General features: G+C 42.6%; 1 protein-coding gene across 1 annotated transcript; it reads right to left on the bottom strand.

Moving 5' to 3' along the window:
• Window positions 1-14,753: 14,753 nt before the first annotated feature.
• On the bottom strand, window positions 14,754-62,776 carry LOC126335940 (cuticle protein-like). The gene is made up of 5 exons (XM_049999417.1): window positions 62,690-62,776; window positions 59,099-59,615; window positions 58,100-58,121; window positions 16,504-16,606; window positions 14,754-15,440 (listed from the first exon to the last, which is right to left on the bottom strand). Exons 1-5 carry the CDS (start codon window positions 62,699-62,701, stop codon window positions 14,844-14,846), a joined length of 1,251 nt encoding a protein of 416 aa, XP_049855374.1. The 5' UTR covers window positions 62,702-62,776; the 3' UTR covers window positions 14,754-14,843.
• Between the last annotated feature and the right edge of the window lie 9,313 nt (window positions 62,777-72,089).

Below are 72,089 nucleotides of genomic sequence, written 5' to 3'. Positions count from 1 at the left end.
TCGCCTTCTGCCGACAAACAGGACCTAAGACCACACTAAGTAAGAGTGCATCTACGTATCACGAAAAACGCAAACTTTTGGTCCCAGGCACATATGTCTAGTACACTCAATAACGTAACCACACAATAATATCAGTAAATGCAACAATATTGCATAGAAATATGGAACAGTCATGTCACACAGTGATAAATTACAAAGATGGCCTTCCAAGAAAGGAAGCGTACATTACTGTTACATTAAATCAAAACATATTTAACGTTAAACATAGGGCATTAAATAGAGATAAACTTGAGTCTTAGCGAATAATGGCATTACAGTCTTATTTAGTAATTTGGTAGGTAAACAAATATGGATAAAAGAGAATGCAAAAACCTCATGTGCTAATTGAACATTGCTGACGACAGCACATTACAATTTATTAATATTTAATGCCATGCACAAAACTTTCTTTAGAAGACAGATACGTACTAGCCAACTCAGTCTGCTCGTTAAGGATATGGTCAGAGGAGCCTTGTGTGTGTGTGTGTGTGTGTGTGTGTGTGTGTGGGTGTGTGTGTGTGTGTACGTGTATGTGAGGAGACTTTTGTGTGTGTGTGTGTGTGTGTGTGTGCTGGCCTCCCACATTAGCTCTTCATATTCACAAAGCTGATTCTCTTTCTCCAAAAGCTGCTTTAATTTTCTAGTAGTCAGCGTCTATGGTTCCTCTAGTTACACATGCTTTTGCAGCCTTGCACTTATCCTTCAGCTGTGAGTGCTTAGCTATTTTGAATTCTATCACAATATCGTATTTTAGGCTTCTACTTTAATTTCTACATTTTGTAGTGTCTTCTTTCACAAATATTTCTTGTGTTATCCTTTTCTTTTCGGCTATTTGGTTTTCCACTGCCTTCAACATTTGATCTCTCAAAGTTAGCCAGTCGTCTTTATTGCATTTCTCTCCCCTGTGCCCGCAAATTGTTGCCTAATGGTCCCTTTGAAACTCTCAATAACATTTGGTTTTTCAATTTATACACATCTCATCTCGTTAATTTTTTATCTTTGTGCAATTTCTGCAGTTCATAGCCAATAAATTATGGCTAAAATCAGCATCTACACCTAAACTGTCTTACAGTTTAAATCTAATTTCAGAACTTTCCTTGCCGTTATATAATGGATCTGAAACTTTTCGGTGAGCCCAGGTCTCTGCCCCATATACAGACTTCTTTCATTATTCTGAAATAAAGCGTTAGCAATTATGAAATTACACTCTTCCCAGATTCAATCATGCAGCTTCCCCTTTCCATTCTTTCTCCCAGCCCATGTTCTGTTACGGTTTTTCTTTCTCTCTTTGTTCCCATTATCCAAATCATTTCTTGAATCAAATTACATTTTCGTATCCTTTAATTACATGAATAATTCCTTTTGTCTGATGATAGGTTGTTTCAGTCTCTTCCTCATCAGCGGAGCTAGTAGACATCAGAACTTGTACTACTTTTGTGGGTATTAGCTTCCTTCGTGTTTTGAATACGATGATGCATTTGTGATGTTCATAATAGCTTACACGTATTATTTTCTTTATATTATTACATCTAATCCTGCAGCACCCTAACTTGATATTGCACATTTAACCCTGTACTGACCTGACCAGAAGTCTTGTTCTTCTTGACAATGCGCTTCACTGACTCCCATTATTCTAACTTCTACTGTCCATTTCCTTTTTTAAGTTCTCTAACCTATCTAGCTCATTAAGAGATCTTACGTTCTGTGCACCGGCACTGATATACGTCAGCAGACAACGTGATTTACTACGACCTCCCTTCTAACAGGACTGAGTCATTCGCCTGTACGGAAACTAAGTTTGTCTCTGCTTACTACACCACCCTTCTCTTGGGCCCTCACAGTATTAAGATCGATTTTCAATTCCATCACTTGCTGAAGCAACTGGCTGATAGTCGCCTTTTGTTTGGGAGCTTTCTTTATTCGTGTCAAAGGTATAGATCACAAGGGAGGCAACAAAAAGTTTAACAGTTATAAATACGTGCGCATGGAACATAGACATTATCACATTTAAACGTGGAAATAGTCAAACATGACAGCAATTAAATCACTTTCAACTCCAGGTGGGCTGCGTCCAAGCATTAGAATTTGTACAGGAGTCAAAAGTCAAATACATTTTTGGGTAGAGGAACTAACAAACAAATTAATTTTTTTCACCCAGAAACGAAGTAAGTCCAAGTCGTTAGAGCTGCCCAGTATTAGATCTTCTTCGGTGTCTGATGATAGGCACAAATGACAGCTGTGCAGTTGAGACCTTGTCTGTTCCTCCCCGCACCCACAGGCTGAGGGTCCACTAACATATCCCCAATGTTCATGATTTGCTGTACACCAACCAACAGCAGATTCGCAATCTGTTGAGTTTTCATGATGGCCAGGATGCAGTTTTCCTTTAGTTTTTCTGCACCCTAGAGGGACATTCTCCTCTCCGTTTTCCCGTATGTCTAGCCTTTGGGTTGTATTGTTGTTGTTGACATAGACTCTTACAAAGTTCTTTCTCGACTTCAAATGTGACGATGCCGGGCAGAGGTCAAACAGAGAGTGAATATCAAAGGTCAAAGCTCTATATCCTTCTACTTAGGCAGCTGCTTCACGCCAGATGTATGGCGGAGCTATGCCTGGTAGGACATGTAGCTGCTCAACTTCAATTGATCTGAAACATCCAGTGATCATGTGACACGTCTCATTCAGATCGATGTTCACCTGTCTAGCATGGCAGGAATTATGTTAGACAGTCCCTGCCTACTCACCCTCACAACAGCAGAACACCAATACAGCAGTCCGGATAGTGGCTGCTTGTGCACCTCTCAGTTTCCGTATGATATTGTTTCCTTGCAGATTTTCATCTTATGGGAGTGCGAGCCTAAGGTGCAGTCTAAGGTCCTCTCAAGGTATTTTGGAGAAAAGGAATGTTCGAGTTGAGTGCAATTCCATGATATATTTAGTTGCTGATTGGCCTGCCTGCTTTTTGTGTGGAACGCACAGACTTGCATTGAGGTAGGATTAGGCCTTAGATAATTTTTGTAGACCTGTCTTAGTTCTTCGAAAGTTTCAGACAGGTTATTATCAGCATTATGGAAGTTCTTTCCATGGGTGGCCAACGCAAGATTATCCACATACGGAAAACTTTTAGAGAGTACAGCGATCGGGATACTGCCCCTGGGTAGCCCAATTTTTCTGCATCTCCATCTACTGCGCCTTTCTTGAAACTCCATGCAGAATTTCCTGTTGCTAAGGAAGTTGGCAATTAGGGTAGTTAAAATAGAGTCATTAGTGATGTAGAATTTTTTCAGGAGTAATTTATGGCTTTCAGTGTCGTACGGAACAGGAGGTTAACAAAGGCCACACCGGTGATCGTATGTCATTCAAAGAATTTTTTCAGGAGTAATTTATGGCTTTCAGTGTCGTACGGAACAGAATGTTAACAAAGGCACACCGGTGAGTATAAGTGATGGAAAACCATCTTCGATGTACTGGGTAAGACAGAGGATCCGTTAAGTGCACCTTTTACCAGGTCTAAAACCAGCCTGTTGAGGTGTAAGCGCAAAGTCATTTGCTCCTGCCAAGCGATTCTGGAGTATCACTTGAAACGTCCCCTTAGAAAAATTTATGAATTACTGTGCTGATAAACCTCTTACATCATTTGATTTTCAAACAGCTGAGCAGAACTGAACGTACTCAGACATTTCGCTCTTTACCTATTCTGATCAACACTAAAGTGACACACAATATTACTAGCCCAACTCAACTACTGATAGGCATAATAAGCAAAAGAAAGATTTTGAAGGAGAACAAACAATCTATTTACGTTAATAGTGTTCAAAAGTAACGATTGTTCCCATTTAGGAGAGCGATTGAACTTGAATTCACAATTTCATCTTCGGATGTTTTTCTTCTTTGCTTCCCAAAACCTCCTCTTCCTCTCAGAATGCTCCTTCTTCCGTTCCTCTGTCCAATTTTTACCAGGCTGACGCGATGTTTTTTTCCCCAAACTTCACACTTGTGATTTTATGCCGGCACTCGGTGCGACCTTAGATTTTTTATGTTGATCTGCTGTATATCCCTCTGGACTTCTTTCAGCCATTCTGTGCCACATTTACTCCTTGTTATAATATTGAATAATTTCTTTGCTGTTTTGGAGTCTTCCATCCTGTAGATGTGTGTATAAAATTTGGCTCGGCGCTTTCTGATTTCATCTGTTACTATGTTGATCTTTCTATAGAGTTCGTTTTGTGGTCTCTTCATCCAAATGCCATTTTTGTTGATTCGACCGTAAATCTTCCTGAGAATTTTTCTTTCCTGCTTTTCTATTTCCTTAATTTTTGAATGACCATCAATCACCATTGTTTCAGCTGCATAGATTGCTTCTGGAAGAATCACTGTTGTATATTGCCTTAATTTTGCATCTGTCGAAATGCACTTCTTGTTGTAATGCGTCCATGTTAGCTTGTAGGCCTTCTGGAGCTTGGTGATTCTTAGCTCATTCGCAATTCGGTTTAATCCTGAGGACTGTATAGTTTCACTGAGGTATTTAAAATGGCAGACTTGTGCAATTTTACCATATTTTGTTATTAAAGGGGATTTATTTTCTGGCTGCCTTTGCATATATTGTGTTTTTTCATAAGATATCTGTAGTCCGGTTTTTTGTGAAATTTCATGTAGTTTTTCCACTGCGTGAATCGCTTCTGTTCTTTTATTGGTGATATTTGCAATATCGTCAGCGAAAGCAAGGCACTTGACTTTAATTCAGTTCTCCTTCTTGATACCAATTTGGATACCCTTTACGTGAGGTTCCCATTCCCTGATTATCTTTTCTAGAACAATATTGAAAAGGAATGGGGATAGTTCGTCCCCCTGTCGGAATCCAGATTTGATTTCGAAGGGTTCTGATACTTCGCCCATGAATTTCACTTTGACCGTTGTTCCTGTGTCTTTTCTGTGATTTTTCGTGTCTTTCGGTCGATCCCAAATTCTTCCATGATTTTAAACAGGGTTCCACGGTCCACTGAATCATACACTTTCCTGAAGTCTATGAATGTAACTACTGTGTTTCTGCATTTCCTCATTTGAAATAGTGTCTTTAAGCACCAGATCTTTTCCGCACATAAGCGTCCTTTTCTGAATCCGGCCTGGTATTCACCAATTAGTGTATCTGCTTGGGATTCTATCCTGTTTAATAGCGCTTTGGAAAGGATTTTGTAAGCGACTGGGAGCAGGGAAATTCCTCTGTAATTGTTCATGTCTGTCTTGTCACCCTTTTTGTGTAGCGGGTGAATTAGAGCGCATTTCCAGTCCTCTGGTATCTGCTCCGTTATCCATATGTCTGACATTATATGGTGTAATTTCTGCATATGTATAAGATCGTTTAGTTTCCAGAACTCAGCAATGATCCCATCTTCTCCTGGTGATTTGTTATTTTTCAACTGCTTGACTATCTCCATAATTTCTTCAAGATCCGGGGCATGTGAGTCTGGGTGTGTGAATGCTGGAGAAGAGAAGACAAGTTTTTCTTGGGGTGGTTCGCAGTTGAGGAGGGAACTGAAATATTGGGCTAAGATTTTGCAGTTATTTTTCGTGTTGGTTTCCAAAGAGCCATAGGGTTTCTTGAAGCACAAGATAGGTGCTTGGTATCCCTGTAAGTTTTCTCTGAAAGTCTTATAAAAATTTCTTGTATTATTTTTGATGAAATCCTGCTGGATTTCAGAGAGTCTGTTGTTGTCATATCCCCGTTTTCCTTTAATAATTATTTTTGTAGTCTGTTTATGGGTTTTAAGGAAGTTCTCCCAGTTTTCTTCAGTTTTGTGACTGCAGTTATTCGATTGTCGACTGCTTCATCACAGGTTGCATTCCACCAGCGATGTTTCCTGTTGCGAGGGGGTTGTCCTAATTTGAGGGCTTCCTGAATTTTCTCTGTTAGTTTCTTCCAGTCTGTTGATTTTTCCTGATTAATTTGCTTGATGATTTTTTCTTTGTTGAGTTGCAGATATTCCGGATCTGGTTTTGGTACTTTTGGGTGGTCTTTTTAGCACTCTGTTGGGTTGGAATTTTGTTTTTATTTGTAGAAGATGATGACCTGATTCAAAGACATCTTTGCGGGTCCTGATGTTTTGAATTTGTTTTATGTTTTCTTTGGAAATTGCGACATGGCCTATTTGGTATTCACCCTGTCTAAGACTGGGTGATCTCCATGTGGTTAATTTATGTGCAGGTTTTTGAAACTGGGTACTCATTATTTTAAGTCCAAAGTTTCTACAGAAGTCCATTAGTTTTTCACCATTCTTGTTGGTATGTTTGTGTTTGGTGTGGGGTCCAGTGGTATCTCTGATTTTTTTTCCCTTCCCTAATTGTGCGTTAAAATCGCCTACTAAGATTTTCACATGGTGCCTAGGTTCTTTATTTGTTGTTTCTTCTAGTGTTTCCCAGAAATTGTCCACTGTTTCAGGATAGATTTTATTGTGGTGATTTGTGGGGGCGTGCACATTGATCAGAGTGTGTGCTTTATTAGCTGATTTTGCTGATAACAGGGAGACTCTTTCATTGGGAGACGTGAAGTCAATAACTGAGTCGAGTACGGAAGTGTGTTCGGCGAATCCTGTTCCGAAAAGTGGCAGTTTGTCTCTTACTTTTATGGCAGGTTTGACCTTGTAGATCCTGTAATTCTCTGTGTTAAAGTGTCCTTCATCTGTGAATCTTGTCTCTTGCAGTGCAGTGATTTTCAGGTTAAATTTTCCCATTGCGTTGGTAAGTTGCTTTAATTTGCCTGTTTTCGTGAGGATGTTCACATTAATTGTACCAATAAAACTTATACGTTTCGTTTTGAGAGTGTGAGAAGTTTTTTGAGAAGCTCCGATTCTTCTCCGCATGATGTCCCTGATCCCCGAGAATCCGATGATCAGGTGAATCCAGTCTATCGACTGGTGCCTGGGGTAGTGACTCTGTGGTCGTCTTTTCCATCATGGATTCAAGTTGAATTTTAGTTTTTGTGGTGATCTCTGTTGAGACTACAGGTATATGACTCGATTTTTGAGTTCGAGAAGATTTTGTGCAGCCGCCTCAACTAGAGGAACAGACGCTGGCCACTGGCCGCCTGATGCTGAACAGACACCACTGGGTTTATTGGTTTTTGGTCCGCCCTGGGTATTTCATTTCCACAGTACCACCTACATCTAGGAAGCTTTCCCCTATCCGCCACCTGGGGAGGCGCCCGAGGGGGTACCAACAACTCCACACGGGAGTATATATCTCCCCACATCCACCACTGCTGGCGGCTCACCTCCAACTGCGCAGCGCTACGCGCTGTTCACATCCAACTGCCCAACACTACAATAGCTTATACTCCAACAATGCAAACCAGTCACAGACTGCACATAGCACAGTCAGTGATTTTCATATAGAGCGCTACGTTCTTGCAGGATCTTTTTCCTACCGCAGCGAAGTCGGAGAGTTGATGTTTTACCGGATTCCTGATATTCATGGTACACTCGTGAAATGGCTGTATGGGAAGATCCCCACTTCATCACTACCTCGGAGATGCGGTGAACCATCGCTCGTGCGCCGACTACTACACCACGTTCAAACTCACTTAAATCTTGATAACCTGCCATTGTAGCAGCAGTAACCGATGTAACTGTGCCAGACACTTTATAACCTCCCACTTAGTAATCGGCCTACCCTGCTTCCAATATGACATATGACTGTGGATCGTGTGTATGCCTAATGGATTTTTACTAACTGGATAAGGCTTTCCCAAAGAAATAATACCGATAAGTAGGAGGAAAGTGTACAGACCCTTCTGTACACTTTCTTAGTCTTATATATCGGTAGCAGGTGCCATGCATCCTGCGTTTTCGGTTTTATAATTTGTTTTCTTATATAGGCGTTGCCGACTGCAGCGAAGTATTCTGCCTGTTTACATGTCTCTCTATTGGAATACGCATCACTCTACTCGTTTCTGTGGCGCTTCAGTATAGTAGAAGGTAGGAATGCAAGGAGCAGAATTGACGAGGCTCTCCATGTTCTGGAATAGAACCTCAGAATCAAACATAAGTGGGGGATGCAGCCTGAAACCTAGGAGCAGGTACGTATATAAATGAAATGACACAATTTCATATAAGCATGGGACCAGTGAAATCTCTGAAATTGTGTCATTTTATCTGTAGAAGCACGTGCACCTGGGTTTCAGGCTGGATCCCCAATTCACGTTCGATGCTGAGATGCTATTCCATAGTATGAAGAGCCTCAGATATACTGATTGTGTGTAATGGAGAATTTAAAGTAGACTGGGGCGGCAGTAAGAATTTTGATCGAGGAGGGTGACGTTCCAGGGTAATCGAAGCAGTTGTGTGAACGAACCTCTGTGCCAAGGTGGCATAGTGGCTAATGCACCTGTCAGGTAAGAAAGGAATCTGGGTTCGATTCCCAGCCTTGGTACATATTTCCACTCGCCGCTTCAGTCTATGTACATAAAATCGTATCTGCTTGAGACAATAAAATTCTGAAATTGTATCATTTCATTGCAAAATAATTAATCTTGAGAACAACAAAATATTACTCCAAAATGGCGGTAATAGGCAAAATACACTTCCTTTATACAGTAACAATCGTAGAAATTTTTGAGCAACCAGCAAACAAAAATTTAAAAAACATTAAAACAATAAGATGACTGCGGAGACAACCACCCACAAGGTACGGCCAAACACTTCGACATCACGACGATGCGCCAACACTGTCCCACTGCAAGAAAGGCCAGACAGATAGTGAGTAAATCTACAACATACACAAGTTGTACATTAACGGGATACCATAGCAAATTGTACCGATAGAGTTTCATGTAAGCACAAGTTATCACCTGAGCTGCTTCAAAAGACAGACCAGAAACCAGCAAGCCAGTGAGTGAGTCTCATACAATCGTCAGTAAGGTCGGTCGCGTGACATGGAACAACAACACAGCTTGCGCAGCCGTTAAGACGAACACGAAAGTGCGCGAAAACCGAGAAAGGCTAACGAATCGTCCACGACGAACCGATTCTCGTTAAATGTAAACAGAGCTGAGCTTTTCTTGTAGCTACACTACGTACATTGATTTAAACCATTAATTTTTCCTATTTGTGTGTCCGTGCTACCCAATAGTGATGTTGGTATTGGGTGACTACAACACGTGTCCTATGCGGTGAATATTTGCTGTCATCAGTACGCGAGATCACGTGACGTCAACCATGATTGGCTTACAAAATATCATCGCTAGCTTGATTTCAATGCTTCGGAAACTAACGTGCTGTGTTTGGTGGATTTCGAATTTATACTTTCGTAATACGAAAGTATGCAACGTACATATTACTGCACATCAGAGATGCGAAGATCTTTCCAAGAGCTCTCAGCGGGACTCATCAGCTGAAACAGCTTTCTCCTGAAGATAGCAACCAGTTGAATCGCCGAAATATGGAATCAAGTTGATTTTAGGATCCTGCATCAAACCCGAAGAGACTTCTAGCTGTTTAATATTTGAAAAGTGCTATTAAAATCAATAATACGAAATTATCAGGTCTAGAAAACTCTCGAATAGACAAATTTTCGTCTCAAACGCTCTACCACCGATACTCTTTGATACCGTTTGTCAAACTCTACTTCTAGCTATGTAAACACACATTCTGATGTGTGTAGCGGGCGATGCTTAATATTGTACCACATAATAGGGTTTCTTCCCCTGACACTCGGGTAGCCGGGCGCGGTGGCCGAGCGGTTCTAGGAGCTTCCGTCCAGAACCGCGAGACTGCTACGGCGCATGTTCGAATCCTGCCTCGGGCTTGGATGTGTGTGATGTACTGAGGTTAGTTAGGTTTAAGCAGTTCTAAGTTCTAGGGGACTGATGACCTCAGATGTTATGTCCCATAGTGCTCAGAGCCATTTGAATCATTTGAACACTCGCGTATAGAGCACGATAAGAATGCAGTGTAATTATCAAATTTTGCCTTCGCCGTTATTGCATGTGTAATACATAGGTGGTTTACAATACGTTGTTGTTGTTGTTGTCTTCAGTCCTGACACTGGTTTGATGCAGCTCTCCATGCTACTCTATCCAGTGCAAGCTTCTTCATCTCCCAGTACTTACTGCAACCTACATCCTTCTGAATCTGCTTAGCGTATTCATCTCTTGGTCTCCCTCTACGATTTTTATCCTCCACACTGCACTCCAATGCTAAATTTGTGATCCCTTGATGCCTCACGACATGTCCTACCAACCTGTCCTTTTTTCTTATCAAGTTGTGCCACAAACTCATCTTCTCCCCAATTCTATTCAGTACCTCCTCATTAGTTATGTGATCCACCCATCTAATCTTCAGCATTCTTCTGTAGAACGACATTTCGAAAGTTTCTATTCTCTTCTTGTCCGAACTATTTATCGTCCATGTTTCACTTCCATGCATGGCTACACTCCATACAAATACTTCCAGAAACGACTTCCTGACCCTTAAATCTATACTCGATGTACTCGTTCTTCAGGAACGCTTTACCCTGTCATTGGCAGCCTACATTTTATATCATCTCTACTTCGACCATCATCAGTTATTTTGCTCCCCAAATAGCAAAACTCCTTTACTCCTTTACGTGTCTCATTTCCTAATCTAATTCCCTCAGCATCACCCGATTTAATTCGACTACATTCCATTATTCTCGTTTTGCTTTTGTTGATGTTCATCTTGTATTCTCCTTTCAAGACACTGTCCATTCCGTTCAACTGCTCTTCCAAGTCCTATGCTATCTCTGAGAGAATTACAATGTCATCGGCGAACCTCAAAGTTTTTATTTCTTCTCCATGGACTTTAATATCTACACCGAATTTTTCTTTTGTTTCCTTTACCGCTTGCTCAGTATACAGATTAAATGACATCGGGGACAGGCTACAACCCTGTCTCACTCCCTTCCCAACCGCTGCTTTCCTTTCATGCCCCTCGACTCTTATAACTGCCATCTGGTTTCTGTACAAATTGCAAATATCCTTTCGCTCCCAGTATTTTGCCCCTGCCACCTTTAGAATTTGAAAGAGAGTATTCCAGTCAACATTGTCAAAAGCTTTCTCTAGGTCTACAAATGCTAGAAATGTAGGTTTGCCTTTCCTTATCTTTCTTCTAAGATAAGTCGTAAGGTCAGTATTGCCTCAAGTGTTCCAACATTTCTACGGAATCCAAACTGATCTTCGCCGAGGTCGGCTTCTGCCTGTTTTTCCATTTGTCTGTAAAGAATTCGCGTTAGTATTTTGGAGCCGTGACTTGTTAAACTTATAGTTCGGTAATTTTCACATCTGTCAACAACTGCTTTCTTTGGAATTGGAATTATTATATTCTTCTTGAAGTCTGAGGGTATTTCGCCTGTCTCATACGTCTTGCTCACCAGATGGTAGAGTTTTGTCAGGACTGGCTCTCCCAACGAAGTCAGTAGTTCCAGTGGAGTGTTGTCTACCCCCAGGGCCTTGTTTCGACTCAGGTCATTCAGTGCTCTGTCAAACTCTTCACGCAGTATTGTATCTCCCATTTCATCTTCATCTAAATCCTCTTCCATTTCCATAATATTGTCCTCAAGTACATCGCCCTTGCATAAGCCCTGTATATACTCCTTCCACCTTTCTGCTTTCCCTTCTTTGCTTAGAACTGGGTTTCCATCTGAGCTCTTGATATTCATGCAAGTGGCTCTCTTTTCTCCAAAGATCTCTTTAATTTTCCTGTAGGCGTTATCTATTTTACCCCTAGTGAGATAAGCCTCTACATCCTTACATTTGTCCTCTAGCCATCCCTGCTTAGCCATTTTGCACTTCCTGTCGATCTCATTTTTGAGACGTTTGTATTTCTTTTTGCCTTCTTCATTTACTGCGTTTTTATATTTTCTCCTTTCATCAATTAAATTCAGTATTTCTTCTGGTACACAAGGATTTCTACTAGCCCTCGTCTTTTTACGTACTTTATCCTCTGCTGCCTTCACTACTTCATCCCTCAGAGCTACACATTCTTCATCCACTGTATTTCTTTCCCCATTCCTGTCAATTGTTCTCTTATGCTCTCCCTGAAACTCTGTACAACCTCTAGTTTAGTCAGTTTATCCAGGTCCCATCTCCTTAAATTCCCACCTTTTTGCAGTTTCTTCAGTTTTAATCTACAGTTCATAACCAATAGATTGTGGTCAGAGTCCACATCTGCCCCAGGACCACGGTACCTACTTTATGGACTAACGATAGCCGATGTCGGCTGAAACAACATGGTTGCCATAGCGGTGAGAGTGAACCACGGCATTTTATGAACAGATGAGGATCAGCGATCGCCGAAAGTAAATGGTTTCCACAGTGGTGGGAGTGAACCACGTCATCTGATGATGGCCAAAATATACTCTTTCCACAGTTGTCGGTGTGAACCATCCCATCTGTGTTATGAACTGATGACAGCCAGTGATGGCCGAAACCGGCAATTTAGTTTTAAGTGATTATGAAGAACAGCAAAAAATTTTCAAAACAGTCGTGTGTTCCAGTTCGACTGAAATGATGTTCTTTCCAAAATCTTGAAATTGTTTTTTTTTTCTTATTTTGGGAAGTTCACGCAAAACTGTCGCCATTCCTGCCACCTTTGTTCTTTTTAGTCATATCTGATATTGGTCCCTCACACATGAGCACTGTTATGGGATTGGAGGCAAGAGAGTTTTTTAAGCAGTCTTATTTTTAGACTGACTGCATTTTCCCAAATTGTTGCCAATGAATCGAAGCCTCTCACCTGCCGACCGATTGTCAAACAATGGGTGAACCATAATGCCACCAGCTTTAATTTCAAAAGTATTTACTGCAGGGTACGTGATACGTGTTATTTATTGCCTGGTAGGACAAAGCCTAGTTAACTGCAAAGTAAAAAGTCGAATATGACCGATCAATTAACATCAATTCAAATAGATCCAAGTAAATTGAAGTCTTTTCCTCAAATACATCTACTCTATTTTGAACGAAATAATATTCTACTTCTTAAAATCCCTGATGCACCGTATGACAATTATTGCACCAATCTTCATCGCCACCTGTTCCAGGACAACTCTTTTGGCTCCACTCTCTGTCATTATAGCTGCCATTCCGATTTGAAATCAGTGGTGTGCTCTCCTGTCTCCATACATGAATTCAGAATGGTGTTGAATGCCCACTCGTAATACTCTTTAAGAGGACAGCAGGATATTTATTGATGCATTCAACTCGCCCAGCTATTGTCTCCCTTGATCTGATGATTCTTCGTTTCACAATGCAGCTAAATTGCATTCTAACACCAAAAATACTGGAAATGATTCGAACATTTTCTGTAAGTACCAGCCAGTCATGAATCATGTAACATACACTGTGAGCTACATGTACGAAGTGTGTGAGAAAAGTAATGAGACTGGCAACACAGCGAGCGATATGCCAACGCTGTGTTGTTGTTGTTTTGTAGACCGGTGTGTTCATCCCTTCCAGATATTCAGTCCGAGTTTCAGCTCCGTACAGCCACCACGTGATTTTTCAGAGCGCCACCAGTGAAGTTGTGTTTTTGTTCTGGAACACCGGAATTTTGATCGATGTTATAGCATCTAGTTTGTGTTAAACTTGAGGAAAAGTCGACGCAGGCCTATGAGGAACATTCCTAAAGAGCACAAGTTATTCGCTGGCCCAAATCATTTTTAAAAGACCGAAAACACATTAAAGATGAACCCCACTCAAAGAGACCTTCAACTTCAGGAACCGACAGAAACATCGAACGTGTGTGTGCTTTGTGACATCAGACCGACACTTAACAATAAGGACGATAAGTGATCTGTTAAACACTTCCACCGTACATCAAATTTTGACCGAAGTTTTCCACATACAAGAGGTTTCTGTCAAAATGGTGCCAAAAACCTCACAATTGAGCAGAAGGATAGCCGAAGAAACATATGAGTTGATCTTCTTGAGAGGACTTCCAGTGATCACGAATGGTTCCGTAGTATGATCACAAGTGGTGAATCCTGGAATTCTGAGTACGATCCTCAGACAAAGCAGCAAAGTAAGTCGCGGCACAGTGAGGCACGTCCTCGACCGAAAAGATACCGAGTGAGCAAATCAAAGGGCAAAACAATTCTAATTTGCTTTTGATAGTAGGGGTATTGTGCATACGGAATGTGTTCCTCCAAGAGAAATTGTCAACCTAGTGATTTATAAAGATGTCCTTGACAGGATCAGGAAAAGGATGAATCGAGTAAGACCGGGCATTGCAGACAAGTGGATGCTGCAACATGGCAATTCCCCACGTCACATGGCCACTTCTGTCACGGAATATTTAACCTCCCATTGTTCCAAAGTCCCCCTATTCTCATGATCTGACTCCTTGTGAGTTTTTTTTTCTTTTCCCGAGATTTCACAGTCTTTTAAAGGACATCGTTTTGGGACTCTGGAGACCATTCAGAGGAATGTGATCGATTTGTTAAAGGATCTACCAGCTGAAGCTTTGCAGCACTGCTAGCAAGACTAGGAGCAACGACTCCACTGCCAAAGGAAAGTACCTTGAAGGAGACAATAGTGATGTTCGAAAAAAGTAACTGTTTTGGTAGATAAAAAATCAGTTTCATTACTTTCCACCCACAACTAGTACTGAGCCTTTGTTCAAATATTGAAGTCTGATTCTATGGCTCATGTTCAGACTGTTTCTGTGCTGGGAATGGGGGTAGTACAGACAAAATAATGGAAAAAATTGATTATAAACTTATATATTGATGTGCATTAATGAGTACAGGTATTTGTACAAAATGGGAGTGAGAGGTTGGTTGGTCCATGTCAGTCCTTAACCGTGGTAGGCACCACCATAGGCCAGGGCGGGGGCGTAGGCAGCCCTAGCGAGGGGGGCGGCGTAGGCAGCCCTGGCAATGGGAGCGGCGTAAGCCCTGGCGGGGGCGGCGACGGCCACGGGGGCGTGGGCGACGGCCACGGGGGCGGCGGCGGCGGGGTGGGCGCCGGCCTCCTTGTGCACGACGGCGTTGAAGCCGTTGACGGGGTCGGCGGTGTAGTCGACGGTGCGGATGGAGCCGTCGGGTTCGGCCAGGCTGTAGCTGCCCTGGACGACGTCTCCGCTGCGGGTCTCGTGCTGGGCCTTGGAGTCACCGGTGAGGGCGTCCTGCACGTTGTACGAGAAGCTGTACTCGGGGTGGGGGTCGTACTCGGCAGCGACGGCGGCGGGGGCGGCGGCGACAGCTGGGGCGTAGGCCCTGGCTACGGGAGCGGCGTAGGCCCTAGCGACGGGGGCGGCGTAACGAGCGATGGGGGCAGCGTAGGCGGGGGCGGCGTAGGCGCGGGCAGCCAGAGGTGCGCCGGGGGCGTAGACGGCGGGGGCGCCCAGGTAGCCGGCGCTTGCCACGGCCACCGCCACGGACAGGATGATCAACTGGCGAGAAATAAAAGACTGTTTTATCATGGTTACAGACACTACAGCTTCGAAAGTGTTGTCTGCTAACGGCATGACTGTATAATTTTTACACATTTCTGTAACATCCTCTGTATGAGTGTCATTGAGAGTTAGCGCAGTTGGTGAACTGTCTTCTTTGATGAAAATTGTGGCATTCGTTTTATCTTACAACTTTTACATTGATTATAAATCTGTATTCTACTTGTAATGTAACAATTCATGATTATGATTAGCAATTTGGCTTCCACCTCTGCACAGACTTTGCCGTGCAGCTACCGAGCTTACTAATAGAGCAGGGAAATACGCAAAACATCTAAGTGGGTTATACCCAGTAAATGAAGCAAAATAAATGTGAGGGCATTTTACCAGCTGAAGAGGTCCAGATCGACCAGAGCAAAGACACAAAACTGTCCCCCATGACTATGTCAAAGCTGCTATTGTACCTCAATGCATACATGTTTTTTAGGTTTTACTCGAAAAGCAAAACTTAACAACAATTCTTGATTCGACAGGTACTATTTATATACATTAATCTCACAAACTCTGATAATGCACCACTTTAGTGGAATATTACATTCGGTATGTGAATGAAGGGGAAGTAGATTATGAGAATGCCTCTTTATGTACAACATGTTATAGATTACAATGAATATTGAATAACCAAATTTATGGTATTGAAAATATGAGGCAAAACTGTATCTACATGGCTCACAGCTTCTCCCTGTCTTTCATACCTCATCATCGAGTCAGACAAACACCTCTCGATAAAAGGGCTGGATTTAGCAGAGAACTCAAATATACGATGTAGAGAACTTCTTTCCTGCTATTGTAATTCAATAACTTCCCCCGCCTCTACAGTACGTGTATCTGGTACTGTCATCGAGCTACTACATGTAGAGATACATTACTGCTAAGAATACCACAGTGAAACTACATGATCTTTCCTAGACGGACGCGCGAGGACCGGGTGAAGCATTCCCCATCCTCGCGCCGGGCCTCAGGTAAACACGAGAGCGAACTGGTGCTCTACCGGTTGTCTCACCTTGCACACCATGTTGCTGCCGCTGCTGTGTTCGATTACTGTGTGCCCGCTGTGCCGCCGGCGACAGCTTATATAGGCCGCGGCCGGCACAGCCTGGTCCCCCCTGTGGCGCAGAAATTTTTGCCATTCACCGATCAAGAACCTGACCCCTGTCTCACTTGTCGCGCGTAAGCTTTCCACATTGCAAAACGTTGGCTGCGAATATGACTGATGGATAGAACGCAAAGGCTTAAACAATACAGCAACTGTTTTCCTTTGTATTCAAGGCATCTAGAAAACACTGTAAAACTTAAGATTAAGCGTAGCAGTCAGTTTTAATTTAAAAAAGTACTTGTTGAGATTCTGCTGCATGGCATTACGGCATCAGAAATTTAATGTACGGTACGAGGAAGTGAGGAACAGGACACAAAATTTCTTCTTCTTTTTCTTCGCTTTCTGTACTAAGCGAATCGCCTATTACAGTACTCCATCTCTTGTATGTCCCTCCTAAATTTCTTCTTCCAGGACATTTATAAATGAGAGCCTTTACCGGGAGTCTTTCTGCACCCATACAGTCTGTATGTTTCTTCAATTTTCTCCCATATGCTTTATTTTTTGTTTAGTTTATATATTCCTAAATATATCATATTTTCTTTTACGATCTTCTCTTGTACATCCTCCCTTCTTTCTTAGAAACCTCATTTCTCCTGGCAGTTTTCTCACAGTAATATCGTCCAGGCTTTTTGTGACATGTAGTTCAGGTAAGGTCTGGGTTACGCTGTCATCATCCCTCAATATTTATAATGATATATCCATTCCTTTTCTCCTATATTACTGACATCTGTATGATCCTTTTCTTTTCTACTGAGTGTTTCTATCATTTTGTAAGCGATTTTTTGTCCGCCGTGTAAATCATGTTTACATTGCTAATAAAATGTTCCCATGATTCAGGATGTACTTTCCGTGTCTATCTTCCGCATTATTTCTCTTCTATTTATATTCATCATAGTTTTCATTCGTGGTATTGAAAGCTTGTTTTTTTCTTCAAATGCCGTTCACATTTCTTGAGACCAAAGCCTCAGTCCCCAAAGATTTCTAGATGTCCATTCCTCCCCAAGAACATCATTAGCTATGTTTGTCAAAGCATTTTTAAAGTTTCCCTATTCTTCTTCTGAGTCTTCTACCATTTCCAAATTTGCTAATGCCTTTGTCATTCGAATTTTGTGGAGATTTTTTTTTGCTGCTATATTCTAAAAAGTACGCATTAAAATTTGGCCTTGTTTTCATTCCTTAATTGATTTATTTGGTTTTCTCCAGTTTGCATACATGTCAGTTATTGACAACAATAAGAATAATTGCTGAAAATAGTTTTCAATATCGTGCAAAAGCTCGCCATATCGTCCTACTGTCTCTCTCTCTCTCTCTCTCTCTCTCTCTCTCTCTCTCTCTCTCTCTCTCTCTCTCTCTTTTTTCTCTCCCTCTCTCTCTCACTCACTCACACACACACACACACACACACACACACACACACACACACACACACACGCACGCACGCACGCACACACACGCACACATGCACACAGTCATTCTTCTAACTTATGGGATCTTCGAGCCTATGAAATCACATGAGGCACAGCGACTACATCTACATTAAAACGTCCCCGAGGAGACTGGGAGAGGTGATACGGTGAAACGAATACAAAACATACCTTAAAAGCTAGCATCAGACGTGTTTGCTGCTTACCATATGAGTGGCTATACAGAACGCCATTGTGGAGTGTTACGCTGACGCGTCACACAGAAGCCCTCACATACTGTGAATCACACAGTCCAGCACAGTTTGCCGTGACTGCCACTGGTGTTCTGCACGGCTGAGTGTTGGATCTCCTCCCGTTCATGCTATATATAAAATGACTTTCCCTTTTACTTGTAGAGCAAAAAATGTTCAAATGTGTGTGAAATCTTATGGGACTTAACTGCTAAGGTCATCAGTCCCTGAGCTTACACACTACTTAACCTAAATTATCCTAAGGACAAACACACACACCCATGCCCGAGGGAGGACTCGAACCTCCACCGGGACCAGCCGCACAGTCCACGACTGCAGTCTTGTATAGCAGAAAGAGTATTATTTTCTGATGATGTGAGAATAATACTGAAGCGTAATAAAATGCAATAACACAGAAAGCAATAAATGAATTATTTAGAACAATATTGATTGGTTCTCCGTGAATGGCGTATTACCTACCAGAAAAAAACTGTTCAGTCAGTCTCGTAGGCCCTCGCATATAAGTCATGATCAATAACAGTGAAGCGAACAATTTGTTCAGAACTCCTGGGTGTACATATTTATCACAATTGGAAATGAAATTGACGTAGTGCAGATCTTCTTAAATGATTGAGTTCATCAATATTTGTTCCAAATGTATTTACTGATTTTGATAGTAAAAGCATGAGAATGTTGAATTACTTTGCATATTTCCATTCACTGATGTCACATAGAATAATATTCTCAGGCAATTCCCCATAGAGGCACACACTGTACAGAAGCATTCTGTGAAGATGATGTCCGAGAACGCTATGTAGGAAACTGTTCTAAAAACTAGATACACCAGGAAGGACCTCACAATTAATGTGTTACTTGTTGTGAACAAATAGCCACAATTTTAAAATAATAACAGTAGTCCCAAATATAGCATTAGATACAAACCAGTCTCCCTTGCTCCTGTGCAGAAAGAAGTGAGGTGTATAGCCATAAAAGTATTTGATCACCTACTGTGAGAATTAAACGTGCTAATGGACAAAGCATTTTTAAAACAAACTGAAATCATTTGTAACTGACAACTTTGTCTAATACAGAAATGAATTCGTGAATACACTTATATTCATTCAGCTTAACTATAGATCAAAGGTTAGAGTGAAAACACAGGTATGTAAATGGCCAAACGTATTTCGTGTTTCTTGTATAATGCATATACGAGTGTATCTTCAGTTTTCCTCGGTGAAACGACAACCAGCAACGGAAGACAACTGATGCCCTCAAATTCCTATGTCAGTTTAATGTTTTTACGGACCTCGATTAAATTGATCGAGGAACTCGTCCAGAACTGCCACGCCACGAACGTATCATCGACGTCTCTGTAAAAGTGCTTCGATGGACATGATGGTCTCCTTAGCGTGACCTTTGCAAATTCCTCCATCACAACCGCAAATAATACACACCACCTCACGAAGGTTCAAATTGGGCAGAAATCATGTCACTGCTAAGAGCAGATGTAACAATCTTAAGACGTGACGTTCTAAGCGTCAGTGTACTTGGAGAGGAACTCTCGTGAACAGTGGAAGATATCTCAGCTCTGGAAAATGACATTTGAATCTGGTTTTGTTGGTTTTACCATATGCACAAATGTGTTAGATTTCTGATGTGGTGATTGCAGTGATGCCGTATTCTTTGGTGAGTCGATACCACGAACTAAGGGTCTAAGAGGCACATCCCAGTTCTGCAAGTTTGGAGGTTCACATAAGTCATGTCAGCTCCTTTAGGTGCAGTCTCTACTCAGACACCTATGGCCGGAATTATATCTTTACCACCACAATTTGACACACACGGACCTCACCATGCATTGTGATTTCCATCTATATTGTTGCTGTTGATATTTCCGAGCCTCAACCACCAACCTTCAATTAGGTCGACGCTCCAATCTATCAACCTGTCCCTAAATCCAGCAAAGAATTTCCTTGGTCCATCTATCATGAATTACCCTGACTGAAAGCCCTCATTTCATTTCCATTACGGTCGTAATAAGGATATAGTCAGTGATATTACATGCCCTAAGCCCGCAGGGCTGCATTCTTATCTGATAGTGTGCAAGGTGTCACTGCAAGTAAACCTTCGATGTCACCTTACATTTCATTCGGTGATAAGTAGTTAAACGTTGTATGTGCAAAATAGCATACAAATTAACCCAGACTCACATCTCAGATTATATAGCAGTTTAATTATAAGAAAGTGACAAGTGTAAAATACCACAGATGACGTAGCTATGCCACGCGATGGCGTTAGCCGAGAAGATACATCCCTGGAGAGTGACGCAAAGCAGAGATACTTGGAGACAGATATAGTGTAACCTTCCCCTTCCTAATTGGCGTACTGGATTGCGATATAACTGACCGTGATCGCATATGCCTAATGAAATTTTACAGTGAGTAAGTCTATCGTTACCGAAGGAAAATAACGTTATTTAGTTGGACGAAGGTGTAGTACAGACTCTTCTGAATGAAGAATGTAATTTAAATTTAAGCTAATTACTGATGATAATTTTCAAATGGGTGGAAGATAGTGAAATCACTCACGAACCGCACAGGGGGGAAAAAGGGTACTACGTAATATTTACTACAAATATCACTGATAACACAAAGAAAACAATAATTAGCTCAAAACAGGATAAGAAAACGGTCGCCAGCCCACTAGGGCAATGAATTACCTGAATCTTGAGAAAGATAATGCCAAAGAAATTTAAGCAAATAATCACTGGCGGGGCAACAGAAGGATGTCACGCTTTTCCTCAGCACAACAGTTCACGAAAAATTAAATGAATCAGAAAGCACTGTGTTTACAGTTACTTATTATGAAATACTAAATTTTGAAAGTAGCGTTAAATGAAATTACTGGTTAAATGAATGACTGACTTAACTTAAACTCTATTATGTAAAAAAATGACTTTCAGTAGCCTCAGTGCAACATAGGCCTAATACGAAATTAAAAACGGCAAGCAAGTTACTTTTGATTATTGAAAGATTGAACTGAATTCACTTTAAGCAAATGAGCGATTGGTTTAGCTTTTAAAATAACAATACCAAGCCAGCAGAAGTCACTCGCTTAGCTACATACAGAATAAATGAAATTGTGCACTCTTAATTTCTGCTGTACCTTTAGTTATTAGTATTGCCAGTGAAATTATACGTTACTTTAAGTAAGCTCTGTTATGTAGTTCAGTATTGAACAGTTACTGAGGCAGAAAATTTAGACTGAAACTGGTCATTAGCAAACACACAAAACTGGCAGCAAATAGTTAATTAATTTTCATATTCTTCCACACTCGGTAATTGCATGGAAAGGTAGGGACCCTGCTTGGCAATAATGTCTGAGGACAATGACAACACAGGTGCCCTACAAGTTTTAACTATTGCAGATTATTATTCAGCTTAGCCATATTTTGTGAAGAAAATGTTGCTGGGTAGTGCCTAGGTAGGTTCATAAGTTTTCTCTTAACAGCCTTACGACGTTGTAGCTGTGTGGACGAAGAAGGCTGTAGCCGACGGCAATGCTGAGCTGGCGTTGTTGCTGCAGCTGTTCGATGAGAACCCCGAGTCGTCTCCAGAGCCATGGATATTATGCGACAGGCAATAGCTGAAATTGCAGTTTCCTCCGCCTGCTCAAGCCTAAAGTGCACTCAGTACCCGCGGGTTAACGAATCAGGCGCTTCTACATTGGCGCGAGCATAGCTCCACACCACGTCGACGGAAGCGGCCAACAATCACTTACGCACTCTTTTCATGACTCAAGCTGTTCTGCCTCCTCTCTGCTCGCAAGCGACAGAGACTCTCCATACGCAAACATAAACAACGGCACAGCTACTGCCATTTGTCGTTACTATCGATACATTTAAATAAAGTTCCCTTGGCTATTACCCAGCAATTTACAATATTTTCATTGTAATTACAATCAATTATATACAACAAAAATTAAATACACTATTATATCGATTACGAATTAAATATAGGGTCTGTAATAAAGTTTTAGACTTCAGAATCATAAGTACAGTACAAGTTATCAACGGATAATAAACGGCGAAAATTTTTGGATGGTGCAGAAAGTATTTTATCTGCATTTTCGGTGTTACAATAGGGCCGGACGCGATTGGGACACGAATTAATGCTCGAAGTAGAGAGTGAACACTGATGATGGAGGTCGAATTACGTAAAGAACTGGTGAGATAATTAACAGAATATTGAAGGAGGAAGTCAATGGTGAATACTGTATATTAAAAATACATTAACAATTTTATTTTTGTCGAACTGCTACGTACTGAAAACACATGGTACAATAGGTACTAATAGTGTATAATAACAGCTAGCATTTTAATCTAACAGTGCAAATAAGAAGTGAGTATGTAAAAGAAATGAGTGTAGCTCTCCCTTATTTTAATATATCATCCACCTATAAATGCACCTCACGAAAGGGTTGATGCGTTCCATTGTAGCTCAGACTTATATTAAGATAACAAATAACTTGAAAAATGTCATATTACTGCGTCAAACAGTTGCTAAAGCACTTTATTTATACACCATTTTCAGTCGTCTGACCATCGTCATGTTCCGTACAACAAATAGTGTCATATAAGTAATATTACAGGCTAAAATTTCACGACTTTGTTAACTGGCGTAAATGGTAACAACAATATACACGTAATGGAATGTAACGTACTCAGATAAAAGTATTCGCAACATCATGTTAAGAGAAACATTAAATCGTTATGTCACGTGATAAAACCACAAATAATACATAGATAATAAAAGTTTATCATAACACAATGATGTGATCCATTACATATCAGAAAGACGTTAATGGTTCACATTTGAATAGAGTTACCTGTTATCGCATTATAACATAAATTACGTCGAAATCTATAAAAACTGTGTTAGGGATTGTACTCATTCATATCAAAACTACAATCGGTGTTAACGCTAAGAACAGATTCATACCACACACTGTTTATTGGTAGAACGAAAGCTGTCATAGAGGTCTGCAGACATAGATAGTGACTATAACCTTACGAGTACTAAGCTGCATGTTATCTGCTACGATAAGGACATGTCACAGTCATAACATGTGTTGTATACATTGCATCAAGCTTGAAGGAATGCAGTTGGTTCGCAGCTGTCAGCGTGCCTTCCATTATTACCAAGGGTTCCATGCAAGTGCAGGAGACTGTCTCCTATAGCATAATACTGCTCCCACCAGCCTGCGTCCGTGGCGCGCTGCACGTTTAGAGGCGCCGTTCAGAACGATGACGGCGATTGTGGAGACGACCAATGACCTGGTGTGGCAAGCAACATGATTCATCCAAAGAGTCGACACGTTTCCAATAACTTACGAATCCCAATGGTCCAATGCCTACTGCAGTCGAACTGTCAATGTCGTTGGGGCAACGTGCGAAGACGTGATTTCTTGCGGAGCTCCATGTTCAACATCGTCGATGTGCTCAGAAACACTTGTGTGTGCACCAGAATTATGCTCTTTCGGCAGAGATGCTACAGATCATCATCTATTCTACTTTACAGAGCAGACAAGCCTCCAAACCCCAAGTTCTGTGAAGGGTCGTGGACGTCCAATCATTTAGCGCCTAGCGGTAATTTCACTGTCCCCCAACCTCTTTCCTTAGATACTTGCGGCAGTATCACGTGAACATTCGACCAGCTTTGCCGTTTTCGGGACACTCGTTCAAAGGCTCTGCGTAATAATAATTTGACCTTTGTCAAAATCGTCTATCTCAATGGTTTTACCCATTTGCAGCCAATATCTTCGCTAGGACGATTCCCGGTCCGTGTCTGCTCCGCTGATATACGGCCCCGCAACGTCACCAGGCGTAGTCCAACATCACGATAGGCATTGGTCATAATAATTTGGCTTATTAGCGTGTACTTCCTGCTAGAATTATAAAAACAGATTACCTATAAAATTAAGTCTGAGATAGCCCCTGAATTGAGCAATCCTATTGTAAGGTGGTCATATCATTTTGATTTCTGTAAGTTATCGATGTGCATGTCAGAGAGAGTGAGAGAGAGAGAGAGAGAGAGAGAGAGAGAGAGAGAGAGAGAGAGACATAGCAAGTTATAATACTCTTAAACGATCTTTGTTCTGGTTGTGGCACAGTCTTTGCTTCTGTGCAGTCTTGTCGCGTCCCAAGCGTGGGTTTTGCGAGGGATTGAGCGACACGGTTCGTAAACGGGAATTAGCCGGTTGACCTAATTGAGAGGGAGACTTTTGATCTGGCTAACATGTTAAATTCCCTGGTGTGAAGGTACAAGGCTAGGATGTTGGTAGAAGTAAACTCGTATGGACGTTATAAAAGTTCTAATTTATTCATAAAGAATACAGATCACCCTAACTGCGTAGTGATTGTACCTACAGAATAGCCAAGCCCATTACAGAGACGGTGACTGACTTCCACCGTTCTGGCTGCCTGATAGAACTTTCCAGCACTTTGCTGCCCACACTAGCACCCTACGTCAGAGTCCCGCGGTCGCTGCCTAAACGTTCATCGGCGACTATCTCCAACTGTCTGCCTGCAGCCCGCCCTCAGCCCAAGTCGGCTGCTACTCACGCTGACTACCGTCGCTGCCTAAACCCGAGAGAGAGAGATAGATCCCCGGAGCGGCGTGCCTCCGAGTTTTGTTAGCTCTTCCCCTTCGACCCCGCCAGCGCGTGGCATGACGTAGCGTCGAGTGCAACTTTTCCTTATTAGGGATTGTTTTAGTATTAACTTCAGTACTTTTCTTCAGAAGCTGGGTGGAGGGGTAGAGGGGCCTCTCCCTATATGGTCACGCACTGCGTCCTGAGCCCTTCATTGGCTCCTCATGACGTAGTGCGGTCCCCACCTAGGGCCCTCTTTCTTTCTCTCTCCGCTCCCAGACTTCTCCCTCTAGCCAAGAGTGTTGATACTGCAAGTTATTGTTTATTAAGGGACCTGCCCAGAGCGCTCTGTTTATCTTAATAGCTGAGTCTGCTTCCTTGCTTATCACGCGCAGCTGCCTGGCCGCTTGGACCGCCGCCTCGGCTATCTGGCTGCGTCGTTATCTTTTGTGACCCCTCTGACACGCCTGGCGTCCCCTGTTAACTCTATCTCCCCGTATGATTTCTGGTGTATCGTCTGAGAACAACTGCATTTAGACTTGGCTTTTCTGCGGTTACAACAGTCTGATACATTCTTGGTGGGTATGTGGTAGCTGATGGACGTACCCAGTAGTACTGTGTTGACTCGTGATTGTATCTGTTGGATGAAAAAAGATTTATTGTAAGTGACATCAAGGATGAATTTCATGTATATACTGAAAGGTGAGTGTAAATTTTGATTTTTTTTTAAGAGAAGAAGATCGGAATGATTATTGTCAGCTAGTTAACTTTGATCATTTGCTCAAGGCTAAGAGAAAAACCACTTTAAAAACATCGTACCCTTTTAAAATCGTGGTTCACTTTGTTAAGCGTAGTATTGTTCAGACTGATATTATGCGCGAAGATCATTCGATGTTTTGCTCTGTCTTTATGAATACATACTTCATTCTAAAATCGTTGTCTTGGAATATCATTTCATGGAACTAGTTACTGCCCCCCCCCCCCCCATCCCACTGTTTAAAGAAGGTTGAAGAAAGGACAAAATATAAAAGTGCAACAAATGAAGCAAGGAGTACAGACTTCTAAATTGTGAGATTAAAAGAAAATGTAAAATGGAAAGCAGGAATAATTGGACGAGAAATGAAAGTACGTAGAAGCACGCATGACCGGAGAAAAGGTAGATTGTGGCTGTATGAAAATTCAGGAGACCTTTGAGGAAAAGAAAAGCAACTCTTAAAACATTAAGATGGCAACACTATACTAAGAAAAGAAAGGAACTTTAAAAGATGGAAGGAATACATATGAGGGCTATAAAAGGGAAACGAACTCGAAGACAATGCAACAGAAAGGGAAGAGAATGTAGGTGAAGAAAAAAAGGGAAATATGACGCAACCAGAAGAATTTGACAGAACTCCAAAAGCCCTACATGGAAACAAGACCCCTATAGTAGAGAGGAAATTCCCGCAGAATTACCGACATCCTTGGGAGAGCCAGTCATGACAAAATTATTCCATCTGTTATACAAGATATATGCACAAATTGCTTCGATGTGCAGTGACATTCAGTGACAAAATAATGTGCAATAGTGTGATGTCTATCAACAGCTCCGCCATTACACCAGTGATACAAGTGAAGCAGCAAGAGGATGTAACTGTAAGTGATCAACTGCCATATAAAAACCTTTCACACTATTTTCGTAACACATAACTGATGCAAATCTATCTGCATCCGATACAGGCTGTGAGATACATAACCAACAACAGAGAAGAAAACCAGCAGAAGACATCACTGACTTCGATCTCTATATATATACACTGCCCCCCTACTTCCCCCCAAATGCCACACCAGCAGCTACAGTAAAAAACAAAGTGTTCTGGATTAATCTAATGTGAAATTGTTTATTCTAAGTAACATTTCTCTATGTATATATGTATGTACAAACGCTTGAAAGTGAACAAAATATGTTCGAAACGCGTTGCGTTATGTTAGATTAAACATAAAATAAAAAGTGACTGCTAGCAGAAACTAGAAATAAATAATTTTCCCACACAGTCACGGTATACAAACATTAGCCATTATGGCTGAAAATAATTACTTAAACCTAACTAACCTAAGGACATCGCACACATCCATGCCCGAGGCAGGATTCGAACCTGCGACCTTAGCAGTCACGCGGACCTGGACTGAAGCGCCTAGAACCGCTCGGCAACCGCGGCCGGTGCAGAATTCAATGCGAAACATACAATCCTTACCAGTTAATTTTTGGTGCTAACGATGATATTTATGGCGATGCAGAACACGAACAACACTACTCTGGCTCATGGCAGATTCTCTTGCGATTTGGCAAGAACTAACACAGGGTCTCGAACCACAATGGCAAGAGTACCATTTCCTCCTAAGTAGTTTTCCTTTTCCGGATATGTTTCCGAAGCGTTAAAGACCCAGTTGTTCTCAGTTTATCATACACATATTTAAATGTGCGACCTGTGGGGTGAGTACGTTGAGAATATCTTTAAGAGTATAAATCTCTAGCTATCACTGAATTTCGTTGGCATTCTCCGTAAATTAGAAGAGTATCGACTTCTTCTTCGAAGGAATACATCATTCACATTCGCTTGATTCGACGATACTAGTCTTACCGTTCCTATTAGTGTTGTAGTGCGAAACCGTCGAATGGTGTTTACATGCCAATGACAAGTTAGATGGATAAGCCGTATTCGGCGAATATTTATTATTTGCGCGATATACGAGAGAGAATTGTCAGAGCATGTGCTTCGGTAAGTGCCGATGTGATTAAGGAATACCAGTTAATCCATGATAAGATGACTGCAGCACTGCATTGATTCCATTGGTCATCACTTCGAACCACTTCTGTAAATGGACTTTCATGCCACCGTTGTGATCTTCGCTGACTTTCAAAGACCTTATTGTTACACATCATTGGATTTTTCTCGATAGCCGCTATCAGAAAATAAGTACCAACAAAGTTGACCTCCATGTCTCTGACGCGAACCGAGCTAGCAACAAAAAACCAACGTCATGTAGTGGCCTCCACTGCCCCATGCAACATTTGTCCCACAAACCTCTCAGCTACTATCATACTTTCGGAGTTATTCTAGGTGGCAAAAATATGTGAGTCACCCTGTATAATTGGGGCGAGCAGCGTCAGACGTTGAGTGATCATGGTAAATGACACTGAGACGACACGTGTTCGTACGGGAAAACGTTATCAGCCCCTGGCACCGTTTGAAAGAGGCCTCATTGCGAGTCTCCACTTTGCCGGAAGGTCTAATCGAGCAATATCCACACATGTGAAGCATATGGTTGTGACAGCATATGGCCAGATGGGAGCGCGAGGATAGGCACACTCATCGTCAAGATTCAAGTCGACCACGCCTGACGACCACATATGACGATCGCGTATTATTGTGCACCGAGCACATCGTAATCCTTTCACATCTGTGCCAGCCATGCGAAAACAAGCAATATTCTGTGTCATCCACATCTGTCGGAGACTAGCAGCAGTGAGACTCATGCGCTGGCTGCTGTGAACACCACAACGCCAATGCCAGCGTCTGCAGTGGCGCCGTGATTGAGAAGCAAGGGCTGATGGTGACTGACGACACCGGGATCAAGCAGCCCTGAACTATTCCGGATGCCCGTCGTCGGCGAACATGATGGCGACCTAGAGAGAGGTCGCAAGCCTTCCAATGTTTCGCAAAGTCACAGTGGCGCTACTCCTGGTGTTATGATTGAGGGGTCATCGGGTATAATATCAGGACACGGCTGGAAGTGACTGAGGGAACACTGACGGCACAGCGGTAGGTCACGGACACTCTGCGTTCTCATGTGTTACATCTTTTTTAACAGTATCGTGGTGCTATTTTTCAACATAACAATGCTCGTCCACACATAGCACGTGTTTCTATGAATTGTCTGTGTGATGTTGAGCTACCCCCTTGGCTAGCAAGATTCCTAGGTCTGTGTCTCCGATAGAATAAGTGGTGGGCCAGCACCGACGTCAACGCAACTCCGTCCCAGTGCCATTATCCTGGTTATCAAGGACCATTTACAACAATTATAGGCTACATTGCTTCAGGAAAGCATACAGCAGCTTTGTGACATCTTTCCCATCGGAACCAGTGCATGCATCCAGCCAGAGGTAGGGGGGAGGTGGGAGGCGTATTACGAGTGGTTTCCAAGGTAGAAGACATTTATTATCACTTTGGTACGTTTTTCTTTAATAACTCAAAAAGTGCACCCTCCAGGTGTCGCAGTACAAAATTAAACTACATTAAATTCCCTACTAAACAGGTCCCATTCATTATTTTTCTCTAAGGCTAATAGCACGAAGAGAGCGCGAGAATATTGAAAATCTTGTGCGATGCGCATGCGCTATATCTTAGAGAGTTTTTGTAGGCCGATTTGAGGTAGTCTCCCGACTTGAAAGACCAAACTGTTCGTCTGAACATCCTCTGTACAACTGTGGCATGTTTTAAACAACGAAAATGTTTGACTAACACAGAAAATAAAAAACAGTGTATATTAAACGTGTTCTATTCGTATACGATTCGGAATAGGCGTATATCCGTATAACGTTTTCGTTCAGGATCATGAAAACTATCAACCCTCAAATCATATAGCTTCCCTCCAGACTCACATTGTATTCGTTTGCTTGGTTAAATAGAAATCTTTGGTGTACCATTTACAGACCCAGGCAGCTAAGAGATGTCACCACAATTATTTCTAGGACGAGGGAATATATGGAGGTGGCTTTTCCGCTAATTTGAAGGGACAACGCAGCAAATTTTCTGACTTCAAGCAAGTAATTCTTAATATTTATAGCTGACAGATTATGGCACTGATTATTAACTGACCTAAACTGAAGCTGGTGAAGCATGCGTGTTCAAATATAGAGATATGTAAACAGGCAGCAGATTGCGCTGCAGCCGGCAACGCCTATAAAAGACAACAAGTGTCTGGCGCAGTTTACTACTGCTACAGTGTCAGGTTATCAAGATTTAAGTGATTTTGAACGTGGTGTTATAGTCGGCGCACGACCGATGGAACACAGCATTTCCGAGGTAGCGATGAAGTGGGGATTTTCCCGTACGACCGTTTCACGAGCGTACCGTGAATATCAGGAACCCGGTAAAACATCAAATCTCCAACATCGGAAAAAGACCCTGCAAGAACAGGACCAACGATGATTGAAGAGAATCGTTTAACCTCACAGAAGTGCAATCCTTCCGCAAATTCGTGCATATTTCTATGCTAGGGCCTCAACAAGTGTCAGCGTGCGAACCATTAACGAAACATCGAGATGGGCTTCCGGAGCCGAACGCTCACTCGTGTTTCCTTGATGACTCCACGACACCAAGATTTACGCCTCTCCTGGGCCCGTCAACACCGACATTGGACTGTTGATGACTGGAACATGTTGCCTGGTCGGACGAGACATTTTAACTATATCATCGACGGTAATTGTTCTTTCAGGAACAAATACTACCGTCATATATAGTACAAATGTGGCTTTCCAGCCGTTGACCTTCTTGTACAAACGCACTTGCTATGCCAGAACTCGTACGGGACTTGGTAGTTTAATCTGCCACTAGTAATGAGTATGATGGGCAAACATGTGTTAGGCGCACTACAAATGTAGTGGTGTGGACATGTTGGGAATGTGGGTCTCACAGGGAGCGTGCAAGGGATAAGTTCCTACAGGCGCATTCTCCTCTGTGCCGTCGGTGGCTCAGATAGATAGAGCGCCTGCCATGTAAGAAGGAGATCACGGGTACGAGTCCCGGTGGGGCACACATTTTCAACATGTCCTCAATGAAGTATATCAACGCCTGTTTAAAGCTAGGGTGTCGATTTAACTATCATTTCATTCTAGCAAAGCTGCATGGTCATCAACGGTAACTGTTCTTTCGGGAACAAATACTGCCGTTATATATAGTACATTAAGAATGTTTGGTAGCTAATCCGCATAATTCTCGTTATGTATGCGTCCAAGAAAATTGTAATAGGTATCAAAGAAGGTGCCAAAGATCTACCAGTCAGTGTTTCCAAAAATTAAAGTGAGCTCCCCACTATTTTCACGTGCAAAAACTACCAGAAAACCACTAACAAAAATGACACTACTCTCATAATCGCTAAATTTCCACTAAAAAGTTTTGTAATTATTATGAAAGAAAACAATAAATATATTATTAATTAGTTTCCTTTATTATTAAGTAATAAAATATTAAATGAACATACAATAAATAAATCAGCAAGTCAAGGTCAGGAACATACAAAAAGTTCTATAACAACAGGTAATTATTTAAATGAATTCGTCGTCTTCATATGAATCATTTTTGAACTGAGCCATTATTTCAATTGTATTTTCTTCGTTGTGATTAAGTACTTGTTCAGCACTTCTTCCGGAAATTTTTTTCATCAATGTCAAATTTTCTAGTAATTTGTATTTATTTCTTCAATCAGACTTACTATAAATGTTATGCACCGATCACGCAATATTTCTTCGTCTTCCATTGGTAAACCATTTTATATCATTTCAAGCAACTGCTTTTCAAAGCGGAATTCCAAATAACATCTTCGATAGAAGAAATCACGAATATTTTAAATAAAAATATCACCCTTTTTTGCAGGTAACGTAACTTCGCTGACAAGTTGGTCAACTCATCAAAGTGTTTAGTATGATCTGTATCTTTCGACTCTAACATTTTATTAACTCTGTTTATTTCACCTAATATTGGATATAAAAATGAAATATATGTGTAATTAATGTCGTTCGCATGCATAGCGTGCAATAACTCTGTCATGTGACACTTTTCGCTCAATTCAGCTACGGAAAAATGTGTTTTTCGCTCTGACCGTTGCATGTATATTCTTGATACAGCTTATTCTATTGACAACCACCTTGTCTGGCACGCTTGAACTACACTCCTGGAAATGGAAAAAAGAACACATTGACACCGGTGTGTCAGACCCACCATACTTGCTCCGGACACTGCGAGAGGGCTGTACAAGCAATGATCACACGCACGGCACAGCGGACACACCAGGAACCGCGGTGTTGGCCGTCGAATGGCGCTAGCTGCGCAGCATTTGTGCACCGCCGCCGTCAGTGTCAGCCAGTTTGCCGTGGCATACGGAGCTCCATCGCAGTCTTTAACACTGGTAGCATGCCGCGACAGCGTGGACGTGAACCGTATGTGCAGTTGACGGACTTTGAGCGAGGGCGTATAGTGGGCATGCGGGAGGCCGGGTGGACGTACCGCCGAGTTGCTCAACACGTGGGGCGTGAGGTCTCCACAGTACATCGATGATGTCGCCAGTGATCGGCGGAAGGTGCACGTGCCCGTCGACCTGGGACCGGACCGCAGCGACCCACGGATGCACGCCAAGACCGTAGGATCCTACGCAGTGCCGTAGGGGACCGCACCGCTACTTCCCAGCAAATTAGGGACACTTGCTCCTGGGGTATCGGCGAGGACCATTCGCAACCGTCTCCATGAAGCTGGGCTACGGTCCCGCACACCGTTAGGCCGTCTTCCGCTCACGCCCCAACATCGTGCAGCCCGCCTCCAGTGGTGTCGCGACAGGCGTGAATGGAGGGACGAATGGAGACGTGTCGTCTTCAGCGATGAGAGTCGCTTCTGCCTTGGTGCCTATGATGGTCGTATGCGTGTTTGACGCCGTGCAGGTGAGCGCCACAATCAGGACTGCATACGACCGAGGCACACAGGGCCAACACCCGGCATCATGGTGTGGGGAGCGATCTCCTACACCGGCCGTACACCTCTGGTGATCGTCGAGGGGACACTGAATAGTGCACGGTACATCCAAACCGTCATCGAACCCATCGTTCTACCATTCCTAGACCGGCAAGGGAACTTGCTGTTCCAACAGGACAATGCACGTCCGCATGTATCCCGTGCCACCCAACGTGCTCTAGAAGGTGTAAGTCAAGTACCCTGGCCAGCAAGATCTCCGGATCTGTCCCCCATTGAGCATGTTTGGGACTGGATGAAGCGTCGTCTCACGCGGTCTGCACGTCCAGCACGAACGCTGGTCCAACTGAGGCGCCAGGTGGAAATGGCATGGCAAGCCGTTCCACAGGACTACATCCAGCATCTCTACGATCGTCTCCATGGGAGAATAGCACCCTGCATTGCTGCGAAAGGTGGATATACACTGTACTAGTGCCGACATTGTGCATGCTCTGTTGCCTGTGTCTATGAGCCTGTGGTTCTGTCAGTGTGATCATGTGATGTATCTGACCCCAGGAATGTGTCAATAAAGTTTCCCCTTCCTGGGACAATGAATTCACGGTTGTCTTATTTCAATTTCCAGGAGTGTATTTTTAACGGTTTTTGCCCATCGTTGATAGTTCTGTATACCTCCTTCTATAAAGGTTGTCTAGAAGAGGAGCAACTAAGTCAATTATATGTCTCTTTAATTAAAAACTCCAAATTTATCGTTAAAAATTCTTTTCCAGCAACTGAAACCGCCATTTGCAAGGAATGGCACAAGTAACGTACTGAGATAAGGTGTGGTAGCTCTTCTTTCAGTTTCGTAAATACTTCGTTATTTACTCCAACCATGATAGAGGAATTATCTGTACCAATGACCACTAAATTATCAAGTCGTAAATCGAATCGTTGAAGTATCTGCTATATAGCAGAGACAATAGCTTCAGCATTATACTCGTGCAGTTCAGCAAGGTCAAGGTATGTAGATAGATTTTTTGATGTAATTTACTGTAATAAACTACAATCAGTCCCAAGTATTTATGCACAGCAATATCAGTAGATTTGCCAATTAATAAGGTAAATGGCTGATTTTTCCAATCTTGTTTTAGAACGTCAGTGAAATGCGGTGCTAACATGGTTTTTTGTAACTGAGGTGCACTTAGTTCGGTGCAGCTAAACCTTTTCGATGTCTTTTTCATGACTGTGATTAATTACCTCTCCCAAATGGTCGACTACACGTATATTACTACCCATCGTTGTGAGTAATGGAAGTCTCGTTTCTTCCTTTTTTTAAAATTCCCAATGGGCTCTGACTTAAAAGCAATTTCAGGCTACATAGTTACAACCTGAAACAATTTACTTAGTCAAAGAGTGGTCAAAGATGTAAAACTGATCAATGCATAACTAATCAATTTGGAAAAAAGGTTGCTTACCTTTTTATTTTGTAGATGCTGCTTTGACATCCCATGAGACTTCAAATCTCCATAGTGACTCCTTACAACTGTACCGCAAAATTTGCACTTCGCTACCTGACCCGTAGTACTTTCAATAACTTGAAGCCAATCTTTTAGATGTGCTTCTTGAGTCGGCCAGGGTGGCCAAGCGGTTGTAGGCGCTACGGTCTGGAACCGCGAGACCGCTACGATCGAGGGTTCGAATCCTGCCTCGGGCATGAATGTGTGTGATGTCCTTAGGTTAGTTAGGTTTAAGTAGTTCTAAGTTCTAGGGGACTGATGACCTCAGAAGTTAAGTCCCATAGTGCTCAGAGCCGTTTGATTTTTGTGGTTCTTGAAGCCAAGACTCCCGAGACTTTGGCATATATTGTAGTTCCGGCATAGTAATACACGTATGAAGTCGTGAAATAATATCATCCGCAGAGAATCACGATTGTATAGTGGACACCACGAAAGACGGCAGTCGATTAACTTTTTCTGTGAATCTGACATGACGCACCCTGTGTGAGCCAACAAACGCTCAGTGATTATTCGAAGCTACAATGAAGCAAGTGAGCATCCATTGTTTGAAACCGGCTACTGCACTCCCTGCATCTGCACAAGCCGCCTTCTCTCGTGAGATGAACTATAAGCACGTGCTACTAAATACTGTTCATTCTACAGGGAATCCCTGCATGTAGTCTACCAAGTGTGATGGTTCGTTTGATGTCACATTCTTATGCATATTGTTGTCTTTTCAGTAAAAGTTAAGTAATCCTGAAATTAAATAAAGCAGAAATAACATATTTCGAAACATGTAAATAGCTTAGTGGTTGAGAGATCGCATTTTCACTAACTGAAACTGAATTCTACTAAACCACTATATAACCTAGTAGCAGCAATATCTAAATGTAGCCTGGAAACTATCAGCTTTAGTAGAAAATACACTAAACTGGCAACACTTATATTAACTAATATATACCTTAGGAATTGAAGTGATGTTAATACACTAAATTGGCAACACTAATACTAACTAGTAAAATACCTTAGCAATCGAAGTAATGTTTATACCAAATGTGCAGTTACAGTGTACATCTCTGTGGAATAAATACTAAACGTGACATGAAACCCACTGCGAGAGGTAATAAATTCGGTAAGGCAATGGCATTTCACCCTTCGTGAATTTCGTTCACAATGGTAAAATTATTACAGTCACTTTGTGACTTTGAAACAGATTCAAGATCATTTCACGATGCCAATAAGGAATTCGTATTTTGAATTTTAAGATTAGCATTACACGTAGAACATGAAAACTTCATCTACATCTCTGCAAGCCACCTTACCGTGTGTAGTGGAGAGTATTTCTGATATCTGTTGATTTGAGGAATGGCACATGGGAAGATTTGCTGTTGGTGAAGCTCCATAAGAGCTTTATTGTATCTGATTTTCTCGTCGTGGCCAATTCGTGAGACACATGTTAGAGGAAGTAATCTCTATATTATGAAAGGCAATGCCTTGACTGACTGACTGACTGATCATCGCCCAGGCCAAATTGCTAAGGATAGAAACTTGAAATCTGGAGAAGATGTGGATCCCTGGGAGTTAATTAGGGGATTAACGTAATTTTAAGAAAAAAAGCCGCTATTAAGGCTATTTTGAAGCTAGACCTACGAAAATTAATATTTAGTTTGTCGGTCACAAACATAAGAATACGTTTCACAGCATTTTTGGAAATTTAACCCTGGGGGGAGGGGTGAAAAAGGGGGTAGAAACCTTTTTTTTTAAACTGTATCATTATTAGAGAACTACTACAGTATTTTGAATCTCAGTTACAAATAAAAAATACGTGTTCCAGCATTTTTGCAGAGTGAACCCCTAAGAAAGGAGTGAACATGGGATGAGATTGTTTATCAAAAAAGTTTTAAAGTTAAATCTATGAAAATTTAATTATATCTTCCCAGTTATAAATAAAAAATACGTGTTTCACTGTTTTTGGAAATTCAACCCGTAAGGGGGTAAAATAGGAGGTAAAACGTTTTATGAAAATATTTCATTGTGAAAGCATTTTTGAAGCTATGTCTTTGAAAATTTGTATTTGGCTTTTCTGTTAGAAATATAACATACACATGTCACTGTTGTTGGAAAAGCTTTATCAAAATATTTCACTGCGAAACCATTTTTAAAGCTAAATTTTTGAAAATTGGTGTTTGGTTTCTCGATTAGAGATGAAGGAAATACACGTTCCACTCAATTTGGAAATTCAACTCTTAATGGGGCGAAATACGGTAAGATTGATTCACTGACTCATACTCGTCCAGCCCAAACCGCTAAGGATAGAAACTAGAAGTTTGCAGAGGAAGTGGATCGTATACTGTAGGCATCGCTTAAGAAGGGATTGCACGAAATTCCACTCCTAGGGCTGAAATAGAGGATGAATGTTATTTTGAAAGTATGTGGCTACTGAGAGAATTCTGAAGCTAAAACTACGAAAACTGGTATTTGGTTTCTCAGACAGAAAATAAAAAAGTACGTGTTTCAGAATTTTTGGAAATACAGACACTAAGGGGGTAAATAGTGGGTGAACGTTTTTTTGAAAATAAGTGATTACGAAGGATAAGGGAGTGAAGTAGGGAACGAAAATTTTCAAGAAAATATTTCATTGCATTTATCAAATGTTAAAGCTAAGTTTAAGAAAATTGGTATTTCACTTCTCAGTTAGATACAAAGAAATATTTTTAGGAGATGAAATTTACTATGGAAATATCTCCACAAGAATGCAAAAGACATGATTAACAATAACTTTAGACTCCAGCTATCAGAATCGCTTTTTGCTCAAAAGTAAATTTGGAAAAGACATGCTTATACGGCCTTTATTAGCGTGAAAAGCTTAGAAGGTGTTGCAGTTTTCGAACAACGTAAAAATTCGATTAAATTATACCTATATATATATACACTCCTGGAAATTGAAATAAGACAACCGTGAATTCATTGTCCCAGGAAGGGGAAACTTTATTGACACATTCCTGGGGTCAGATACATCACATGATCACACTGACAGAACCACAGGCTCATAGACACAGGCAACAGAGCATGCACAATGTCGGCACTAGTACAGTGTATATCCACCTATCGCAGCAATGCAGGCTGCTATTCTCCCATGGAGACGATCGTAGAGATGCTGGATGTAGTCCTGTGGAACGGCTTGCCATGCCATTTCCACCTGATGCCTCAGTTGGACCAGCGTTCGTGCTGGACGTGCAGACCGCGTGAGACGACGCTTCATCCAGTCCCAAACATGCTCAATGGGGGACAGATCCGGAGATCTTGCTGGACAGGGTACTTGACTTACACCTTCTAGAGCACGTTGGGTGGCACGGGATACATGCGGACGTGCATTGTCCTGTTGGAACAGCAAGTTCCCTTGCCGGTCTAGGAATGGTAGAACGATGGGTTCGATGACGGTTTGGATGTACCGTGCACTATTCAGTGTCCCCTCGACGATCACCAGAGGTGTACGGCCGGTGTAGGAGATCGCTCCCCACACCATGATGCCGGGTGTTGGCCCTGTGTGCCTCGGTCGTATGCAGTCCTGATTGTGGCGCTCACCTGCACGGCGCCAAACACGCATACGACCATCATTGGCACCAACGCAGAAGCGACTCTCATCGCTGAAGACGACACGTCTCCATTCGTCCCTCCATTCACGCCTGCCGCGACACCACTGGAGGCGGGCTGCACGATGTTGGGGCGTGAGCGGAAGACGGCCTAACGGTGTGCGGGACCATAGCCCAGCTTCATGGAGACGGTTGCGAATGGTCCTCGCCGATACCCCAGGAGCAACAGTGTCCCTAATTTGCTGGGAAGTGGCGGTGCGTTCCCCTACGGCACTGTGTAGGATCCTACGGTCTTGGCGTGCATCCGTGCGTCGGTGCGGTCCGGTCCCAGGTCGACGGGCACGTGCACCTTCCGCCGACCACTGGCGACAACATCGATGTACTGTGGAGACCTCACGCCCCACGTGTTGAGCAATTCGGCGGTACGTCCACCCGGCCTCCCACATGCCCACTATACGCCCTCGCTCAAAGTCTGTCGACTGCACACACGGTTCACGTCCACGCTGTCTCGGCATGCTACCAGTGTTAAAGACTGCGATGGAGCTCCGTATGCCACGGCAAACTGGCTGACACTGACGGCGGCGGTGCACAAATGCTGCGCAGCTAGCGCCATTCGACGGCCAACACCGCGGTTCCTGGTGTGTCCGCTGTGCCGTGCGTGTGATCATTGCTTGTACAGCCCTCTCGCAGTGTCCGGAGCAAGTATGGTGGGTCTGACACACCGGTGTCAATGTGTTCTTTTTTCGATTTCCAGGAGTATATATAGTAAACCAGTTTATGCAACACGACTTTCTTGTGCTGTCTGCCACCGGAGACTTTGTTGGGCATCTCCGTAATGCTCTGGCGCCGAGTAAACGATCCCGTGACGAAACACGCCACTACTCATTGCATCTCTATCTCTCCCGCTACTTCAACCTTATAAGACTTTCACAGTCGGTCTTACAGGTATTTGTAAGATACTTCGTTCGTGGGCGCTTTACATTTGGCGTCTGCTTTTCGTACTATTTACTTTATGTGGGTATTCCACTATAAGTCGTTTCGAATGTCTATTCATAGATATTTTAGGTTGTTCCTGCTTTCAGTGACTGGTCACGAATAATGTGTGGAACAGTAGCGTCCGCAGCTCGAGGTCGTGCGGTAGCGTTCTCGCTTCCCGCACCCAGGTTCCGGGGTTCGATTCCCGGCGGGGGGGGGGGGGGGGGGGGGGGGTGTCAGGGATTTTCTCTGCCTCGTGATGACTGGATGTTGGGTGATGTCCTTAGGTTAGTTAGGTTTAAGTAGTTCTAAGTTCTAGGGGACTGATGACCATAGATGTTAAGTCTCATAGTGCTCAGAACCATTTGAACAGTAGCGGATCTCTTGACCTATTTATTCACAAAACTCTACATTTATTTAAATTCAGAGTCAACTGCCGGTAACTGCACCAATCGTCAATCGTCTTTAAGCGTTCCTGCATTACGCTGACACACATCAGCATCGTCCGTGAGTAGCCTGATGAAGCCTCAAAGTTATCCACTAGGTCAGTGATTTCCAAACATTTTCGGTCTAGAGCTGCGTTGAGCTGAATACGAGGGTGGTTTGATAAGACTGCTAAAAAAGAAAAAAAGAAGTTTGTTTCGTAAGCACTTAACCTTACTTTTCGACAAAGTCCCCTTTCAGAGATAACACTTGGTCCAGCGACGCTCCAGAGTTTTCATCCCAACGGTAAAATAAGTGCTGCCAAGCTCTGCAAAATATTCGTTGAGTGTAACCATTACTTCCTCAATGAGAATTTGTTCCCAGCAAGCTGAAGTTTCAAGTTAGGGAACAAGAAGAAGTCGCTTGGGGATACGTCTGGTGAATAGTGTAGATGAGGAACCAGTTCAAAGCCCAGTTCATGCATTTTCGCCATTGTTAACGCTGATGTGTGTGACGGTGCATTATCCTGTTGAACGACCACTTTTTTTCTTGTCAGCGGTGGTATTTTTTCAGGTAACGCGTTTCAAACGATTCAGCAGGGAAGCATAATAGAGTCCAGTTCAGGTTCTGCCTTTTTCTAAGTAATTTACGAGAATGATTCCTTGGGAATCTCAAAAAATACCATGAACATCATCTTACCAGCTGAAAAAATTGTCTTTTCCTTCTTGGTGCACTTTCAATAGCATTTGTTCATTGGTTTGACTGCCGTTTTGACTCTGGTGTCTAATGATGGATACGGGTTTCATCAACAATCACAAATCAGCGCTAAACGTCTTGCGAACTGTATTAAATATGGACAGACACTGTGTTGAAATGTGGTGCTGGATGCGCTTTTGGTCGACTATGAGCAATCGCGGCACCCACTGCGCACCCAGTTTCTGCATGTAGGGTATTATGCACTCGCTCAGCTGAGATGCCTCCAGCCTCAGGAATCTCACTAATTTTTATTTGGGGATCTTGCATTACTATATCATGGACTGTGTCAATCGAGTCGTTTGTAGTGACCCCAATACGACGGCTGAAGTGCCCTTCGTCTACGGTGCTTGCCTGGTCACGTTAAAATTCATTCATCCAAAAATAAATGGTCTTGAGTGATGGTTCAGAGTCCACGTGAACTTCATCCAGTTCTGTTTTGATTTGTGCAGCTTTACAACCCTCCAAATTAAGATGTTTAATAACAGCACGAAAGTCGACTTTTCCCGTTTTCAATCGTAGTCGACACACTGACCAATTCTGACAGCTATCAACAATGAACTGTACCCTGTACAATGTTGATATTCCCTATACGAACCTTGGAATAACAAAGCTTATAACCATGAAGGTGCAACAAAATGTCCCATTGTTTCATGGAATAATAGCGTTTAATTCGTTATTAAATGTTGACATTGCGCACTGGAATGCCGGCGCAAATTTGCAAGTTGTGACTCGCCTCTCTTTCTCCACATTCATTCGTGATCATTATTTCGTGTCGATGACAGCCGATGCTAAAAAATCTACCTGACGTAAGAATGATGTTACAAAAAGTATCAAAACTCGTAGAGCCTTGTTACCTACTTACGGATAAACGTGTTCCAGCAAGCTCCGAAACACAACCAGTGATGGGGTAACGAACTTCAATTTGAATGTGGATCCTGAAGAAATATCAGTAAATTGCTCTTGTTCTTCAGTGGTAACTGTTGATGGAAGCTCTGTGCCGAAACTATCGTTGATCTAGTTGCGTTGATCCCTTTGTTCTTGTAAGTACTTCACAAAGTAATCACCGAGTTCAGTTAAATGATACACCAACACAGACCTCAGTTCTTCACCCAGGCTCTCCCGGTTGTTATGAGGGTTTTCTTTCACCGGAGCCGCTACTATTCGGTCGATTAGCTCCTCAACTGGCATCACGAGGCTGAGTGCACCCCGAAAAATGGCAACAGCTCATGGCGGCCCGGATGGTCCAAACGCCGGCCACGTCCAACAGCGCTTAACTTCGGTGATCTGACTGGAACCGGTGTATCCACTGCGGCAAGGCCGTTGCCCGCATTCGATACAACCATCCTTCAAACTGATTTTTCTGAATATGAACAAATGAGTCACATAGTACTATTCGACTGCCATCTACCACGCTGCCATGGCAATGAGACTTACTTGCCGGCCCGCTATATATCACTAGTTGCACATATGTTTTTCCTTTACGCGGAAAACAAATTTTTATTCATATGGAACCACTGCGGTGCCCGTATTGGAATACGATGATCCTCCTGGGTGCCGCGTCGCACACTTCAAGAGTCCCTGCTCTAGAACACTAATATAAATTACAAACGCTAACGGCCCTGTAACACTCCCTTAGAATAGTTCTGAAAGTACTTTTATGAGTACATCTGCCGATTTTGTGCCGTTAGCATCTATGTATTGAGTTCCTGAAAACTGCAGCCATAGTACTTCCACACATACACTACGATTAACTTAGCACTTTGTAATTTTGAATCATTTCTTCATGTTACAGCAAACTGCAGCTAGACTGAGTAGCCAAAAGTCAGGGAAAGGTTTGTCTCATTAGAAAATGTGTCGTGTGGCAGTATCCGAGTAGTCTGATAAGGTTAGTTTTACATTCAAAATGGTCGAAAACTCGTTTTCGTTTTAAATATTTTGAAAGGTTTATGTGTCTAGAATGTTGGGACGAAAAGGTTCTCTAGACCGTGTGTTACAGAAGTTTCTACAGTCCATTGTTCGAAGAAGTGTCACGGTCACTGTTGGACACTCTCAGCCGGAGACGCCAGGCTCAGGTAGAGAACTTGTCATGGCGTGCGGCACAAAATGATTCATATTGCACTATGTATGCAAACATATTCGTCGAAAATGCTGACAAACAACATGTGCAGACTGCCGAATGCAGCATATCCAGCTCAGCCACGTCGGCTTTTCTCATGAAGAAGAACGAGAGAATTGCTCTCCAGGAACAATTCGAGTTAGTGGAAGGGCTGATATACGGTCCTCGAATTGCAAGCTAAACGCAAGTAGCGAAAACACTTTTTTGTCAAATTTTGGTCAGAATTGATTAGAACATAATTTTTGGTCCGACACTTTTGGATTAGCCATTTTGTATTCTGAAAATCTGACTTAGTTTTTATAGAAACTGAACTAATAATACATACAAAAGTTTTCCCTAAACTTTAAAAATGTTTTTCTCGAAAAACAATTTTTTAAAACTGCGTGCAGCATAAAGTAAAGCGGTTCAACCTATCAACTTCTACGTTTAACCCTCGAAAAGCAAACACTTTTCTTGTGAGTTTATGCCTATAATATTTGAAATTTGTTAATATTGTTCATTTTTTGTAAACCCATCTATTTATCTATCTATATCCGAATCCCACTCCAGCTACTGCCGGGTCTGGGTGGTGACGAGTCCTCTCCATTTGGCTCGCTCCTCCCATCACTTTTCTTCCTCCACTTGCTGCCAGGTCACACCTCTCCTTTCAACAGATATTCTCACTCCCATTTTCCACCATGTTCTTGGGCGCCCTCTACGTCTTTTCCCATCCATCTTTAGTTCTTCCATAATTGTGGGGAGTCTCTGCCCATGCATCCTCTTAACATGCCCATACCATCTTAATCTCTTTCTTTCAATTTCTTCTCTCATACTTTCTTGTTTGAGGTCCTTTCTAATCTCTACATTCCTTTCTCTGTCCATTCTCGTTTTTTCTTTAACTACATCTACATCTACATCTACATGACTACTCTGCAATTCACATTTAAGTGCTTGGCAGCGAGCGGGAAAAACGAACACCTAAACCTTTCTGTTCGAGCTCTGATTTCTCTTATTTTATTTTTATGATCATTCCTACCTATGTAGGTTGGAATCAACAAAATATTTTCGCATTCGGAAGAGAAAGTTGGTGACTGAAATTTCGTAAAAAGGTCTCGCCGCGACGAAAAACGTCTATGCTGTAATGACTTCCATCCCAACTCGTGTATCATATCTGCCACACTCTCTCCCCTATAACGTGATAATACAAAACGAGCTGCCCTTTTTTGCACCCTTTCGATGTCCTCCGTCAATCCCACCTGGTAAGGATCCCACACCGCGCAGCAATATTCTAACAGAGGACGAACGAGTGTAGTGTAAGCTGTCTCTTTAGTGGGCTTGTTGCATCTTCTAAGTGTCCTGCCAATGAAACGCAACCTTTGGCTCGCCTTCCCGACAATATTATCTATGTGGTCCTTCCAACTGAAGTTGTTCGTAATTTTAACACCCAGGTACTTAGTTGAATTGACAGCCTTGAGAATTGTACTATTTATCGAGTAATCGAATTCCAACGGATTTCTTTTGGAACTCATGTGGATCATCTCACACTTTTCGTTATTTAGCGTCAACTGCCACCTGACACACCATACAGCAATCTTTTCTAAATCGCTTTGCAGCTGATACTGGTCTTCGGATGACCTTACTAGACGGTAAATTACAGCATCATCTGCGAACAGTCTAAGAGAACTGCTCAGATTGTCACCCAGGTCATTTATATAGATCAGGAACAGTAGAGGTCCCAGGACGCTTCGCTGGGGAACACCTGATATCACTTCAGTTTTACTCGATGATTTGCCGTCTATTACTACGAACTGCGACCTTCCTGACAGGAAATCACGAATCCAGTCGCACAACTGAGACGATACCCCATAGCTCCGCAGCTTGATTAGCAGTCGCTTGTGAGGAACGGTGTCAAAAGCTTTCCGGAAATCTAGAAATACGGAATCAACTTGAGATCCCCTGTCGATAGCGGACATTACTCCGTGCGAATAAAGAGCTAGCTGCGTTGCACAAGAGCGATGTTTTCTGAAGCCATGCTGATTACGTGTCAATAGATCGTTCTCTTCGAGGTGATTCATAATGTTTGAATACAGTATATGCTCCAAAATCCTACTGCAAACCGACGTCAATGATATAGGTCTGTAGTTAAATGGATTACTCCTACTACCCTTCTTGAACACTGGTGCGACCTGCGCAATTTTCCAATCTGTAGGTACAGATCTATCGGTGAGCGAGCGGTTGTATATGAGTGCTAAGTAGGGAGCTATAGTATCAGCGTAATCTGAAAGGAACCTAATCGGTATACAATCTGGACCTGAAGACTTGCCCGTATCAAGCGATTTGAAATGCTTCGCAACCCCTAAGGTATCTACTTCTAAGAAACTCATGCTAGCAGATGTTCGTGTTTCAAATTCTGGAATATTCCATGCGTCTTCCCTGGTGAAGGAATTTCGGAAAACTGCGTTCAATAACTCCGCTTTAGCGGCACAGTCGTCGATAACAGTACCATCGGCACTGCGCAGCGAAGGTATTGACTGCATCTTGCCACTTGTGTACTTTACATATGACCAGAATTTCTTCGGATTTTCTACCAAATTTCGAGGCAATGTTTCGTTGTGGAACCTATTAAAGGCATCTCGCATCGAAGTACGTGCCAAATTTCGCGCGTCTGTAAATTTTAGCCAATCTTCGGGATTTCGCGTTCTTCTGAACTTCGCATGCTTTTTCCGTTGCCTCTGCAACAGCGTTCGGACCTTTTTTGTGTACCACGGGGGATCCGTTCCATCTCTTACCAATTTATGAGGTATGAATATCTCAATTGCTGTTGCTACTATATCTTTGAATTTGAGCCACATCTCGTCTACATTCGCATAGTCAGTTCGGAAGGAATGGAAATTGTCTTTTAGGAAGGCTTCTAGTGGCACTTTATCCGCTTTTTTAAATAAAATTATTTTGCGTTTGTTTCTGATGGATTTGGAAGAAATGATATTGAGCCTAGCTACAATGACCTTGTGATCACTAATCCCTGTATCAATCATGATGCTCTCTATCAGCTCTGGATTGTTTGTGGCCAAGAGGTCAAGTGTGTTTTCGCAACCATTTACAATTCGCGTGGGTTCGTGGACTAACTGCTCGAAATAATTTTCGGAGAAAGCATTTTGGACAATCTCGAAAGATGTTTTCTGCCTACCACCGGTTTTGAACAAGTATTTTTGCCAACATATCGAGGGAAGGTTGAAGTCCCCACCAACTATAACCGTATGAGTGGGGTATTTATTTACTACGAGACTCAAACTTTCTCTGAACTGTTCCGCAACTGTATCATCGGAGTCTGGGGGTCGGTAGAAGGAGCCAATTATTAACTTAGTTCGGCTGTTAAGTATAACCTCCACCTATACCAATTCGCACGGAGTATCTACTTCGACTTCACTACAAGATAAACCACTACTGACAGACACAAACACTCCACCACCAATTCTGCCTAATCTATCTTTCCTGAACACCTCCTGAGACTTCTTAAAAATTTCTGCAGAACTTATTTCAGGCTTTAGCCAGCTTTCTGTACCTATAACGATATCAGCTTCTGTGCTTTCTATTAGCGCTTGAAGCTCAAGGACTTTTCCAGCGCAACTACAACTATTTACAACTATAATTCCGACTGTTCCTTGATCCAAGCATGTCCTGTAATTGCCAAGCACCCTTTGACTGCTCTCAGAAATTTCATTTCCCCTGCTTTCAGTCTGCTCCAGTCCCTTTCTGTCATTGTCCAAGTTTCTCCACCATAGGTGACAATAGGGATGTAATAATTCTTATACATAAGGAGTTTTGCTCTTTCTGAAACTTCATTATTCCAAATCAGATGTTTTATTGTTTGGTAGAAATTGCCTCCCTTCTGTAACCTCCTATTAATTTCGTTAGTTATTCTTTCATCCCTAGATATTTCTCTCCCTAAATAACAAGGAGCAAAAAAACCCCAAGAATTGAATTCAAAGTTCGAGTTAGCACCCTACGTTAAATTTAAGGTTATTTCATTGCAGTTATGTAAAAGCTACCATAAATTTAATGTAGTAGCGACTGATGTTATCCATTTTTTTAATTTTAGATGACTCCGGAGGGGCTACACTGCATGTAGTCTGTGTACTTCAAACTCGTAGGTTCTCGATCAGACGATAATCACAGGCGCCATTATTTGTACTGAAATTCTAAAAGAGAGTATGATCATTCAGAATCCCCAAACAGATCCTGTGTACGTCTTTTCATTGTCTCAAAAAAAATCAAAATTTTGACAATCTTTTGATCATTTGAATGAGAACCTCGTCGTAAAGAACTGCTGTGTCGTGATCATTGTGAATATCGCATTTTTAACATGGGCAGAAGACGCATAAGTCATACCATAGGAGGATTACTCTAGAATTAGAGTTTCCGACGTAAATAGTTTTTTTTATCATCCTCACCCTATATGGGCGGGGAGTAGTCTGTCAGCAGCACAGTTCTCCGCTGTTCTGCTAGGCAAATTAAAGAACTGACAATGGGAAATACAAACAAAATTTGGGGCTGTTTCCTATTTTAAATGAAAAATCAAAGACAGACAGTTAAAAAAACGGAAATATATACATTTTAAGAACACATCGCAGGGCGGTGAAATTCTTCTGATAAAAACCCTGAAGAACTTCACTTTCACTTAAAATCTGAATAATCAGCAGTTGGCTGAGAGATATTGCTGGAAGAGAGAGTATACACCATAGGGTTGAGGAGTGTGGATAGAAAGACAACGGACTTTAAATAAGAAAACTATGGAGATGAGAGGTAGGAGCTGAGGTGGATAGTCGGAAAGACAGAGAGTGAGAAGTATGTGTGTGTGGGTAGGGTGGTGGTTGCAAAAGTAAAGGAATGGGGATGAATGGAATAGGAAAGGATAGAGGACTCCTGATGTGGAGTGGATCAGATGGCGATCAGATCTCATTGTCTGCGAGGGGAAGTTGCTTAATGTTGCATTGGGATAGGATTTTGAGTGTGTGTATATGTAGGAGTGTGCTTGTGAAGGTGCAGCAGCATACCAGGGTTGGTGATCAGAGAGGAGACAATGGGGTTATTTGAATCTAATTTGTGGACAGTATAAGAGATGTGGAGACGTTCACTGTGTATGAGAAGTGTTGGGAATTTTATCAAGTGGTATAGGTTCCAAATGGGGGAAGTTAACGGATGTGGAAAGCAAGATGGAGTGCATGGCGTTCGTGAATCTTGAGGGAATTATAGAACTTTGGTGGGGCAGAAATCCATACAACATTTGCACACCAGAGGATCGGTTGGATCAGGGTTTTATAGGTGTGGAGAACAGTAGAGAGTTGTAATCCCAAAGTTTGGTCTGTTACTAATTTTACTCTCTTGTTAGCTTTCGGTTGGATGGTTAGTAGGTGAGGTTTCTGCGTTAGTTGCCAGTCAAGGAATTGTCCAAGATATTTTACTGTGTTAGTTAGCTGGATAGGACTGCTATAAATGGTAAGGTAGAAATCATGGAGGTGGAAGGTGAGGTTGGTAAATCCTGTAATTATGCCCTGGGTTTTGGAAGGGTAGAACTTAAGGAGCCATTAGTTACACGAAGAGGTAAACTAACTGAGTAGGATTTAGAGGGACCGTTGGGAGTTCTAGAATGTAGGGTAGAGGGTGAGGAATCTGATGTCATCAGCATACTGAAGGAAATGAACTGGTGAGGGTGGTTTGGGGCATATCAGATGTTTAGAGGAGATAAAGGAGAGTACAGAGCCTTGGAGAACTCCTGGAATGGGATAGAATCTATGGGAATTGGTATCGTTAATAGTGACAAATGAAGGATGATTACATAGGAAGGAAACAATAACACTAACACAGTTAATTCGAAGTGTATACTTTGGAGTTTGGAAAGGAGACTGGAATACCTTAAACAGTTGTAGGCTTTTTCTAGATCGAGGGAGACAAAATAGCAGATTTAGGGGAGTTTAGTTGATGGGATAGGAGATGGATGAGGTGTTGGAGCTGACCATCAGATCAGAAATTGGGACAGAAGCCACACTGGTTAATGGGAAGATGGTGGTGTTGGTTCAAGTGTTGCTACATGCATCGGGAGACAATGGATTCGACGACCTTACTAAATACTGAGGTGAGGCAGATGAGGTGGTAGCAGTGGGCGCCAGTAGTAGGTTCATAGGGTTTGAGGAAAAGTAGAATTTTGGCTGTTTTCCATTGTTAAGGACAAATGGTTCAAATGGCGATGAGTACTATGGGACTTAACATCTATGGTCATCAGTCCCCTAGAACTTAGAACTACTTAAACCTAACTAACCTAAGGACATCACACAACACCCAGTCATCACGAGGCAGAGAAAATCCCTGACCCCGCCGGAAATCGAACCCGGGCACCCAGGCGCGGGAAGCGAGAACGCTACCACACGACCACGAGCTGCGGAATGTTAAGGACACTAAACTGTGGAAGGGATAGTGGGTCGCAAGGGTGAAGAGAAAGAAGAGGGGTCATTCTTTGAGGTGTTGATAAGTAACGCAGTCATGACTGGGGGAAGTGTTGTATTTTTTGTGGAGTACTCGTTTTATATTGTTTGCTGTATTAGTGTATTTAATTCTGTCTCTGGTATGTTGTCCAGTTACAAAAAGTTGGCAGCCTGGCGTGGAACAGTGGTATTTGTACGTTCATGGATGATAGGAAGAAGTGAGTAATCAAAATGTGATTTATCAGGGATGGAGAAAATGTTACTCGGATTGTCAGGTAAGATATGTTTGTCATGGAGAAGCAAGTAGTAAGGTGTGGGGTTATTTCCAGTGAGTCGATGGAATGCTTTCCAGCACTTGGAAGAGTTAATGTGGGTGTAGTGCTCAGTTTGTGCATGGCTGGCGCCTCTCCCATCGTTTTTTGCATTTAATAAATTCCTGATGTGTGTCTGTATTTTCCAGTGGCTTGTGTATCCTGATCACGAGTTGCAAGGAGGAGCGATAAATGCGATGGGATTCTTGGAGGAGTAATAGGGCTTATTGGCGGAGGGTGCCCAGTGAGGATATATGTTCTTACTGTGGGTTAACATAGCGTCTGACAAGGTCTGCTGCAGGAAGAATAAGACATCAGTCATATCGACAAGTTGGTGAGAGGATATGGGGTGGCTTCTAATCTGAGTTTCAATGGACTGCCAGTAGGCATTCCAGTTAGTGTGGCGGTAGTCGTTGATAACTCTTGGGTGGAAAATTAGGATGGGGTGCATGGGGATGAGGTTGTGCGAAGGAAAAGTGAGGAATACAGGTAGGTGGTCAGTTCCAATCATATCAAGAACTTCTGCTGTGAGATATCCAAGGAAGTTGGAAGACGTTTGGGTGACATGAGGCGATGGTGTTGCTTTCAGGATGGGTGTGGTGTGGGATGGAACAAAGTCACCTCACAGGGAGTTGGAAAACTGACGCCACAGATGGAGTTCTGCCAGGGATCTGCTATACATGTTGAGCCCAGCTGCAGTAATATAGGTGGAAAAGGTACTCTTTATGTGGATGAGGAAGTCATAGGAGAGGAGGTGATTAGGTTAGATTTAGGTGGCAGCATAGGTAATGGTTAGGGTTTGGAAAAAGAGGGTAAGGATAAAATGTGTGGGGGGACTGTCATGTAAACTTTGTGGCCAAAAGGGACGTTATTGTTGTGGTCAATATGCAACTCCACCTCTGGCCAGGTGGAGGAGGTTATCTGTACAGTGAATGATATAGGGGGACGTTCGGATGGTGTGATAGGGTTGGAGGAATGTTTCATTAAGGACATTGTTTTGGGATATGGCATCAAAACGTGTTTATTTGTGGGGAGGGAGCACACATTTGTGGTACAGGATAGTGTGTTGCTGTTGCGCCATTGGAAGGGATAAGAGTGAATTATGTGGATGAGGTCTGAGGAGATTCAGGCAAGGGTGTGAAGGCAGGTAAAGATGAAATGGACCTGGTTATAGAGGGAGGTAGGCTGGGTTTTGAGATGGTAGATGGGGCAGGTAGCAAGGGAGATTTGTTGGAGGCTGTGTTGATGTTGGAAAGGCTGGATGGTTTCAGGATGACTGAGAGAATTTGATTATATCTTCAGCACTGGGGATTGGGTGAAGGGAACTGTGAGGATGAGTAGGGATATCAATGGGACGGTTTGGGACAGTGAGCTCTGGTTTGGTAGACTGTGGCTTAGTTTTGGATTTCGCAGAGTATAGGGGTGGGAGTCATTGCAGGTGTTGCAGGTAGGAGAGGATGCTAAATTAGGTCACTGTTTAAGAAAATGGGAGTCTTTGCTGATGGACAGGTAGGTGGGTTTTTACAGTCTGCGGTCAGGTGGTCATTGTAATATAGAACTTTTTGGTAGCAGTAGGATGTAGAATGGGTGTTTGAAGGTTAGACCTTCTCTTTAAGGAGAAGGTCCGTGATGGCGGCGGATTCAGAAAATACATGAGCAAGGAGAGTGGAGTCAGGTCATAGGGGTTTTTGAAGCTCTAAATCAAGTTGGTTATTCAGCTTCCTCCTTCATGATCCCAAGGTCAATGTCTGTGATCATTGTTGTGAGAGTGGGAGGATGGCAGGGAGGCCGAGGTTGTTTGGCCATGGATGTGGTGGTGAGAGGTGTTAAGGAAGCTTTGCGACCAATGATAATGCAAGGAATTTTGGAAAAGAGGGCAGTACAGAAGTTTTGGGTGTAAGGACTTTAGTACGATATAATCATTTCTTGGGATGATTTGTTAGATGTGAAGGCTTGGTAGGTATGTTTTGATTTCGAGGGTGAGGGATTCGGATTTAAGAAATTTTTGGTCAGTGTTGGAGAGGATGAAGCTGTGGACGATAGGGGAAGAAATTGGAGAAGGAGGAGTTGTACGCATATGCTGAGTGTCGTCAGATTCGTTTTGTTTCGTTTTGTGGATTTTTAGGGGAGGGAGGGAGAGAGATGTCAGTGGTTTGACGTTTTGTAGGTTTTGTAATGGCTGTTGGAGGGAAAGGAGGTAGATGGGAGTTGGCGGTATATGACATTGTTGATGGGTGTTAAGCAGGTCCTTGAGAATGGCTTGTGTTGGTGAGTGCAGTGAGGCTCAGTGACGTAATGCTTGTGACATTATCTTTTGCAACCGTTTCTCAGTGGGCAATGGCATATACGGCAATAGTGGAGGTGGCTGGTGTGTCGTGGCTGAAAAGGAAAAGGTAGGCGGAGTGGGGGGGCAGAGAGAGATGCATGTTTAACTGCTGTGGTAGGACAGGATATGGTAAGTACAGGGAGAGAGCTGTAGAGGAGTGGATTGAAAGACATGTTCCATGTGGTGACAATAGCAGCAGGAGATGGAGAGGTGTAGGTGATGGTGCAGAAGGTTGGTTCATGAAGACGCAAGTGATGAACAGCGTGAGCAACCACCGAGGCGGAGAGCTGTGGTGAAGTTGTGAATGATTAGAATGTCTACGATGTGACAGAGATGGAAGCAGCTATGTCAGGCATGATGCGGTGGCGGCGATGAATGGATGAAGGCGGCGGCGATGACAAACAGACGATGAAACGACGATGATCTTGATGGAGGCCAAGAATAGCAGTGAAGATACGGTTGGCAACGATCAGTGGCGAGGGCGAAATGACGATGCGAAGATGATGACTGAAAGCGAAAGTGATGACGGCTGGCGAGCGCTGGTGGCGAAGGCAATGATACGTAGCGAGTACTGGTGGCGAAGGTGATGACACATAGCGAAGACTGGCAGAGAAGGCAACGACGAACTCGACTGGAAACTACTCCATATTGGAATTTAAATTGTAAGAGTAGCCCGGCAGTTATTCCCGAGAGAAAGAGGGGCTCCAGCCCCCGAATACAGTAAATAGTGGATAGGGTGGATATTAAGTATTGCAGAGATAATGTTATCACATGCGGTAACAGAGCACTGGACGACCACAGGAGTTTGATGACTGGACGTCACGCCACTTCTGCAGAGCTGGACTGGACGATCGACGGTATGTTGTGAGCCAGATCGACATCGCTTTCGATGTTGAGCTTTAACAACCAATTTCTATTAACACTTTACGCTGGCATATGCACCACATTGTCTTTAACGGCCAACCACTGACTCGTGTCGCTTTGCTGACATGTCGATACACGATTCATTGACTGTAATGGATCTGCGAACATTGTCACTGAATCGTGCAACACTAGTTGTGTGTAGCATGTAACGATGAATCACCCACGTTACGTGGTCATTCTTGTAGACCATGTGCACAAGGCGTTAAAGTACTCTGGTGGAGACACCGTGTTTCAAGAATACAGTGTGATTAGTCATTAATTTTCAGTTGCACGCAAGTAAATGGGTGAACACTACAAATGAATTCACGACCTTCTGTTGACCACTCCATATCACACCGTCGAGTACATCTGCGATAATGTCGATATCATTGTTCCTTTCTATGAACTCAGCATCAACTAACATGAATGGCTGTGAGTAGCAGTGCAAGTTGTATGGGGTAGTAACTTTCCATAATAAATCCAACACACTGTATAGTCATACCTCGAGATCTTACAGGAATTTTGAGGGCTCACCGAGGAGCGATTTATGTTTCGTATTGCAAAGGATGTTGCTGATTTCCTTAACTATCCTCGTCCCATCCCAACTACCACTTCACTTTGTCTCTAATCATTTCGTCATCGATGGGAAATTATGTCGTAACCTGACAGCGACATCACTTTGATGGTTATTTCAATGACGCCCATTTATATATGCACTAAATTTAAGGAACGCATTCGGCAGATGTTACTCTATTATAAGTCTAAACAAGTATCTACATCTTTTCATAACGGTAGCAAACTGACGTTTTCACTAAATTCATAGTTTGGCAGTAGAGAGAAAATCCTAATGGAATGACAGTGAAACATAAAAACATAATTAAGTGCCCGACATCTTCAAGTAGAAAATTCAGCATTACTATATAGGAATAATTAACAAGCAAGGACATGAAGAGGCCATTTTGCTTCAGCTGATTACTCTGAGAAATATAAGAGTCTGAGCAGTGGGCTGACTATACTCCTATACAAATATGTTAGTACATTAGTCATTCTCTATTAGCTGATTGTCTCCTGAAGACTGTTGTGAGGCCCAAAAAAATATTTTCGTAATAATATGACTATACAAGGTCAGGTTCGCACCTTACATGAGAGCTTTATACATCGCAATGGGAAGGTGAATATGACACCTAACTTAATTTGGTGGTAATGAGAAAATTTGCCTAGCATTATGTAATGCAAAAAGGGATTACACTCAATCGACAGTAATTAACACACCATTCTTATAATGAATGTTTTAGCGGAAGGTGAAAAAATCTGCGAGAGACGTTTTAGTTTGGAATTCAGAGGGACGAGGACAGAGGCAAAGCTGTGCCACAGCAGGTACCACAGAAACCACTTAAAGGGGTATCCCAGGCAGAAAGTCAGCGACCGACCAGGTGACTCAGACGGGGAGAGCGAGTATAACGGCCCATCTGAAGCAGGTCAGGAAAGAAAGCTTTTAGAAAACTGCATTTCGGAATTCCAAATGGATACGAAACAAGACCAGCGACGCACTTTCGATCAGGTGTCCAGCTAGTGGTACACACATGAGAGAGTCAATGTACGCATTTAGGCGTCTGGAATGGGCACAAAAAAACGTCCGATTGGCGGAAACGCGCTAGAAAGGAGAAAAGAGCCGAAGTTTCGACGCAATTTAATGGTAGGGACCTAGCGATTGGTAGAAAGAGTTTCCACAAAATAAGAGGAACGTTCCTATTGTTCGGAAAAAGCCATGACGTGAAGAACGAAAGAACGCAGGTGGGGAGACAGTTCGGCTATGAGTAAGACGGAAATTTTCGTGGTCCTTCCTCTGAACTGGTGTCAAGTGCAGAACGGAGTACATAACGCTCTGTGCGATGCAGAGGAGTCATTTGCATGATCACTGCATTCACAGCGGCTGATATCCAGCTAGAAATTATCTGTAACATCGTTGGCTCCAACTGTGGAGAAACGAACCAGCCAATAGTTAATTGTTCTTGCAAGAACTGAGAGGGCATTATAATATACACACTCCTCCAAACACGCCCGTGTATATCGCCACATTCTAAGACTAGGGATGATAACATGTTTTCTCTCATAACGAGAAACATAGGGAGAGTTTCGACTGGAAAATTCATCAAAGGTGTAATTAGTTTTATAGGAATTTCAGCGGAAGAGAGCGACCTAGCAGACGACAGCTCATCACAGCTTAAATACTGCGTACAGAGGCGTAAACTTGTTGGTTCACCAGCTTGCGTCCACTGTAAACTCGAACGACGTTGGGTAATCTTTCCCCCAAGTTGTCACATAACTAACCATCCACCGTAGACTTGATTGTCATATTAAAAATACTACTAAACTTTGACCGGAATCGGACGATTTTAGTAGTACTGACCAACATCATAACGTATATGTAGGAACAATTTTGTAAAGAAACTTCTAGTTAAACTTTAATATTGTCGTGTTTAGGATAATTTAACCTTCTGAGAGAAACAATATTTAATATTGTTGTGTTTAGGATTATTTCACTTTTTGATGTTGACGAGATGCGTTATCTTGACAACTGTTCTTGTTGTCACGTTGAGAACTGTGTAAAAGAGTGTATTTTTGTGCTAATATTGCGACATTAAACATGCCATTTCAACTTACACAGCTGTCTTCATTCCTAGAATAGGTAAACCACAAAAATATTGCAACTTACACCTCTACTTGTAGCAGGGTCATTTGTTAATTAACGTACGTCTTGTTAGCGTACCAGATGTCTGTCCGGTCTGGGATTTGGTGACGTATCTCGTGTGAAGTACTGGATTATTCTAATTAAAAAATCTTCAGTGATGTGGTGCGGCCATAAGACTATTTGTAAATAATGCATAGAAATTAGTCCAAAACTTGACGTATCAAAATTTCTTGAATTCAAGAATCACAGATTGCGTTCGAAAAGTTTATAAACTGCTAAATACTCCTATGTGTTTTCTGTAAAAAAAATGACTTTTTACAACACAAACACTACTATTTTGTATAGGGGATAGGCAAAGGAATATGAACACCTGTACTTACTTGAGAGAGGCTTATTAATAAGGGGTTGGACCTCCATTTGCTCGTAATATAGCTGCTATTCTTCTTGGAATACTGTCATATAATGGTTGTGTAGAAGAGAATAGAAGCTTTCGAAATGTGGTGCTACAGAAGAATGCTGAAGATTAGATGGGTAGATCGCATACCTAAAGAAGAGGTATTGAATAGAATTGGGGAGCAAAGCAGTTTGTGGCACAACTTGACAAGAAGAAGGGACCGGTTGGTAGGACATGTTCTGAGGCATCAAGGGATCACCAATTTACTATTAGAGGGCAGCGTGGAGGGTAAAAATCGTAGAGGGAGACGAAGAGATGAATACACTAAGCAGATTCGGAAGGATGTAGATTGCAGTAAGTACTGGGAGATGAAGAAGCCAGCACAGGATAGAGTAGCATGGAGAGTTGCATCAAACTAGACTCAGGACTGAAGACAACAACAACAACAACAACAACAACAATGGTTGTATAGTCTCCAGTGCAATGTTGTGCCACTCTTCGATCAGAAGCTCTTCTAGCCACTGTAGTGAAATCTTCTGCGGAGTCTGTGCTCCAATACCGTCCACAAGGGTACGACAGTGTTCACATCTGGGAACTGTGCTGGTGAGGGAGGACGCTGCAGTTCAGTTGCATGCTCCTCATACAACAATTGTACTGTCCTGGCTGTTATCATTGTTGAAGAACAACATTTGAATCATGGGATGCACTAGATCACCTAAAATGTTCACATAATCGATGGCTGTAACACGGCCTTTGAGAGTAATGATGGGACCAGCAGAATACCATGATATGGCTGCCCACACCATCACACTTCCACCTCCATGCTATCGTTGGAATCAAGCAATTAGGATTGTAGGCTTCTTTTAGCGCTTTACAGATGTAAACCCGGCCCGATGGAAATAACGAAAACGTTGACACGTCGGGCCATATAACGTGTTTTCACTGATCAGCTGTCCAGGATTTATGCTCCTGACACCTTGTTTCACGCTTTTATGGGTTGGTTGTCGTCACTAATGGTTTTGGTATAGCAGCTCATCCAAGAATATTCCTTTTTTTGGAGATCTCGGCTGACAGTAAATATAGATACGGGGTCTCTAAGACGGCTATTGGGCTCTGCAGTCACTTTAGTCGCCGTAACTTAGTGTTGTTTTGACACAGTTTGTGTTAGCGAACGACTATTTTTGTCATTTAGTTTTGATTTGCGCCCACTATTACGTTTACACGATGATTCCATGTTTTGTGTGGGCTGTCATGACTGTTGAAACAGCTGCTCTTGAATCGTTCACTAAGTTGGCTGTCTTGGTTACTGATGCTCCAGCTAATAGGGGCCTCCACAGTCTGCTCTCTTTGGAACTCTGTTAGGTGTTTCATTTCACGTCGACCTCTGCGTCTGAATGCAAATATGAAGTGTGCTCTACTCGTAAACGACCTGCACTGATGCCTAGTCCGTACTGAACACCCCCAGTACAGCGCGACACGTGCCTTACCTACGTTGTTTAACAAAAATGGTTCATATGGCACTGAGCACTATGGGGCGTAACATCAAAGGCCATCAGTCCCCTAGAACTTAGAACTACTTAAACCTAACTAACCTAAGGGCATCACACACATCCATGCCCGAGGCGACCGTAGTAGTCGCTCGTTTCCGAACTGAAGCGCCTAGAACCGCTCGGCCACCGCGGCCGGCTCTTTGTTTACGGTCAAATACAACCATCCCACTACTACTACTGTTCAAATTATTTTCCCTTCCCCTGTAATTATGGCGCGAAAAGCTCCATGAACTGCGTCGTCTTTTTTTGTACCTAATGGAGATGATACTGCAGTTAAGGTGTCAGTTTCGCTTTCGACAGTAGAAGAAGAAACTACGAAGTTACGCTCAGAGGACCATGTGATGCTGGCCAGCCAAAGTTTCACTGTGTCTTATGGCGTCATTTGGATGCGGCATGGAGAGACATGTGGTCAGCAAACTGCTCTCCCAGTCATTGCCAGCTTCGCAGAGCTTGGAGCTGTTACTCCTCGTTCAGGAAGCACCTCAACTGCAGGCTGAGGAGGACATCCCGTCTCTTTCCTACCCCCTCCCCCATCCCCCCCCCCCCCCCCCCCCACTCTCCCGCCCACCCAAGGAAAACTCCCTGGCAGTACAGGAAATTAACCTGGGTCTTCTTCATCTACAGAGGAGAAAGCATCCAAGATGAGTGGGCATCAAATCCCCATCTGACTGTTGCAGTTCGTTTATGGTTGATCTGAAAAAAAATTCACGGTCTGAATACTCGACAACGGCCAGGGGAGCAGTGAATTCTCGCAGTGCCCCTTCTACATCGCACCTGAATGACGCTGTACCGCAGAGGATGGCGTGGTGACCGGTCGGCATCGTGAGGCCCACTGGAGCTGATTGTGAAGCTGATGCTGTTGAAAAGAAAATGGAAACTGTAACCTCACGAATAGTTTGAGTATTTATGTTGACTCCAAAGTTACAGAATGACGTCAGGATGGCACGCAATGACTCTGTTTTCAAGTTACTTGCTACATTTTAATAGTCCTAACTATATCATCTGTAGAGGGAGTTTCAACTGAAGCATGCAGTGGGACTGAAATAGTTACCCTGTTTGAGATGCAGTTATCAAGAAGGACTGTTATGTCATGTGTTGAAGGTAATCCATCTGCTGTAGAACTTATGTGGCAACTGTGATGAAATGAAGGAACTTGATCGACCCAATAGCCAACAATTTGGTGATCGCGGGCAACAGCACCGTAAATTTAAGCTTCTGTTACATCACACGTCACGTGACAAACAGCTGTTAATTTTTCGTATGCAGAAGTTTTGCTGACTGTTCCTGCAATGAATGTCTCACTAATCTCAGAACACACAAGCTCCCACGGAATAAGTCACACTAACCTGAAGAACTGTGTCCAATGAAGTATCGCAGCCTTGCCTCGGCTTCAGTGATCGTCACCACCATTTCCAGTGACTTCTTGAAGAAAAAAACAGAGTTGATCCTCCTGTCTAGAGACACACAGAACTGAGCCAGACGTGGTAGTATGGAGAGCTATGGTCCTTAACCTTAAATCACCATCATCCATTGCTGAAACCATAATGACTTTCCTTCACTCTTTCACAATGCTCTCAACGCAGTGGTTCACTCTCTACTGGTTGAAAATAAATGGCTAAGCAGAAGAACGACCATGCCCCTTGTGGAAGCATGTACAGTGAGTATGTTTTAATTTTGTTGTGCCTTGGCAGGTCTCAGACCTAAGAGGTATTGGATATGCGCAGCAGGTATTGGTTAGACTGCAATACATCTATTAACCACCCCTAGCTATGGCTCTCCCGTTCCTGCAAGGGAAAGATGTATTCTTCAGGAAGTAATCCAGGCACTTACTGGTTCAGTGCCTCACAGAACACAAGACTCTGACGCAGAAATGGGTTGCACCACCAACTGATTACGGTCTGGAATGAAACTTGTCCAAACACAGAAAACTGGAAAGGGTCCTTTTGATAAGTACTCCATGGAAACTTAGAACTTTCCAAGCGCATCATTCAAAACGCACCACTTCGAGGTGCTTCAGTTTTTAGTCTTGTTAGTGAAAACAATACATTGTAGGTTATGTATTCCATTTGGGATAAAACTAATAATAAACACTTTTTTGTTTTGAAGAATGTTATGTAGTGAATTTATCGTGCGTAGCATGAAAACTCGGATGAAGTGTCGTGGAGATATGTTTTTGGATCAGACTGACAAACGTCAACAGCCGTGGGACTATTTTAACACAAGTACCAAAAATAGTTCCCAAAGCGGTGTGGGTGAACTGGCTCTTCACTGAGGGGCGTGACAATGAAGTATTATGATACACTTTGGTAGTGTGCTTGGCTGCATTTTAACGCCTTTAGTGCAGGCACTCACAGCTTTAAGGAAACATTTCAAAAATGTATTTTGAAGTGAAAGAAATAATGAATATAGACTGTGTGATTAAATATTTATATGCATGCTGGACATTCAGATATAAATAATGCGGTTTGTACAAAATGTGAGGCGTCATGCAAATGTCTTGACAGTTTAGCCGTGGTAAGCACCTCCATATGCGAGAGCAGGAGCAGCATAAGCAGCCCTAGCGATGGGGGCGGCGTAGGCAGCCCTGGCGATGGGGGCGGCGTAGGCGGGGGCGGGGTGGGCGCCGGCCTCCTTGTGCACGACGGCGTTGAAGCCGTTGACGGGATCGGCGGTGTAGTCGACGGTGCGGACGGAGCCGTCGGGCTCGACCAGGCTGTAGCTGCCCTGGACGACGTCTCCACTGCGGCTCTCGTGCTGGTTCTTGGAGTCACCGGTAAGGGCGTCCTGCACGCTGTAGGCGTAGCTGTACTGGGGGTTGGGGTCGTACTCGGCAGCGACGGCGGCGGGGGCGGCTACTGCTGGGGCGTAGGCCCTGGCGACGGGGGCGGCGTAGGCTCTGGCGAGGGGGGCGGCATAGGCAGGGGCGGCGTAGGCCCGGGCAGCCAGCGGCGCTCCAGGGGCGAAGACTGCGGGGGCGGCCAGGTACCCGGCGTGCGCCACCGCCATCACGACGGACAGAACGATCAGCTGCAAACACACGGCTCGTGATGGTAAATTCAGACCTCAAGTACTAAGAAGAGAAAAACCCAGACACATACCACACCACAGAAGATAAACAAAAAAAAACATCCCAAACATTGACAAAATACCACAAAAGACTGCAAATATCTTCAAAAACCATGAAATAAGAATTTGATCATCTACGTGTAATAAACTACTACAGAAATAAATGTATAACATAAAGTGTAATCATGACCCATATGCACATTCTGGAATATACAAAATAACGTGCTAGGAATGCTTCTTCTTGTGCCTAGGACAAACAGGTCAAGATTTCCACACCAGAACACATTAAAAACTATACACAGAACGTCATATATAGCCGGCTGCATGTACAGTAAGAGGCATCCATTTAGAAAAGCAGAGTAAAATGTCAAAGCAATCCACCGGCTAAGTAAAGGTCATAAAACGGATGTTTTCGAAGAACAGTAGATATATTCAGATCACAAAAAATATGAAGACGAAGCATTAAAGGAAAGACTGGAAACAGATGCCGCTGCCGCTACAGATGCTTCAATACTACAGTTCAATAAAAGTAGCGATACATTGAAATAAGTAGCATTGTAAAGCCGGCCGGAGTGGCCGTGCGGTTCTCGGCGGTACAGTCTGAAACCGCGAGACCGCTGCGGTCGCAGGTTCGAATCCTGCCTCGGGCATGGATGTGTGTGGTGTCCTTAAGTTGGTTAGGTTTAAGTAGTTCTAAGTTCTAGGGAACTGATGACCTCAGAAGTTAAGTCCCATAGTACTCAGAGCCTTTGAACCATTGTAAATACGTATAAGCAATGACGATCCAGATTATTAAGATAAATACCTTGTGATCTCTGTACGAAAGAATATCATACTTTGTGACGACCTATGGCGTTATCCCTGTTTATTCTATGTAATAATATCTTTAACACTGTTTTGTTTTGTATGTTTGCTACTACCGTTTTGTATTTTCACTGAAAGTCGTGTGTGATGTTTAATACGCGCGAGTTTCTGCACAAGTGGACCACATGAAAACCGTAAGTAGAAGTCCTTCCCAATTTCGCCATCAGTTCTATACAAAGATCGACCATTAAGTAGAAACTGCACATTTTTATATTACAGTAAAGACAATATTACACCGCAGCACCTCAGACATCAAAAACTTCACGAATAAATGGCGTAGCACAGAAAAACGCACTTAAAATGGAAATCATTTCCCAAAAAGCGTCGTACAAGGAAAGAATAAAAAGAAAATCGTTACTGGCAACATAAAAAGTTATTTTACAAACAAACTCACTGTTTTTACTTGGCAGGATTTCACCAATCATTTGTAATGGATAAAATATAAAAAGCAATTGTACGTTCCTCTCGTTACAGCGTAAAAATATTAACACACGCGTCCTTCCCTCCCTGCGTTCTAAAAAATACACAAAATTTCAAGACATGTATGAGGATATTGTAATTTATAGTGGCTAACCGGATGGACTATTGGAAAAAAAGCTTTGTAGTTTCTTAGCTGCTTTCCAAATAACGAAAGCTTTGTGAACATGAAGTCGATAATGATAATTCGGTGGGTCTACTACAAAAATCTGGTATTCATCATATTAATAGTTCTGGTCGAGAATGATTTCAGTTGCCCTACGACGCAGAGGTGTCTTCATGCAAATTTGGGAAGTACGCGATAACAAGTTCAGTGGTGCAGCTGGCCCGCACGTTCAGTGTAGACTGTTAGGGTAATCGGGTTTACAATCCGAAAGACTACTAAAGAACTATACTCCACTCTGCGTCACTTACTTCATATGAACGACAGCTTGGTTTCCAGGACGCAACTATGGCAAATCAATGTCTACATCCTTTATGGATTCCATCACTCCCGTCTAAATTATCCTGTTGTCGGTGAAAGCTACATCTGAAGAAAAACCACGAAATGCGGTGAGGGGAAGAAGAGGTTCATGTAACAGATTGGTTTACGTTCCTCTTCTAAAATTCACTTGCAACGGAGAATAGTAATAAGTTTCATTACTATTGAATTGAGAGTGTTTGTTTTCAATATACGTTCATTTTTTTGGAAGGCGAAAACCTGCATCATCTGTTAGATATTCGCTAAGAATTAAACTTGTTTCCTCAGAATCAGAAATATTTCCATAGAAAATGTAATCATAGTATCCACACCAATCTCCTTTGTTGATAACTACAAGTAATCTCTCTATGCAAAGTAGAACTGTATGGAAAAACAAAGAGAAGCTGACTTCGTAACTAGTTCTAAATAATTTTCATACACAACCTTTTTCCCGAAATGTCCCCAGAAACATAAAATTTTCAACACGTACCACGTTTCGTAGACAATTATGTGAAATGCTCGAAGAAATTTCTTTTAGCAGAATTGCCTAAAACTCGGTTCGCTGTAATCTTGACAGATCACACCATTCGAGTGTCTGCATGCTAAATTCAGCACCTCACTGTAAAGCTTGTGGAGGGGCAAAACATTCACGTAATCTCTATTTCGTGCTTACACTCAAGTTCTGTATTCCACAGAACAACAAAATTGTTGTATTTCTGTGTACAGACAAGAACAAAAGTTTTTGTTTACTTTTCCTTGACCACAGTCAAAGTGAAGACGCGTGTTGAGAAGGGCGATGGCGTAATAGTAACTAAAATTTTGCATTATTTTCGTTTAAAATGTTGGGGATGATCCGCTTACCTCCATGTTGTGGCGTAAGTAGCGTAGAGCCTACATTTCACAGGACGACCTGTGGACGAACTGACAGGCTCAAATCATGCTCTTCTGTGCCACATATTTATAACATATTTGTACAGATATCGTGCCCCCAAATAAGCATATCACAAAAACTTAGAATTTTGAGGTGAAAAACTTCACAAGTTTGGAAATTCACAAGAGCTCTCTGAGTATTTTCATTACGTTTCGACTCTGACCTTACTGTTATTTTACGAGCATCTGTACCACACGTTCAGTGTAGACCTGTTTTAACCCGCTTTCCGGTAGGCTGAATTTGAACTTAATCTCGCCGACTACCGCGTTCACGCGTACGAGTAAACAGTGTGGGCTCGCTCACCTTGCACTCCATGGCTGCGGTGGTGTTGGCTGGTTTCTGACCGCCGTGAGCCCGCCGCTGCTTATATAGTCACACCCGCGGCACCGGGGCGTTAGCCCGGACCTGAATCACTTCTGCCATTCTCCACACAATGCTTGACCCCATTCACATTTTTCGCCATCTTATCTGTAGTGCGGGCGGAGACAGCTGTCGTGCACCTGCTAGGAAACTTGCGTGAGTAATTTAGTGATACAATAGAAAAATAACCGTTTTGAAAAGGGCCACCGGATTACTTACAGTGGATGAGAGAATCAGAAGTTTAGAAGCGTTTTCATGCTACCCTGCGCGTTGCTGAGGGCCCTTCTGTTGGTGCACACCATTCTGGTAAAATGTCGTTACTTTCACACTTTCCTTGACAAGAAATATCAGGTCAAAGCATTCCGTCCGGCAATCAGTTATACTCCGTACTTCGGAACGATAGTGCTACAGTAATTATTATTATTACCGTGCTTGTCGATCCGTCACCGGCAGGAGTGGCCGCGCGGTTCTAGGCGCTACAATCTGGAGCCGAGCGACAGCTACGGCCGCAGGTTCGAATCCTGCCTTGGGCATGGATATGTGTGATGTCCTTAGGTTAGTTGGGTTTAATTAGTTCTAAGTTCTAGGCGACTGATGACCTCAGAAGTAAAGTCGCATAGTGCTCAGAGCCATTTTACTCGATCCGTCAACAAGAAACTGTGTGATCACATCTAATGGATTTTTAAATTGTCTTCTTGACGCCTTATTTAACTATTAGTTACAGTAATACGATTTTATTGCTCACGAAAAAATGACAACATTTTCTCCTAAAGTATTGAACAATCTTTTGCTACAGAATACGTCTCTCGTTTTGGCGTATATTTTGTTATGCAAAACAGTTGTACACGACTGTGATACCTGACACGAAGAAATTAATAAATTTTCTGTTAAAATATTGGCGCAGCCGCTGTTGATATGAAATATAAATTAGTCGTAACGTATGGCAGCAACCAGCCACAACTTTGTTTTAAATTTCTGCGTTTGAAAACATTTTGCGAATATACGAGGGTAATCCCAAAAGTAAGGTCTCCTATTTTTTTATAAGTACAGAACTCTGGTTGTGCTGCAGTTGGTCACACTGTTATGAAGAGTGCTTCACGCAGTGTGTGTAAACATGCACACGCAGCGCTCAGGCGCTCAGTCTTGGCTTGGAAGCCATTGAGAATGGAGCTCCCGTTGGGTGTTACCGCCAAGTGCGAATTGCGCGCAGTTATTTGGTTTTTGAACGCAAAGGGCACTGCGCCGACTGAAATCCATCGCCAATTGACAGAAGTGTATGGTGAGTCGTGCACATGGATGTCCAAAATGTTTGTAAGTGGTGTAGGGAGTTTGCAGCTGGTCGGACCGAAATTCACGACGAACAAAGGAGCGGGAGACCGTCAGCTTCTGAGGAGACAGTGTTAAAGGTTGAGCAAAGCATGCTTGAAGACCCTGGATAACCTCTGCACGTTGGTTCCTGAGGTTTCCCGAAGCACCGCTCACAGAATTGTAACGGAAACATTGAACTACCGGAAAGTGTGCGCAAGATGGGTGCCACGCATGCTGACTGATGACATGCGGCAACGAGCTGATGATTCCCTTGCATTTCTTCACCGCCTTGCAGCCGAACAGGACAACTTTCTGGACTCAATTGTCATGGGTGACGAAACCCGGGCATACCATTTTACACCTGATACCAAGCAACAATCACGCCAGTGGCGACAAAGCCACGGCAATTCAAACACAGTCTGCCGGTAAAGATATGACAAACGTTTTTTTGGGATCGGAAAGGGGTATTGCTGGTCGATTTTATGCCCACTGGGACCACAATTAACGCTGACAGGTACTGTGAGACTCTGAAAAAACTCAAAAGGTCAATTCAAAACCGGAGAAGAGGAATGTTGAGCAAGGGCGTACACATTCTCCATGACAACGCTCGCCCACACATCGCTCGACAAACCGTTGCTCTCCTGCAACAGTTTCAGTGGAACATAATCACCCTATAGTCCCGACTTGGCGCCCTGTGACTATAACCTGTTCCCTAAGTTAAAAGAACATTTGGCCGGAAAGCGATTCACCTCCGACGACTAGGTGAAATAAGAGGTTCATAAGTTTCTGAACAGCATGGCGGCGAGCTGGTATAACATGGGCATACAAAAACTGACACAACGTCTACAAAACTGCATCGACAGAAATGGTGATTATGTCGAAAAATAGCTAAATGTTCAAGCTGTAAACTGATGTAAACCATTGTAGAAATAAACAGATCTATGTACTGGTTCGAGAATCATGAAAGAAGGTTGTATACATGGAAGAACCCTGGAGATATTAAGAGGTTTCAGATAGATTATATAATAGTAAGACAGAGATTTAGGAACCAGATTTTAAATTGTAAGACATTTCCAGGGGCAGATGTGGACTCTGACCACAATCTATTGGTTATGAACTGTAGATTAAAACTGAAGAAACTGCAAAAACGTGGGAATTTAAGGAGATGGGACCTGGATAAACTGACTAAACCAGAGGTTTCAGGGAGAGCATAAGGGAACAATTGATAGGAATGGGGAAAGAAATACAGTAGAAGAAGAATGGGTAGCTTTGAGGAATGAAATAGTGAAGGTAACAGAGGATCAAGAAGATAAAAAGACGAAGGGTAGTAGAAATCCTTGGGTAACAGAAGATATACTGAATTTAAATGATGAAAGGAGAAAATTCAAAAATGCAGTAAGGGAAAAAGAAATACAAACGTCTCAAAAATGAGATTGACAGGAAGTGCAAAATGGTTAAGCAGGGATGGCTACAGGACAAATGTAAGGGTGTAGAGGCTTATCTCACGAGGGGTAAGATAGATACTACCCACAGGAAAATTAAAGAGACCTTCGGAGAAAAGAGAACCACTTGCATGAATATCAAGGTGCTCAGATGGAAACCCAGTTGTAAGCAAGGAAGGAAAAGCAGAAAGGTGGAAGGAGTATATAGAGGGTCTATACAGGGGCGATATTCTTGAGGACAATATTATGGAAATGGAAGAGGAGGTAGATGATGATGAAATGGGAGATATGATACTGCGTGAAGAGTTTGACAGAGCACTGAAAGACCTAAGTCGAAACAAGGCCCCCGGGAGTAGCCAACATTCCATTAGAACTACTGACTGCCTTGGGAGGGCCAGGCCTAACAAAACTCTACCATCTGATGAGCAAGATGTATGAGACAGGCGAAATTTCCTCAGACTTCAAGAAGAGCATAGTAATTCCAATCCCAAAGAAAGCAGGTGTTGACAGGTGTGAAAATTACCGAACTATCAGTTTAATAAGCCACAGCTACAAAATACTAACGCGAATTCTTTAGAGACGAATGGAAAAACCGGTAGAAGCTGACCTCGAAGAAGCTCAGTTTGGATTCTGTAGAAATGTTGCAACACATGAGGCAATACTGACCTTACGACTTATCTTAGAAGAAAGAATAAGGATAGCAAACCTATGTTTCTAGAATTTGCAGACTTAGAGAACGCTTTTGATAATGTTGATTGGAATACTCTCTTTCAAATTCTGAAGGTGGCAGGGGTAAAATACAGGGAGCGAAAGGCTATTTACAATTTGTACAGAAACCAGGTGGCAGTTATAAGAGTCGACGGATATGAAAGGGAAGCAGTGGTTGGGAAGGGAGTGAGACAGGTTTGTAGCCTCTCTCCGATGTTATTCAATCTGTGTATTGAGCAAGCAGTAAAGGAAACAAAAGAAAAGTTCGGAGCACGCATTAAAATCCATGGAGCAGAAGTAAAAACTTTGAAGTTTGCCGATGACATTGTGATTCTGTCAGAGTGTCAGAGTGTCAGCAAAGGATAGTGTCTTGAAAGAAGGGTGTAAGATGAACATCAACAAAGGCAAAACGAGGATAATGCAATGTAGTCGAATTAAATCGGGTGATGCTGAGGGAATTAGATTAGGAAATGAGACACTTAATGTAATAAAGCACTTTTGCTATTTGGGGAGCAAAATAACTGATGATGGTTGAAGTAGAGAGGATATAAAATGTAGACTGGCAATGGCAAGGAAAGCTTTTCTGAAGAAGAGAAATTTGTTAACAATGAGTATTGATTTAAGTGGCAGGAAGTCGTTTCTGAAAGTGTTTGTATGGAGTGTAGCCATGTACGGAAGTGAAACATGGACGATAAATAGTTTAGACAAGAAGAGAATAGAAGCTTTCGAAATGTGGTGCTACAGAAGGATGCTGAAGATTAGATGGGTAGATCACATAACTAATGAGGAGGTATTGAATAGAATTGGGGAGAAGAGGAGTTTCTGGAACAACTTGACTAGAAGAAGGAATCGGTTGGTAAGATGTGTTCTGAGGCATCAAGGAATCACCAATTTGGTACTGGAGGGCAGCGTGGAGGGTAAAAATCGTAGAGGGAAACCAAGAGATGAATACACTAAGCAGGTTCAGAAGGATGTAGGTTGCAGTAGGTACTGGGAAATGAAGAAGCTTGCACAGGATAGAGTGGCATGGACAAAAGTCAGGACTAAAGACCACAACAACAACAACATATATAGTTATAGGATAACCTTACTTTTGGGATTACCCTCATAATAATCGAAAATGTAGCTCCTGTTTCAACAATCGTTAAAACGTAAAATGTTTGTCATATTAATTTTTTTCGTGTTCCAGCACTTAAAAATATTCGCGGCCTTTATGACGATGGTGGTTCAGGGCGCTCAGAAGCATGATTATCGTAGTACCTTGTAGCACAGATAACCAGGCACAGTAACCTCAACTTCCTGCAGTTGTATCTTAGGCAACTGCTCTCCGTATTTTTTATATAAGACTTTATTGTCATGAGTGCATACATGAATGATATACTGCATTGTAGAATTAGTTAATGTTTTCCATTGTTGTTCGTGTTACGTACGTGGCTACAGATTTTAATGTAACGCGGAAAGACGGTAGTCCACCTTCAGCCACAAATAATGACCCTCTTCCTCACTTTAAGATGCACGACGTACTTCAAGTCCAGAAGTCATCTCCAGTCGTTTAACGCCAGTATTTATTATTGTTTATACGCTGCAGTTTCCACATTCACCTCTCTGTCAGGTTACACAACCATGACTAAAATAAGTACTCCTATTAAAAAAAATACATATTAGTTTCTAGTAGGAGCTGTACAGTCTTGGCTCTAAAAATGTACATTATATGATAGGGATTTAGCACGTTACAGTGCTTCGCCTACACATATCAACAATTTAAATACACTTCTACATTTGAAAAATACAGTCTTCTCGAAAAATAACTGCAGACTGTAGTATTAATCCTTTTCTGTTCTACGCTAAGGCATGAGTCTGCTTAAAATGATAACTTTCTACATATTTATGATATTCAGTGATTTTTATGCCATTATATATTCATATGATGTTAAAGTCTAGTGAAAGTCTATTGATGGCACCTATTAAACAGCACATTTGTTTTCATATACGCGATAAAATAATTGTTCCAACCGAGTTATTTCCCCAACATCACCTTAGTATTAGAAGTACATAATTTTTCTCATTTTTGGAAACTGTTTGTTGTCTAAATGTTTGCAGTAGTAGAATTTTTTTAAATGTTTCTGTCTCCTTATTTTTAAATCTTCTTCTCTCTCTCTTTTGATATCCGAAGTTTGCTAGAAAAGACATACGAGAAAAATAGAATGTAGAACAACAAGGATATGTAATGCATTAACTCCTCTTACACCTACAATAATATTTGAATAAAATTTCTGAAAAACTCACGAAACTCTTGTCTTATATTACACTGAAGGACGGATAACCATACCGTTAATGTCAAGAAACATATCACCTAGCATAATGTTGGTTGAGTGCCAACTTCAAAATAACTGTCAACACTTGAATTTATCAAAAAGATACCCACTTTAGATTTATGTTCAGGCTCGTCCTCATGAATTTATTTTGCCAGCCGCTGTGGTCGAGCGGTTCTAGACGCTTCAGACCGGAACCGCGTTGCTGCTAAGGTCGCAGGTTCGAATCCTGCCTCGGGCATGGATGTGTGTGATGTCCTTAGATTAGTTAGGTTTAAGTTGTCTAGCGGACTGATGGCCTCAGATATTAAGTCCCATAGTGCGTAGAGCCATTTAAACCACTGAATTTATTTTTTAAGCTGAGATAAATCAAATGTAAAAGAATAAGCTTTGTAATACGAAAACAGTAGATAATAGATATACGAGGGAACGTCAAACAGTATGTTACCCATTATTATGGCAGTTTAATTAAGCTTTATAGAGTGCTGTGCTACGCTTGAAATGACACAACTACAAGACACTATTTTTCGACATAGTCACCAACACCCTGCAAATAATTATAGAAACACTCTACCAATCGTTCAGTTCCTCGACTATATTCTGCACCCAGTAGCTTAGTGGTCACCGCCACAGACTATCAATCCTAAGGGCCCGGGTCCGATTCCCGGCTGGGTCGGAGATTTTCTGGGTATTGTGTTGTTCTAATCATCATCATTTCATCCCCATCGACGCGCAAGTCGCCGAAGTGGCGTCAAATCGAAAGACTTGCACCAGGCGAACGGTCTACCCGACGGGAGGCCCTCCTCATACGACATTATTATTATTGCTTCTCCCCTTCTTACCATACGCCTCAGCTTGCAGTCAGTGCCGCCACCTCTTCTGGCCGCTAACCTAGGAGCTGCCGACGAGAGGCAGGGAGGTGTGAGGAGTGGTTTGTTTGGGTCTGATTCTCAGAGACTGTTGACGCAGCGTCCGGAGACAGCGGTCACATGTGTATGAGTGTACACGAGTTGTGTCTGAGTGGTAGTGTGACAGTGTGTGTGCTCTCGTTTTCTGACAAAGGCTTTTCTACGTGCCTGTCTGCGGCTCAGCGATCACCTACACAGTGAGTTGCTACCTGTTCTCATTATTATTGATTCTCAGAGTATTAGTGCAAGTTATCTGTCGCTTGGATTGATCACGGCAGTCTCATTTCGTCAACATGGTGTCTGTAATATGTAAACAGATGGCCAGGTTAGTGGACTTCCACAACGGGCCAAAACCCCAGGCCAATTTGCAGGTTTTTCTAACGGATAGGGCATGCCCATCTGATGTCCATCATTTCCCACTAGTGTGCAGGCCCTTCCTGTCAGATCTAGACGCAACGACCTGCCCGCAGGCCGGGTCTATTTGTGTGCGGCATTATGCGGCGGATTTTGTCATGGACCCTGCGGTGCTCCTCGGCAGACCACAGGCGATGGATTTCAGGAATTGCGACTGACTTACCGCGAATACATTGTACAGTGCAGCGTTTTATAGACATCTCATGTATGGTAGTACTTTGAAAGTAGTCCATATATTAGAAGGTATGGACGATAAGAAGAAGAACATTGTGGCAGTCGCTAGCGATTTGTACGCTATGTACTCATATGTTTCTCGAAACAAAACTCATACAATGTCTGTAAAATGAAATAATCGTGTGCCATTGATGGCAGGGATGCCCCATCAAGGGAAGTTAAGCGTCCGCGTTGCAAGTCTTCATTCAGGTGACGCCACATCGGCCGACTTGCGTGTCAGTGAGCATGAAATGACGATGGGGACAACACAACACCCAGTCCACGAACGGAGAATATCTACAACCAGTACGGGAATCGAAGCCGGATCCGCTGCATAATAAGCAAACACGTTACCACTCATCTAAGCAGCCGGACACTGAATACCACCCAAATAACAGACGTAACACAGAGTGTAATAACTGACAATAATGAACATAGTAGAAGCAACATTTTACTGGTGGACACCTATAGTGTTCGTCTACACAACTAGTCTGCACCTTATATACTTCTCGCAAGATGCCTACTTTTCTCTGAGGTTATTTCTGAAATCAGTGAATGTATTTTAAATCTGTTTTGCGACTGCAAGGAAACGCATATTTTTGTTAGCAAATCTGTTTCGTTTTATTGAAATAAAATAACATTACTGGTCTTAGTTGAACACATATACCATTTGGCTTGCTTTCTCCATGTAAATACAGTTCATTACAAAAGATGTTGATGCTATTACTTAAGACTTCTGCTCATAAGTTTAGAAATACAGAAGTCCCTACTTTTTTTTGCCAACTTACGTCTTTACTAACCCTTGAGATCTCAAAATCGTTCAGGGAAAAATGCTAAAACTAGTCTGGAAATCAGGGAAATATCAGGGAATTTCATTTGGGGAAACTGAAACATCCCCTTAGGAAGATTTATAAATGACAGTGCTGGAATACCTCTACGTTATTTGATATTCAAACAGCTGAGCAAAACTGAACGTACTCAGACATTTCTCTCTTTACTTATTCTGATCAATGCTAAACTGACACACAATATTTTTAGTGCAACGGAATCTGATTTTCAATAATCCCCACGAAAGAATAGTGCTAACTAAAAATAACCTATCCCTTTCATGAATCACTTACCTCACAAAAATCTTCGTTACTTGAACTACTGCAATACAGCTAGCGCCAATACTGTCAGCTAAATAAAAGATTCTAACTCCCGAAGGCACTAACTACTTATAGTTAGCAAATGAAAGATTTTGGTAGAGAACAAAAAATGTATTTACCTTAATAGTGTGGTTCATGACATCCAGTCTTACAAATTTCCTTTTCCTGACGGACACATGTCCAGATCTCCCGCTCTCAAAATTCTACCATCCCTCTCCCCGCATCTACCACTGCTAGCGGCTCACCTCCAACTGCACAACGCTACGCGCTGTTCACTGTTCACATCCAACTGCCCAACACTACAATAGCAAATATTGGAACAATGCAAACCAGCCACAGACTGCACACACCACAGTCAGTGATATTCATACAGAGCGCTACATGGTGTTACCAACATAAAAACCTAAACATCCTACTTACAAAACTTGTGGCAGCCCTGATACAGCAACTACAACAATATTTTGCTTGCTGCTTCCCCCAGCGATTTTAGAAATTGTGAAGGAATATTAACTATCTCTTCTGTCTTATTTGATCGCAAGTCTTCCATGACTCTGTGGAACTCTGGCTCTGATACTGGATCCCCGTACCAAGTGCCAGCCATTTCTTCTGTCACGTCATTAGACAGTTCCTCCACTTGTAGAGGCCTTCATTGTTCTCTTTTTCACATATTCTATAAGGTAAGAAATTTAAGTATTTGAAAAACGCCGTTGGTGCTGAAACACAATGGCGGAGCACTGCAGAGCAAAAGGCTTCCTGCGCTGCAAAGATCTACGACACAGCCCAGGTGTCGCGTGGGTCTAGCGTACGCCTCGCCGGCCCTGTTGCGTAAACTGGAACCAGCTGACAGCCTGCTGGTGTGGCGGCCGGCAGTCTGCTGCCGCTGCAGGCTG

This window comes from Schistocerca gregaria, chromosome 2 (assembly GCF_023897955.1).
Source record: "Schistocerca gregaria isolate iqSchGreg1 chromosome 2, iqSchGreg1.2, whole genome shotgun sequence".
NCBI classification, from domain to species: domain Eukaryota; kingdom Metazoa; phylum Arthropoda; class Insecta; order Orthoptera; family Acrididae; genus Schistocerca; species Schistocerca gregaria.
Note: the sequence above shows the minus strand (reverse complement) of the source record. Positions and strands in the feature narration are given on the sequence as shown.

Coding starts and splice junctions, on each gene's coding strand:
- LOC126335940 (XM_049999417.1), bottom strand. Junction 58,122..59,098: donor ATATGGAGGTGCTTACCACG/GCTAAACTGTCA, acceptor TTATGGTTTCAG/CAATGGATGATGGTGATTTA. Junction 15,441..16,503: donor GCAGCAACATGGTGTGCAAG/GTGAGACAACCG, acceptor ATTTCTCGCCAG/TTGATCATCCTGTCCGTGGC.